Raw genomic sequence first — 72,089 nt, 5'->3', positions numbered from 1 at the left:
ACGTAATGAAGAACCAAATACTCAGGCTTTTCCAATTTTCACAGAAAATGAACTTTAATTCAGAACTATGCCTGGATAATTAAATTTTCCTGTGATCTAATTTGCTCTAATTATTTCTATAAATTTAGATGTAACAGGGGTGATATAAAATTATCCTAACAGAAAATTGGGTTTGATCTGAGTTTTAAGCTAAGACGGGTTTCTGAATTTTTGAAACCATTACTGGGTGTCCATTAAACAAACAGTACAAAATAAAATGAAATAACCCTTTCTCTTCCTCTTTAAAACCTTAGCATTTCACTCTCCTAAAATACTAAAGACTGAAGTTATATTGCATATTTGAGGCTAAAAAAACACTTTGATGTAGATCCAATCAGAGCTATGTAATCAAAAATCAATATATTGACCACCAAATACTCACAATAAGCCAAACTACTTCCTACTTCCTGAAGAGTATAAAATCTAATTACATTTTGTTATTAGAAAGGATTAATAGCATCCTCTATCAAATTATATTTTCATATCTCAGTGACAGTAGGATGGCAACTTTTGAAAAAGTCCCCACACTTCTTTTTTGTTGGAGAGAAAGACGGGAGAGGGCAAGGACCTGTGGGAGAAAAGGAATCTGCTATCACAAATGCAAACATATTCAACTGAACCAGATAACCTTTCCCAGGCTTACAGCAAACCCTCAAATGAAGATATGAATGGAATGAATTCACATTCACAACGCAAATGATTAAAACAAGCAATTCTTCAGACCTTAGATTGTCCTTTGTTTTGGCCAAATAGCCCACTTTCTACTTACACTGGTGTAAACTCTGTAATAACACAGAGCCTGGACTCCACCAACGGGAATAATTGCCATCTATAGAAGTTTTATGAAACTGCCTTAGAAAAGTTTTTAAAAATCAATTAAAATATATAAAATTAAACTCATCTATATTTTTAATGCACCTCATTGTAGTTCATTATGTGAGACCCCCATATGTTCTGTATCATTAGTGAAACATTCTCAGTGGTGTAATGATGTAGTACATACACATGGGGTAAAGTAATGCGTTTTTCATTTCTTCTGCACATTTCATTACAGGGTGGAGATGCTGCAATTTTTCACTCATGATTCCATTTTGGTGTGGAAAAAGGGAAATAGACCTAGAGCCAAAGCTGCCTCCAATTTCTCTAATTTCATAATTCAGCAACTGATAATTTGCAAATTGTCTTATCAGCCCTCTTCCAGGAAAAGAAGGGTAGAAGCTGCAGTTACTAGCATTTTTTTTTCAAACCAACCAGAGGGTTTGTTCTGGAGGAAAATGAATCCCTTCTTAATTTTCATCAGCCAGTTTTGCCAATGATAATTGTGCCTTGTACTCTGATTCCTTAAAGGGAAATGTCAGTGTATGGAAGATGGGAAATGGAGAATCTCATACTTTCTAAATACAGCTGTCCTGAATATTTGCATTAGGGTGATCCATTAGAGTTTACATTTTCTTTTGCTGGATTGGTCTAAGTAGAGCTTTCTGATAACCTCCCTATAGGATATTCCAGTGTAGTTAGCTAATCGTAGAGAATATTCTGGGCTCTGACAACCCACAGATTGGTTTATATCTCTCTTTGGATAATATGAAAGGTTGTTGTATGGCTGCTTATTAATAGCTGAGAGCTGATCCCATAGAATTACTCTTGTTGTTGTTGTTGTTTTAATGAAAGGTCACAGGCAACACAGAGGTGCAGGTTAAATATTCCCATGGAATGTGTTCAGGGTCCCTGGTATTTTTAACTGCTGCTTCTCTGTTGTGCTGGGCTTTCTTGCTCAGCAATGAAAGGGCACCTGGCTTCTCATAGCTTGAGCACTTACCTGTGGGTGATATGTCCTTCCCCTTGCCTCCCAGCCCTCTTCCCACCTTGACCCAGGTATGATATGCAGTGGCAATGTGAGCCCCCAACTCTGCACTCCCTAAGACCCCCAAAACCAAGACCTGCAGAGATACCCACTTCAAGAAGGAAGGGATGTTATTACACACTATTTCATTACAAGACTCCTGCTGCGCAGGGAGGACCAAATGGGCTAATTAAGTGTTTCTTGGGACATGTGTGGTTGTCTCTTGTGGGTTAATAGCAGACAACAGACTTCATTTTCGCTGGAGTCTACCAAGCAGCATACTGCATTCCCTCTCAGTGTTTGCAATATTTGATCTCTAACATATTATCCGTTCCTTCATTTATGTGTATTTTAATCATTACTATATTCTCCTCCTTTGAAATGTCTATATTAGGACATGTCTATATTAGGTTTGGGAAAGAGGAAGAACAAAGGAAAAGAAAGGAGCAGAAGAAACCCCCGTGAGTTGGTGAGAAGAAAAGAAAAAATAAAATAGCCAACAAGCTAGCAAGTCCCAATTGTTTCCTAAGTGCCTCTTTAATAATAAGGCCAGGAGACAATGATGTTGAACAGTTGCTGTTTTCTGTTCAGCATCACTTCCTTATTTGACATTAAGCTTGATGTCTACCAAGGCCACGGCAGACCCAGTTCCGGCTGCACCCCTCAAGCTGGAATACTTGCAGGGAAGCCAGATCACAGATGACGCAATGGCTGTAGTCTTTTGTTTTAACCAGAGCTGACGAAGAACACACACCCTGGCAAGTGAGTGGCCCAGCTTCTCTAATGCTCACACTCTTCTGTTTTCTAAACTAAGTTTCATACTCTTCAGTGAGAATGGGCACTCAAAGAAAAATAATAATAAAGACCAAGCAGAAATGCAAGGCTGTTTGATGCTTCCTTAAAAGATTTCCTTTCCATTCTTCCTATGTACACAGCATCCAACTTATGATATTCTGTTCGTAGACAAATAATGACGCTCATACAGCTGAGCACATTATCTGGCAGACAGATGTTGGATGGGGGCTGCAATTGATACAGTTCATGTGCAGAAAGAAAAAGAACAGTCCATAGTGCTAATTCTCTTCTTTCCTAAGAGATTCACCATTTGAACCAGACCCTCCACTTGGTTTATCTGTTAAATTTTGTAGATTCAGTCTCTTCTTAATGTTCTCTTGTTTCATAGAGGAGCTAATCGGGTTAAAGGTTTTGGCCTTTAGCCGAAACCTCTGATTCCAGACCTTAAAAAGGAATACTCTCACATTCCCCCTGTCTCCATAACAACATTCTCAGGGGACTGAAGAGTTTAAACTGAAATTGGATGGCTACAAGTGCTTACACCTGCTACAAGTTCATCCATTTTTACTGGCTTTACAGCAGCATCTGGTATTTTAACAGTTTATTCAGTAAAAGATGGAGAAGGGATCAGTGGCCCTGTCATAGGCAGCCATTTTTTTCTCTGTGGCTTTCCTCATTGTGGCTGCCATCACGGCTACTCTGCTTCTCTACTGTGACGGAGCATAGCTGTTCTCTCTCTGGCTTCCATTTCATTACAGACGCCTGCAGGGCTAGGACCAGGGGAAGTGGTCATGAATGCCTTACTCGTCCGAGGGAGCTGGAAGCAGACAAAGGTGACTGTAAATTATTTATGGGTTTTTCTTTTACTTCAGCACATAGAGACTGGAGGGGTGAGGGAGATCGTCCACCCCCCACACCCCCATCTCATGGAGATAAAAATCCCCACATGTGGAAAATGGGAAACAGATGAAGATGTCTTAAGAGTCACTCCCCAAACAGAGCACAAACAAATGGGAATGACTCTCAGCTGGGAATCTCTGGCGTTAAGTGGCCAGGAAAGGTGGGAGTAGGCGAGGGTGACTGGAAAGAAATGAGTTCTGGTCTCTGACAGCTGGTCCTCTCGCCTCCCTCTCCTTCTCCGCTGTAAATAAGACTCTCAAGGCAGGGAGGTGTGCAGCCCAAAATGCCCTATCCCCACTCTCAGCTGCTCCTCCAAAGTCAGCCCGGTAGGGGCAGAACATATTGGACAAATGTTGGAACCGGCATCCCAACTCTTGTTCTGCTTGTGTCTGGTTGTGCAACTTCCCAAAGATTGTCAACATTAAGCAGTCTCTTGCATGGGTCCCAAGCTGCCTCCCTTGTCATCTGTTCACCCTTTCACTTACTTGCTAACTCTTGCTTATTCTGCCACTTAGAGTCAGGTTATCATCTATGCCCTTCTGTTTTCTGGAAGAACAAGTTACTTCCTGCTCTCCTATTTAGAACCTGCTTTAAGGTGCTTTTACAAAGTCATTTCATGCTCCAACTCTGCTGGCATTTGTGGGACATTGCCCTGTGAACTTTTCTCTTTTCCAGTTTACTTCTAGCAAATAGTTTCCTTATCCCAACAAGGTTTGACTCCACCTCTTTCTCCTGTCTGATTTTTGAGACATACACATGAACGATTGAGAAAATGACCCTCACCAGACTACTTGATGCTGGATGGGAGGGTCCATAACTACCATAACTATGGCATTCCTAACAGACTTTACTTTGGAAGGGAATATCTCTGCCCTTTCTCTGAAAACTCCATTGACCCAGAATGCTATGTTAGAGCAACCAGAGGTCTTCAAAAAAACATGAATTTCTCTCAACTTTTTCATTCTGCTAGGATAGAAACAAGCCCAGAAAAATTAAATACTTTGCCCAATTTAGTGTTTTTCCTTTAAAACATTTTAAAAACTTAAAATTTGCATTATACTTGTTAAAACAAATCTCTAGACCCTTCATTTAAAGGAATAGCATAAAGCTAGAGGGTATGAAATGGGTCTTTCTTCCTTTTAACGCCATCTTAAATTGCCAGACTGTCCTCACCTGGAGGCTGAAGCTTTGATGGACAAACGCATGAGTGCCAGAGGTCAGCTGAGAGCACACATTTAATTTGCACCTGCTGCAATTTTGGTGGCTGAGCATCGTGTAGACAGACTGCAGGGCTTTGTACATAGATTACGCCCTTCAAAATGCTGCTGCAGATGGAAGCACAGCAAGGGCTTGTGGGCAGGCAGTGTTCTCTCATTGCCAGTGACTGTTTAACACCACAGGGTGGACAATCACTTCCAAACGGATACCCTAATAGGGTGGCCTATGAAACACAGCGGGTTATTAACCTTTCATCTCTGGGTTCTGAGCCTGATTTAGTTCACTGTGGAAATGACATTGGGTGGAAGCACATGGCTCTGCTCCTTCTTCAGAGTTCCCAGGTATCCTGTTTGAGTGGCGGGCTGTGATCAACACCAATGGAGAGTGTGAACAGTGGATGCGGGGCAGGTGGGGACAGAAGTACAAGGAAGGTGGCCTGACACCATCACATCTGTCTTTTATACTATGACCATTAGCCTTTCCACACTCAGATAACAGTCAGACAAATTATTAAGGAGCAGAGAAAAAAAATTACCATCACAATTACATGGATGTTCTGTCAACAGCAGTAACAGTAGGAGTTACAGAATAACTGCAAATAATTACAATCATTTAATTCAAAGTACCAAGTCACTTCATGCAGAACATGACTCATTTGTCATTATTGACCTCAGAAGAAGCAAATTTACCCAAATCAATAAAGGTTCTAAATATCCATTAGAGCAGACAGAGATTGGTTACAAGTGTTAGTAGCTCCTATACACCTGGATTAATAGGGTGAAGTAGATCTGGATGCTTTTGATTAATGAAGAGATTTTTTTTTCCTTTTGATATAGTCATTTGGAACAAAATTGACCTTAATTTCTCCTTTAATTCATGTTTTGGAAAGTCAGTTGTTTTTGTTAAGAAGTTTCTTTCCCATTAGTTGCTGAAACGTGTAATTACAAAGAGAAGTAATCTATAACCAGGTAGAGTTCAACTTTGTTTTTAATGGACTCTTTGGAGCTCTCCTGAATATTCATGTGGTACAGCTCAGTCTGGTTGGAATGCACCAGAGTGTCTGGGGGAAATAGACCAAACACCCTAATGTGTATCTTTTCAACTTCTGCCATGAGTTGCTTCACACTCAAGTAAAATTCACCCGAATTATTAAAAAGGAGCAAAACAAAAATGACATTACAATTATGCAGATGTTCTGTCAACAACAGTAACAGTAGCAGTTTCAGAATAACTGCCGATAATCACAACTTGTTGTCGAAATGAGAAGGTTTAGGCTACTTTTGAGAGTTTAGTATCAAAAAGGAAGATTGAGTGAGGATGGAAAATGAGATAAGTTGTCACTTAAATGTCAAATAGTTCAAATTGATTCTCAGATATTTACAAACATTATCATATTTAATCCTGAAGTCAGGGATTGGGAGGGTAGGAGAGTTGGAAAAGGAGAGAAGTCCTCCTGCCTTAATTAAATACACACAGATTATAACATGCCCTAACCCCAGCATACCAGTCCAAGGACAGGTTCAAAAGTAGAGAATTGGGACTCCTAAATGTCAAAAATGTGATAGATCATGAAATATGTTACCATGATATCAGCTATTATGTGAAGATAAGTCCTGGGTCTATTCCTCTGGAATTGTCAAAATTGCAAGATTTCCTTCAAGACAGAAATTAAAAATGAAAACCTTGAATGTTATCCCATAGGAAGACCTATCATTACTATGCTAGATTGTTCTCCCTTCCCTCCCCAAAACTCAGAGCCACACCTTCGAATCCCCACTGACAGGGAAGGGAACTGAGGCTAACTCTTTCAAGTTCACTGGACCATAAGGGATGGAGCTGGCACACAAGTCCACATCTGTCTAGCAGCAAAACCATCCTCTTCCTGTCTTCCTGCCTTACAATGCTGTCTCCAGTAGTGATAATGATCAACAGCAGGGCAAGCATTCGACAAAGAAATTAACTAGATCAACATTCCTAAATGGGTTTTGAGTGCTCCAAGCTCCCAAGAAGAATTAATGGCCTTCCCCACTCTTGTGGTGGGTTCTCAAGATCAGGTATAGCAGAACCCACACTTTACATTGATTAGTTCTTGTAAAGAAGCCAAATTCCACGGTCTTCTCATTGAATATAGAGTTTCAAGCTTTACTTAAGGAACTGAGAAAATTCTCCCCAGCTAAAAAAATCCAGCATAACAGGAAATCCAGGTACTGGCAGGGAGGAAATCAGCTGGAATCACTAAAGAAACAATTGCTTCCTTAACACCATCTGGGGAAGAGAAGCTAAGAGTGGAGACTGAGAACATGGAAGGAAGCTCTAAAGGAAAGGGGGGAAATGCACAAGAAGCATAAGTCATGGGGCCTCAAAATTTGTTCCGTTTGTGTTTCTCTGCAGGAAGAAATAAAGAAATGCTGACAAGGCATGCCAGTCTGAATCCCCCACGCAGTTGGCCTGTTTGACTTTGTGTGATGGTGGGCCAACCTGTGTGCCTGCCGGCTCACACCACTGTAGCTCTTCAAACACATTCTATAGATCCCGCTAATAAATTCCATTTGGCTGCAACCCTTTCCCAGTTCCAGGCAGTCGCCTCTGAAGTGTAAGTGCAGCCTGTCTTTAAGCCAGGCTACTGCCACTTACTGGTGATCTGTACCTCTTTGGAAAACTAATCTACACTGCATTTAAAGGCAGGAAGCAGAGTTTGAATGAAAATGCAGTACCATGGCTAGAGGACACAGCTCTCACACCTTCTGCAGCTCCAGAATAAGTGCTATGTTTTAAAAATATATATATGTATGTGTTGGCAACATTGAAAAGGGGGCTAAAAAAACATCCCCCAAAGAAGTGAGAGCAGCAGCAAAAGAAACGTTAGCGCCCTGCTGACGGGAACAATAGAGCATATGGACATCACACTGCGCTTGCCAAGCAGACGAGGGCAGGATGATCAAAATGGAGTCAATCTGCTTCTCTAATAGCAGAAGAATCGCCTGTGTGAACACTGTCTCCAAGTGTGCAAAGAGGCTCTTTAATTGCCTGAGAAAGGAGAGAGGGTCTGGTTCACGTATTGGCCAAGCATATTCCTTCCACTGGGTTTCTTTGCCCCAGAAACTTCCTGGGATGAGTCTAAAGTAGCCACCACCTGTGGATCCACACACCTGCGATCTGGCACAAAGGCAGATCATTACCAGGCAAGGAGTCTCACCTGAGAAGACATTCCTGCCTGCCCATGGAGATGGAACTGATTCAACCAAGCCTAGAACATGGCCCACGAAGCTGAGCTCAGGTAGAGGATTGTCACTGTCTCTGAAGCAGCTTCCTGGTGTCTGCCTATTTCCTTCAGTATCCAATCCCCTTCCCCTTCTCATTAAAGCTGTCCTTAGAGAAAAGAGCAGGGGGAAGTTAGGTATGAAGTAGTGCGATCCAGTCACCCTAAAGTTGCCTTTATGTGTATATTTTCTTGAAATAGTTTTGTTAATAGCACTGTTGGGTATTGAGCTGGCTTGCTTAGTTCAGCCAAAGCAGGGCATTGATATGGCTAAAGTTGCAGATTTAATGTTGAAACGGGTCCGACACCTTCTCATAGAGAGAAGTTTTAGAAGACTCAGAATCAGATGGTAGGATAGCCAGACTACGGAAGTTCTGAACTAGTTGTCCAGTGTGCACAAAGGCAGAAGACTGGCCTCGGATACTAGGAAGGGAAACAGAGAAGTAGGTGTGAGTATAAAATGCTGAAATCATACTAAACCAGAAAGGACAGAATTGAGGGGTCCCAAGCACTATTATCAAAAGATTACTCCCAAGTCCAGGGTTTAGTCCATCTCTCCAACAGATTCAGTGCAGGAGGTGATTAAGAGCCAGGCAATGGAAACAGACCTTGGAAGTCTTGCTATGTTCCTGAAACTATGCAGATAAGAACTTGGTGGTCTAAATGTGGGTTTTAAACATTTACTTAGGAGAAAATGGACTAGGCTTTAAGAGGCCGAAAATCCTGTTACTGGGAACCTCGGAGGCCACTCAAGAAATTTAACTTTGGAAATATTAGGAATAACAAGGCAGGGATCTGATGATAACTAGCACGGAGTACCATAAGAGCAGAGATCTTTTCCTTCTTGTGTAAAGATATATTCCAGTGCTTAGAATTGGTCTGGCAAATAGTAAATGTCTACTGAAAAAGAAACAAAACAAAACATAAGAATTAGGAGATAGATAAGGGAATTTGAATGTAATATAAAAATTCAGTTGCTTTAAAACAAGGAAGATGAACAGACACAGCAAGTGCAAACAGCAAGGGGTTGGGAGAAATAAATAAATAAAATGAATCTTTAATTAAAAAAAAAATTCAGTTGCTTTGATTTGCCTACTGGTTATATGGGAATTTGAGTGAAAATTCCTCAAACTTCATTCTTGTGATATGTGTACTTTTCTACTTAAATCTGTATACCTTCAATACAACATTCAAAAAATAAAGACAATGGACTGAAAAAGATCAATTACAAGAATCAAGGCAAGATAAATCAAAATGCTTGTCATAGAGCAACCCTTAGTCCAGATTTGTCTAAGAGTTAGAGCCTGAAAAACCTAATTCTCAGAATTACTTAAATAATCTGGAGACTACAAGACTCAGGTTCTTTGGGTTCAGGAAAGGAAACCAGGTAATCTACTAGCATAAAAGGCTACAAACCCAAAGTGCTTTCTCTTTTTTTTTTCTTTTTTGATAAATGTTGTATCTTTCATTGCAACAGTAATTGGAAAGGAAATACAGATGGCTTGATGCAGCTCATCATCATTTCTGGAGAACCAAATTGAAATATATTTCCTGTTGTTATGGGTTGATTAGTAAATTGTCCTCCTTATAACCATGTTTGATTGGCACATTGATATTCTGTTGCTCTCTTTAAGGACATATCAATCCAAAAAGCACTCTGTGAACCTAAATAGAATGCACTGGGTCTTTTATTCTTCTCTGTGGCTTAAAATACTGTGCACGAATATTACTCCCAAATTTATGTTTAAAGTACAAACCCCTTCTCTGAGTTCCAGACTCATGTATCTAACCACCTGTTCAATATCTCAACTTAGATATCATGCAGGCATTAAAAATCATGCCACAAATGCATTCACACCTCATGGGCCCTCCTTCCGTCCAGGCCATCCTCATGTTCCATCTTGACCACTATGGTACTCTCCTTCCTGATCCTCATCCTTCAAATCCTGGTCTCCTTACCATCTCTTTTCCAGTCAAAAGATAGAATAATTTCAAAACTTAATTGTATGACTTCACTTTCTGGCTTAAAATGTTTCAGTGACTTCTTATTGCACTGCCATTAAAAGCCAAAGTCCTTCCCATGACATTTGAAGTCCTGGCTGACTCCATCTACTCCTCTCATTTCATCTTTTCAGGGAAGTTCCCTCCATCACCCATGGAACTGCAGTCACAGTTGTCTCCTTCCAATTTCTGAAACTTGCCAAACACTTTCCCACCTCTGTGTCATTGCACAAACTATAATGCTCTTCACTCACCCCTTCCATGGTCCATTTTTCCTCTTTCTTTAGCTCACAGCCTAAAACCACCTCCTCAGAACCTTCTCTGGTAATCCGTTCCAAGCACTGGTCTCTGCACCCCTCCCTCATTATTGTCTCTCCCTGCACCCTATTCATTTCCTTCATCGTGCTTGTAATTATATATTATATAAGCATATCTGTTCGTTTACTTACTTGTTATCTATCTCCGTTTCCTACCAAAAACTCTTTGAGGTCAGAGACAAGTCTGTTTCATTTACCACTGTCTATGAAGCACCTGGAAAAGGTCTGGTACATAAGAGGCAGACAGTGAACACTAGTTGAAGAAATTAATGTGCCAAATGAATTGAAGGAGCAAAAAGTGTTGAGAAAAGAACAAAAGAAACAAAGGAGGAAAGAATAATATGAAAAAGGCAAATATGCATCAGTATGATCTTAGATGGGGTTAGACAGACTCAGATAATGTTGGGAAATTATAAGCCAGGTCTAGAAGAAGGAAAAGACCCCAAAATCAGTGTAAATTGACAAACCAAGAATTAGTTGTTATCCCTCCTAAAAATCATTCAATATAAATAATGGTCTTCAAGACATTTAATGTGATCATAATTATGTTGGTCAAGGTAATGCTAACAATTCTAAAAGAGTAACCCCCAATCTCAATGGCTTAACACATCAAAAGCTTATTTCTTTCTCTCATAGCAATTTACAGCAGGAGCTTCTACTTGAGTAGCTCTCCTGGAAGAGATGAATCAGACCCAGGCTCTGCCACCTTCAACATGTGGTTCCCAAGATCACACTGAGGGTTTGCTCCATTCTAGCTAACAGGGAGGCAAAAAAGAACATAAGGTCTCCTGAGTGGAGATACTTTCATGAGCAGGTCCAGAAGTGAGGTATGGCATTTTTTATCACTTTCTACCAGCTAGATCAAGTTTCAGCCCTCCCCTAACCGCAGAGGAGGTTGGGAAATGGAGTTTAACTTTGTGTCCAGGACGTAGTGGAAATAGGTTTGTGGTTGGCTAGTGTCTGTGTCACAAAAGTTCTTCGTCCTTGAAGAATGCTTTTCCAATATTTTATTCAAGTTGTCGGTTATGTGAAAAGAAATGATATTTACGGTGTATGACTGGCAACCCTAAAAATGGACAGAGCCCATTTAGCAAAATACATTGTGATAAAAATGTCCTCAGGTGCCATAAGGCACCAGCCTTGAAGCCCTAGTCAGTTTCCCTCATTTGCAAGTGAGCCGCAGGAGACAGGGAAACGTGCACTCTGCTAAAGTCCCTAAAGCGTTAATGTGCAAGGTCTGTGTGCAGAAGGCAAGCTGCCATAGATCTCACTGCCTTTGGCAGCAAATCAAGGGTTATATTTTTCTCAGGGATGAAATATTCTTGGATAATTGTTCCAGCATGTGAGATCCAAAAATGCTTTTTTGTAGAAGAGATCTCAAGAAATAGAGACAGACAAAAAAAATCTACTGAGATATCTAGTCCATCTCTTGGGAATTCAAGCAGATTTATATACTTCAAGGTATTTCACAGAATAATCTGGTTGTATGTGGAAGAGCTAGTCATGGACCAGACCTCCCTGTCAGCCTGCATTTATGGTGCATGACACATAACCCCATGCACATGCACAATCATAATCTCTCTCAAACACAGGCTGAACTGGTTTTACTTGTGCGTAGACTAAAAAGATGCCTATGTAACATGGCGTGAGAGATGCTGGAAAAAGACTCCGCACCCAAAACTATCTCCCTAACTACTTTGTAACACTTTCCTAAAATTCTATTATTAATGAATATATAACATAAACCTCTCAGTTTGTGGGAATTGGGTTACCAGATCCTTCTCTTCCAGGACAACTTGCCAGGAACAAGATATTGATATTTTAAAGTAAAAAGAGGATGGAAAAAGATAATTATAGAAAGTTGCCCTGCCTGGGAAGAAGAAGCCAGGGAGGCAGCTCTCGGCACCTGCAAATGGAAACTGACTATGCAGTAAAGGCATTTATATCGTAATCAGACGCTCATGTGGATATTCAAACTCTTTTCTGATTTAATGGCAAATCAGTCCTGCAAGACCAGTGAGAAACTGTGCATTATTTCATTTTAATGTCGGAATAGATTCCCATAATCTATTCCTGTAATCTCTTTTAACCGCATTTATGGGTCTTAAGCCTTGTGACTTCCTCTTGAACTATACTTTCTTCCAATCCCCCATTTCACAGATGAGAAACTAAGGCCTGAAGGTGTTAAGATCACACAGTGGCAGAGCTAAGACTTTTATTCAAGTCTCCAGACCTCTCATTTATTACTTTTTTCTAAAAAGATCTATTTTATTTTATTTTATTTATCCCCCTTTCTAGTTTGTGTGCCCTGTCTGCTCTGCGTCCATTTGCTGTCTGCTCTCTGTGTTCATTCACTGTGTGCTCTCTGTGTCTGCTCATCTCTTTAGGAGGCACCAGGAACCGAACCTGGCACCTTCCATGTGGGAGAGAGGCACTCAATAGTTTGAGCCACCTCTGCTCCCTGCTTTGTTGTGTCTCTCATTGTGCTTCCTCTTCGTATCTCCTTGTTGCATCATTTTGTTGCATCAGCTTGCCACACCAGCCTGTCACTCCAGCCCCTCACTCCAGCTTGCTGTCTTGCTCATCTTCTCCAGGAGGCACTGGGACCACCTGTGTGGTAGGTGGGAGCTCAATCGCTTGAGCCACATCTGCTTCCCTCATTTATTACTCTTTCTAATGAATGATGGTATATGGTATTAATTAAGGTTTTTCTCAGTGCTGTCCTCTTTGAGTTACATATAGGAAAAATAACGTAAGTCCCTGCCCTTAACTATTCTCTTAACTTTGGAAGAAATAAGACCTACACAGAGAAAAGAATTAGGAAGGAAAAAAACCCTGAAGTTAATAGGAAATACTATTTCCCATTCCTGATGTTTCATTCCTATGAGGCAAGCTCAAATGTTTAACTCTGGGTTTGATCTTGCATTTGAGGATACCTAATCTGATTGGATAATTTGGGAAGAATAGCTATGCTTGCATATTTCTGCTCTGCCCAGCTTTTGTGAGCCACCCTAACTGAAGAGAACCCAAGTTCTCCACATCTCCATGCCCTAGGATTTACTGCCTAGGAAAAAGTGGAAAAGTCTGCCCAGATTGGAACTTCAGTTAATATACCCAATTTATTCTCATCCTAAACTAGGTCTTCCTATGTAGTCTCTCTTTTTTGTTTTATTCCTCAAATTGTTTAATTATTTTTGGGGGAAGGAAATGTGCTATTTATTGATGGCCCCTTGAGCATTAATCAGGTTCTGAAAAATGTGGGACTTATATTAAAGATGAGTTCTTGTAGAGTGTGGAACTTATGGTATCACTGTAAAAACAGAGGAGGAGGAAAGAAAGATGTCACAGTGAAGAAAATGACAGTGGAGACCAATGAAGACGCTAAACTGTGCATACAGAGAAGAGAAATTATGTTGAGGAATAGAAGCCTAAAGTCTCAGAATTGGAAGAGATCTTCCAAATCAGATGTTGCAAATTCAAAGGCCTTCAAGAGCCAGGCAGGTAAAAACACAAGTGTGTGCAGCAAGTAATTATAAAACAATAAAAGACAGTGGGCTTGTGACAACTAACAAGTTTATGTTCCAGCTAAATGTATATAAAAGTCTTTTTTTATTGTAATTCTTGATGGTACTCAAAGTGACAAATAAAAATTCATCTATGATAATATTTCATTGATCCCCTGTATATTATCCCTGCCAGGTAGATGTTCAACCTATGCTTGAATACTTCCATGTGACAGGGAATTCACCACTGCCTAAAGTGAACCAAGCCAACCAAATACTGTTCTGATAATCAGAAACTATTCTTCCACAGAGTCCAATTCTACCTCCTTGAGGCTTATATATTTCCTCACTAGTTTCATCATTATGGCCATACAGAATAACTCTAATTCCACTTACACATTAGGAATTCACCAGACTTTTAGAAATCAGGGTTTTTCTCTCTTTCCAAGTGTTGTACTGCTCATCTTAGGTCATGGTCTTTATTTCATTCATTATTCATGCTGTCCATCTTTGAAAAAATATTTCGTTCTCTCTGGTTCCTTTCAAAATATGGTGCCAAGCAATATTATAGGTCTTCGCACACTAATGTAGAGAATATGGAACTATCACCTCCTTTGTTCTACCTGCCTTATTTGTTCCTATTGATGCCACCTAAAACCGTGTGGCTTCAAAATAAGGTTACTTTCCACGAAAACCACCAGGTCACCTCTATTTATATTGCTGCTAAGTCATCTAACCCACCCTAAACTCAAATAGTATAAAACAAGCTATTTTCATGTTTAATTTCACCCAGTTGGGACTGGCCCCTTGTTCAAATTAACAAAGTGCAATAGATACTTATTGAGTACTCAATGTGTGTCTCTCATTCCATTGGGTGTTAATTTAGAGATAAGTAAGATAAAATTCCCCGTCATTAACTAGCTCATGACTGCAAGGACAAAAATAAAAGACACCATACTATGATAAACACGATGACAGAATGCTTATGGAAAATGACCTGGGAACAAAGATGAGGGAGCCTTTAATCCTCTTAGGAGGATTGTGGACATCAAGGAAAACTATAGGGAAAGGATAATATTCCAAGATACTCCTTGAAAGATGAGAAGGAATTTTTAGAAGTAGAAAGACATGCTTAGAGGGTTATTTTCAGGTTATTTCCAGATGATGGAATACCTTGAGGAAAGTTACTGACAGGTTTAAAGTTCAGGCACTTGAGGTTATTGTTGGGAATCCTAGAGCATAAGGTACATGGATCATAATGGCCAGAAATAAAGGCTGGTCTGCCAGACTGAGAAATATGGACTCCATGCTGAAGGCAATGGAGAACCATCATGAGGTTATAAAGCCATCACTTATGGATTCTGATTGTGTCAAGCAAATTATTCACTCTCCCTTTCAGATCCTTGCCATCTACCTATTTGATTGTGACTTGTGCATTTTGACTAAGTCACTGATTAAAATGTTGAAAAGGACAGCCCAGTTAGGAGAAAGCTCCCCTCATATTTAGTCAGCCTACTCATTTGATTACAAAGGAGGTAGTAACGATAAGAAGAAAGAAGAGTTTAAAGAAAAATGTGCCTTGCTCTGCACATGAAAAAATGTTGGGGAGCAGATGTGGCTCAAGCAATTGAGTGTCTGCCTCCCACAGGGGAGGTCCCAGTTTTGGTTCTTGGTACCTCCTAAAGAATACAAGCAGACAATGAGCAGACAGTCGAGGGAGCCATAGGGTGGAGGCAGGGAAGGGAGGATGGGAATAAAAATAATATAAATTTTTTTAAAATTCTAGTTTTAAACATGTTAAGATTTGGTAGTGATCTAGTTATGCAAGATGATGGAGAAGCAGAATCAAGGATAACTTCAAGGATCTTTAGCCTGAGTGAATGGGAAAATTGTAGTTCCAGAAACAAGGAGGTTTTGGAAAGAGGACAGAGGTTAGGAGAAATGTGCTGAGTCTGGTTTGGAGGCTATTGAATATCAGGAATTGGCAAGAGGACCACAAAATGTAAGGGTCCTGAAGCCTGCTATAAATTTAAGACTGAAGTTTGGGTGAAAGATCAGTATTAAAAATGAAGATTTGGAAGTCATCCACCTGAATAGATGTTTGCAACTCTGAGACTGGGAAAGGTTTTGGAGAGAATGAAAGTTTAAAAGTTAAAACAATTGACATAATTACTTGTGCTCACACTATTATACTACTGGGTGAGTGGGTAGGTGATGCAAACATTACTTTGTGGATTTCTTTTATCCAGGTTAATGATATAGAAAGTGAAGATGAATACGAGATAGGTTGTAGACCATTTCAAACATTCAAGGAGTACCATCCATTAGGCTTATTTTTCTCAAAATATTGGGGAGTCAAAAAAATGCATCTGAAGTCGTTTTACTGGATACTCTGAGTTTAAAATTATGCCCATTTGAAAAAATGGAAAAATGGGTCTTTTTCTCTGAAATACTTGCCATCGCAGTTCAAGGAAAAAAAAGCAAACCTAGAAACAAAGTGATGCTATATGTATTTAATAAGATGTGCTCATGTTTTTTTACCACTCAACCATAGAAGAACTAAGGTTCTGTTTATTATACCATCATTGAGTTTTTGTTAGTCTTCCTCGAGCCTAGGTTTAACCTGTGCATGGGAGGAGTGTGTGTGCGCCCGTGCACGTGCTTACAACGTATTTTATTTTGCCTTTGCAAGCAGTTCCTAGCCACACAAAAAAGCAGTTTTTAAGGGTTTGTTCTTAGCAGAAAATAACTGCCTGAAATTCCAATTTCTTAAACATCTCTATTAGAAATCTCATCATTCAGATTACTATTAATGTATAAGAAAAGGTGGACTTGGGTATTGCTTTTGTTTTTTTCTTGTAAAATTTTTCTTCAATTGAAATAAAAATTCTGGTACAAAATCATTTTACAAGTCAACATTTATTTACTCCCCACATCTTCCAACAGTCACACAAGTGTACAGACACATACTGTCCCACTTAATCCCTTTTTTTCAGATTACTCTTTAACAGAGGTCAACCCTACTGAGAATCACCTTCTAAATAGCTTGACCAGGGATTAAATTTTGAAAATTTGGTCAGTCAGCATGGAATGCATTTACCCCTTTAAAATGAGTTTTGTTTCAACACACTTTGCCTGCCATCCCTGGTAATTGGAAAGTCGGTTTCAGATATCTTCTAATGTGCATTTTAAAATTGACCAAGCCTGCAGAAGCAGTTTCTTAAACCAAATATAATTAATATCTATCTGTCCAACCTGATCACTGTAAGCTGACAGTCCCTCAGTATTCTTTATTTTTAATATATGAGCATTTTTTTCCGATAGGGTATATTGTCCTTTCATCTCTTTCTTTTCCTTCTGCAAATTGGCACTTTCTGTCTCCTAGGTGTCTCATTAACCAACCAGTGATTGTCCTCCACCTCACAATAAAAACGCTTAACTGGGGCACCTACCAGAAAACACACCCACCTGCCTTTATAGCACACATTTTCTTTCTTTACTCCAATCTTTCTCTATGTGGTCCTTATCATTTCAATAGCTCTCAAGTGTCAACAGAGTCCTGAAACTTTTCAACCATTTGCTGCCCACCTCATTGGCCCTGCCTCCCTCCCCCACAGCATTCTAAGTAGAATGGGCTGTCGAAGTCCCTGATTGGCTATTGGACAGAGCATTCATTCTCTAGGAATGCCCTGTAGATACCAATTGAAATGGCATCATCCATAAAAGTAATCCATAGACCCATTTGCTTTTCATTTTTGGCTTATGATAGCAATAATGACTATAACACAGAGCCCAGGAATTGATGACCAGCTGGGGTTAATGGCCCTTGGCTGCACTGTGGGCTATCAACTCCCCCAGCTGGTCATTAATCCCCAGGAAATGCCCCATACCTTGATCGTTATTACTTAATTAATGCCTCTTTCACTTACAGCCTAAGTGGTCAGAGCACTGTAACCCTAACAGCAGCTTGCAGTTGGAACTGTGTATTTCCACTCAAATACTGGAATTCCCTATGGCTGCATACATATTTTAGATTTTTCTTAGAATAGTTGATTATATTTGCCTTGAGCTTTTTTTTCCCCTCTTGCAAGAGGGGTGAGAGTGGGATTTATAAGGCTTTATCTTTCTTGTGAAAATTTGCTACTTACATTAAGAGTTACAAGGTCAGAAGGAAACTTGAATGTCCATTTTGCCTTTTGTTTCAAGGTAGTCTTGATTGTTTTATCTTCGAGATCTAAATGCAGAAATAAAAGACAAAGAAGGAGGAATCCTCCCCTTCTGTGGCTGCTTAGAACAGATTTCACAGTCCTTGAAATGGCATAATAGCAGAATTTATTTGCCTATTGTAAAACTCCAAGTGCTTTCATAACTAGTTAAATAACACCTGAAATAAATATTCTTACAGTACTAATATTATTGTGTATCTACTTTCTGAGATTGCTATAAACAATCATCAAAGAATAAGTTACTGAACTGTCAAAGAAGGTAGATTTTGTTCTGTTTAGTTTTGACTAGCAAATGTGACTTAAAGGAACAAAATACAAGGAGTTTCATCAGAGCACAAAATTTCCACAAGAGAGTAGCCAGGCGCAGCTTTGGGTCCACTGGGTGTATATACAGAGAACCGCCTGTTTATGAACCAGATACTGACCAAGTGATTTTAACTTCTTCTATCTCAAGTAAATGACTACATTTATTCTCAGCTGGAGCATGAAAGAAATGCGGTCCTTTCCTCTCCATGTCCTGAGAGAAACTGATGTTATCTAGAGAAATATGTTTCTAAGAGATTAGCAGTGATTCATGACCATCAGAGGTTCAAGCGTGTAGAACAACTTAGAGGAGATCATTTGGGAAGATCCAAACTGTAATACTTTATCTTGAAGTTTACTTTGAGAATCACACATCTCCAGGATGAATGTTATAAGTAGAAATGTACTCTCCCACAGGAATCATTGAATCTGAGGGCTGAGCAGAACTTTTTGCAGTCATTTAGCTTCCTGACTCAACTTCATACAGGATTAAGCGTAAACCAGATTCAGTAGATAAGCATCTATACTGACTATAGGCGTATGACCACGTTCATAAATTTACCTTAATGATAAACAGTTGTAACTCATGGATAATTTTTCCATGTACACAAGTCTGAGCTCATTTTCTCTTCTTCCATTTTCAGTGCTGATGAAAGAGCTTCAAATAACCTTAAAGATGTTTGTTAAATTGCCTTCCTTGCTAGGCCCCTAAAGAATAGAAGGGCCTATTCCTTTATCCTTTCTTCTAGAGTCTTATTTCCCTACAATTTCTCATCTTTGTTTCACTAATTGCTTTCAGTTACATAAGATCTGCTTTTGGATGTGTAGTTGCAGTTTTTGTCGGCTAAGTTAGGATCTGAACAAAGCAAGGTATTAATCGAAGATTGACTCATGGTGTTTGCATTCATTCATATATATTTAATGTAACCTATCAAATAATTGAGTGGCTTCAAGATGATCATTCTGCCTTGTTTTTGCCAATCCTTCTGTTTTGCAAGCACAGAGAGTGTTAACCGTGGCTACATACTACACTGGTCTGCATAGAGTCAACAAAAATAGAGTCCATGCCATGAAGGAATTCATGAACTAGTTCCAGAGACACACATACAAAAGAAGCAGATCAGGTCAACAGATCTTTCTCTGTAATAGGTAAGAAAGAAAGTTCAGGCAGTCATGGAGACATGTAGGAGGGATGCCTAACTTAACCTGGAGAGTTGAGTTCTGTATTAGTTTCCTAGCTGCTAAAACAAACACCATGCTGGCTTCCTCCTGGGTCAGTACCTTCTGGCTGACAGATCTTTGGGCTTCTTTGGCTTTTCCATCACATGGTAAGGCACACAGGGGCATCTTCTCCTTTCTCTTCTGGGTTCCATTGACTTCCAGCATCTTGCTGCTCCCCTGGCTTCTCTCTCTACCTGACTTCTACTCTGTGTATAAAGGTCTCCTGTGATCTGAAGTAAAGCCCAACCTCATTCAGTGGGGCCACACCTTAACTGAAGTAACACCTTGAAGACATTTTATTGATGGTGGGTCCACATTCACCCGGAAAGGACCAAGGCCAAGAAACATGTCCAACCCCAGGTACATGATTCAATCCACCAAGGTACATTTACCCCAAAATGTAAATATTGAAACTGAATTTTAAAGAAAGAAAGTTAAAGAAAAAGAGAAAGAAAGGTGTTCAGGTAGAGGGAGCAGCATTTATAAGGCACAGAGATAAGAAAAACAGATGTCAAAATCTCACTGGTCCTATATAGCCTCTGCTATTCCCTTACTGGATTTCCAAGTTATTTCTTATTGAACGTCCCCAATGCTTTTCCTATCTCTGGAAACCAGTTTCCACCAACATCACTCTATATATTCTACTCTGCAGCTGGTTCCCTAGGCAAAACTGGTTTCTGGGTCTGGCTCTGTCCTTGTCTGAGCAGCCTGATAAGCTCTATTGTCCTATTCAGAAGCATCCTCACCCCCATCCTGATTATCTGTTAGGTGATGAACAGGTACACATTCTAAACTTACAATTTATATTAAACTGCTGTGTGTCATTGTTGATCTGGGTCAAATTATTAACCCAATAAAACAGTTAATTCTATAGCTGTGCTTAAATCCAGCCAGCTTTTTTCAAATATATGTATTATTTCAGTCTTTTATGACTTTAACCTGTTATTCAGGTTTATACTCTAAAGTAACTCATAGGAGGGCTACATGAAATACACTTCATCATTTGGTGCAAATATCAAGCACTAGGTAGTCTGTCTATATGTAGCCTGAATGCACAATACTCTTGGCTGTGGAAATTATTCATATTTTATTTAGAGCAATCTTGCTCATATTTCTTTAGTCATTAGTATATAAAATTGAAGAGAGTTAAGAGAATAACTGAGTCTACAGTCTTCCTGAATATTCCACATAGTCCATTTAAATTATAATGGAGTTCCAAAAGCAAAATCATTATCCAAAATCCTTATAGCTATTAAGTTATGATGGTAAACAACAAGATAAACATAGCCATAAACAAAGGGTCCTTTTAAAAATCATTTAGTAAACTTCTTATTTTAGAATAGATTTAGACCTATGGAAAATGTGCGAGAATATTGTAGAGAGTTCCCATATAACCACACCAAAATTACAATGGTGTATTTGTCACAACGAATACCAGTATGAAGAAACTCAATATTAAAAACAGAAATTCCTTCTTTATTTGTGTAATGTCCTTTTTCTATCCCAGGATTCTATCCAAGGTAAGACCTTGCATTTAGTCATAATGTCACCTTAGGATTCTAAGACTGCAACGGTTTTTTATGCTTCCCTTTTTTTGTTTGCTTTTGTTTTTGTTTTTTTCAGGAGGTACAGGGGATTGAACCCAGGACCTCATACATGGGAAGCAAGCACTCAACCATCTGAATTATATCCACTTTCCCCTTGTTTTTGATGACCTTGATAACTTTAAGGAGTACTGGTCAAGTATTTTGTACAATGTCCTTCAATTTATGTTTCTCTGATGCTTTTCTCATTGTTAACAGGGGTTCTGGGAGTTGGGGAGGAAGACTGCATAGGTAAACTGTCATTTTCATCACATGACATCAAGTGGATATGCTAACCACATGACATCATTTATGCCTTATCAACATGATTTATCACTTAATCTTGATTACTTGGATGAAATAGTGTTCATCAGGTTTTTCCATTATAAATTTATCATTCCCACCACCTTCCAAACTGTGCTCTTTAGAACAAAGTCCCTGTGAGCTAGCTCACATTTAAGGAGGAAGGTGTTATGCACCCCCTCTTGTGAAGGAAATCTTCAACAGATACTTTTTAATGTACAAAATTCATCTAGCAATAATGTACATAATCTGTCACTTTTAGTATTTTTAAATGATTATATACGCAATCTGTAAGAAATGTGGGAGGACGCATGAGAGACCAAAGAACGTTGGTTGCCTTTGGGAGGAGGAAATGACAGGAGGTGAGAAGACACTTCATCTACAACTGAAGATCATTTCAAATCTGTCTTTCTTGAATCATTCATTGTGTGTGTTTATTTTTAAGTCATTAAAATGTAAAACGTTTATCTTTGGGATTAGGTAAAGACAATGAGAAAAAGAAATAGTTATCTTGGTTTATGGATATTGTCTTGAGACTGATTGGTGATCTCAATGATCATTCTCAGCACCTCAAGATGATCCCAGAGTGTTTCAATGTGTCCAAGTAAAAAGTCAGTATTAGTGGCCGATTTTGATAATGAATAGCATATGACAGAGAGGTGTGCCTGTGTTTGGTAGTAGCAGCAATTGGGCAAAAGAATCAATATTCTGATTTAAAAGAGAAAGCCCAAGAGTCTTCTAAACCTAAAAAGTTGATTTGCTATTTTAGTACATGTCATTGAATGTACAGACTACCCTGGTCTCTGGATTTACTTGGAAAATTACACTCGATGTAGGTTTCAATGAAGATTAATATTGGCATTGATAAGGATAAAAGCCTGTATGAAGTAATTCCTTTGAAAGGTCCTTTTTTCTAGATAGTATAACCAGTGATCTTCAAGGGATAATTAATTTCAATTGCATCTTGCAGATATTTATAGAACTAGTATCTATTTGTGTGTTTTGCTTTTGTTTTTGTCCTGGAGCATGCTTTCACTATTCCAAACAACCTATGATTTAACCACTCTTTTTATGAGGCAGGGATTATGTTGCTTAATTGATCATTAAAATAAAGGGTAAAGTAAAGGATCTAAAATAAAAAGGGAACCATTCTAAAACTGGGAGCAAAATATTAATGAAGCAATAATTAATAGAGATCTAATTAGAAAATTCATGAGAAAGAAGCCTAATGAAAAGGTCCAAAGGAAATATAAACAAGAAAAGAGGAGTAGTTCAAACCAAAAAATTTAAAAATTTAAAAAAATTGAACAGAGAGATCAAATGGACCATTCCTTACTGGGTGGAGGAAGAAGTAGACATTGAGAAGAAAACTAAAGTGTTTGATCCTTGAGAGAAGGAACTTCCTTGGATTTGACATAGCCTTCAACAAAAGGCTTTATATAGGTAAAGCACTGACTTAATATTAATTACTTGGCTTTATATAGACAGCATTAATGTCTAAAGATGCTGATTTTTACATGATACATAAATAAAGATAAAGGAGAAATCTTAAGTCTGACCAAGGAAAGTAGGTCAGAGAAACAAGCATAGAGTAACATGTTTTTAGAAAATTGAACTGTTGAGTTAATATTTTAGACCTTTCAGTTGTCTCTGGAAGGCATAATTCTCTTCAGCTTGATGTGTAGAATCCGAAACATCCTTTTAAAATTATATCCATGATCATTAGTTGGACAAAGCTCCCATTACATGAAAGTGCATGCCAAATTTCAACTAATATCAAATGAGCTCCCTCTGCTTTCCCTGCCATAACATAGTAAACTAAACTGGCAGTTCCTTAATTGGGAGGGAACTATAACTTAATCCTTATACTAAGCCACTATAAAATGTTATCAGTGCTGCTTAAGCAGGGATGGAGGCAGAAGTAATGTTGCTTCCTCCTATTTTATTTCAGATCAGTGTCAGATTCACAAATGCAACTTTTTAAAGATGAAGCTTTTATTTTATAAATTTACCAATAATTTCAACAAAGTTAGCATTTATATTATGGTAAAGTCTAGCAAATTATCCCTAAAATCTAAAGTGGAAAATATGTATAGAGTGCAAATGGTGTCTCTCATTGAAAAGAGCAATGTCCTGTTAACTTCTAGTCAATGTTAGTAGTTAATCAATGTTTTTATTACCAGGATGTGCAGTGACTGACATATAAAGGTTTTTATCATATTATATTTTGAGATACACAATCAGTATTTTATTGCAATCGTACCAGTAGATGGTATTTCATCATGTGGGTATTGTACTAAAAACAGAATGTAAAGCATCTAGTGTTTCACTATTTTTAGTAGATAAGACTATGTCATTAGGAGGTATATATTGATTTTAATTAGAAGGGGCACTCCACCATTAATATGAATTGTGATGCCACTAAGGCAGTTGTCAAGGGGGGATTAATTAATTAATCGTAAATTAATTAATTGAGAGTGAATCAAATCAACCTGGGAAAATGACTGCAGAACCCGGGGCAGGGTGGGGAGGAGATTAAACTCACAAAACAGATTGAAAACCCAAGGCGATCTAAATTGTTAATCAAGACTGGAGAAAATTAAGCAACTCATTAAAAGAGAGTACCTGTTGTTATTGAGAAAGCAAATTAATAATCATAAAACAAATTAAATTCAAATATTTTCTTTTAAAAATAGGATATGAAATTCAGGAAAACAGTAAGATTTTGCCACTCTACTCCAGACAGAGATTTGTAGTATGAGGTACTTAATAACACTCATCACAAATTTTATCTTTTTTTTTTTTCATTCATGGTTAAAGAGGAAACTCCGATGCTAGAAAGAAAATTAATGCACTAAATTGAAAGAAAATTCCACTATAAAGAAAGAGTTCTGCCCTACTTTTTTACGGGTTTCTCTCTAGTGACTGGATTTCAGTGTTTCATAAACTGAGCAACATAGATGGTTGGTTAACAAGTGAAGGTAATGTTTGCAGAAAAAACATTTAAATTAAATGGACTTTAAAAATTCAACAATGAAGAATATACATAAATGGGTAAAAGCTTATAATACTATTAATATGAAAATATTTGTAGTAAGAGTGATGTTTTTCTTAAAAATGTGTTTAATATTTCTGGGCCTGCACATAAAAAGAAAATAATCAGCAAGTTTCCTAATGACCAATGAAGAATCACATGTCAATTATAACTTATTGGGTAGGATTGAGATAAAACTTGCCAAAGTGAAAATTAAAGTCAGATGTATATAACACTCTGATTTCTAAGAAATATGCACTCTAGAGAGTTCTAATTCCAGAGGCAAGACATTGAAAATGAATATCCAAAAGAGAAAGTGTTTTCCCTGGCCTTATCTTGCCTACAGACGAGCATTGCCTCCACTAAAACATAAGCAAAACCATCTGTAATAAGCAGTGCTACATTTTATTAGGTCTTTCTACATCATTTCCAATGAAGAGTGACAAAAATCTCAAATTCCTAAAAGAGGGCATACTTCTACGTGGATTTAATAGGTTTAGGGAATTATTTAGTCAAATGAACATGCTGATTATAGCACAGACTTCTACAAGTTGACGGTAAACTCATTGAGTATGATATGGACCAGCCCATAATAACATATTTAGTCACAAAAAATCTGTAGCGATTTGTCCCAGAATATTTTGATGATGAACCTGTAGTAACTGCAAAGAAGCATTATACTTTCTTATATATGAATTAAGTTCATTTATTTAACAACTATTTGTTGTGCACCTACTATGTCTTATGCACCATTCTAAGAGGTTGGGATATATAAGTAAATAAAACTGAAAAAGATCTCAGCCCTTTGGAGTTTATATTCTAGAAGGTTTATACACACACACACAATAAGTATAATGAATAAGTAAAGTGTGTATTGTAATAGAAAAGATAATTGCTGTGTTTATAAAAAAAGTGGATCAGGGTATGGAGGATTAGGAGAAATGGTGGCATTTTAAATAGGGCAATCAGGCTGGGCCTGGTAGAGAAGGTCATATTTATAATATTCTTATTCCAGGCAGAAGAGGCAGCCAGAGACAGGTCCTAAGATGGATACCTGCCTGGTATATTCAAGGAACAGCAAGGATAGTGAAAGTACTAAAAGAGAATGTCAGGGAGGAAAGGAAGAGCCAGTTCATGCACCTTCCTACAGTCCATTGTCAAGACTTCGGCTTTTTCCCTGAGTGAAATAGGGAACCATTGAAGAGCCTTGAGCAGAGAATTGACGAGATGTTACTTATGTTTCAAAAGGATCACAATCTGCTAATATATTGATTGTAAAGAGCTAGGGTAGAAGCAGGGAGACCAGTTAGGAGGCTACTGTGATAATCCAGAAGAGAAATAATGGAAACTCAAACCGGGGTGGAAGTAATAGAGGCAATAAGAATTATCCAATACTAGATATATTTAGAAGGTTGTGCCAATAGGATTTCTTAATGCATTGGATGTGGGATATGAAAAAGATAGAGACATCAAGGATGACTTCAAGTTTTATAGCCTGCAAGCTTGGGAGGATGGAGTTGTCTTCAACTAATTTGGCAAAAAATAACATAGAGCAAGTTTAGGAAAAAAGATATGATGTTCCGACTTGGGCATGTTGACTTTGAGATGCCTAGGAGGTGTCCAAGCATAAATGTAAAACAGGTGATTGAATCTATGAATCAGCAGGTTGGGAAAGGAGTCTGAGTCTGTGCTGGATATATAAATAAATGCCATAAAGAACGGTATTTAATGCCATGCTTCTAGTTAAGGGAATGTTGACAGAGAAGTTAAGAGGGCCAAACACTAATACCTGGGGCACATGGACATGAATATTCTACTCCATAAAGAAAAGAGGTGGAATCAGCAGAAGAGTCAGAGAAAGACCTACCAGTGAAGCAGAAAGAAACATGAAAGAGTGTGGGGTTTTGGGAGCAAAATGAAGAAAGTGGCTCAAGTAGAAAGGAGTGATTAATTTTAAGTTAATATTAAGCTTGAAAGCTAGTGAAGGAGACTATAAAATATAAAATCCACTCATTAGAATCTTGGAAAGCAATAAAATAAAGACCATTTATCTACATAGTTTCACATGATCAAGAAATCTAGAGTTAGACATGTATTCCAATCCCACTGCCACCACTTCCTATCTTCAGCTAGTTACTACATGATTATCTCTGAACTCAGCATCCCAGACATCTAACTCACAGACACCTATGAAATGCCTGTGAATTAGTAGGTACCTATCACTTGAATATGCTCTGTAATACAAATAATACAAATATTAGAACAAACTCAAATAATTTCCTTATACAATTATTATATTATTACAGTATTCATTATAAAGTTATAGTCTATAATGTATACTATTCATTTTATAACTCATAATTCATTTAAACATTTGTTCTTTAAGTTATTTATCAACTATTCAGTATTTCCTATTTTCCAGGCACTGGCACCCTTTTGGGTGAGAATCAAAACATGGAACTTGGGAGCAGATGTGGCTCAAGCAATTGAGCACCTGCCTCCCACATAGGAGGCCCTGGGTTTGGTTCCTGGTGCCTCCTCAAGAAACAAAAACAAACAACAAGCAAAGTTAAATGAAAAAAAAAATAATAATTCAGGGAAGCCAAAGTGACTGAGTGGTTGAGCACCATTTTCCCACATACGAGCTCCTGGGTTCAATTGCCAGCCACTGGTACCTCAAAAAAAAAAAAAATTATGGAACTTATCCTTACTATAATTTAAAGTACTCCAGACTCTACAACCAGTACTCCACAGTTTACTTCTCCACTTCATGTGAGAAATCTGAGGTGGCTCTACTCCCTATCAAATAGATACCCTTCGAAAAGTTTCTCAAATTATCTGATCCTCAGAAAAAATCTGATCCTCAGAAAAACACATCTCTATTTACAGTGATTTCGAAGATTAGCACAGATAAAATAAAGCATCTTGCATCTATTACTAAGTAGGCATTCAAAGAAGTATAGGTCTTATTAGTACTATGAATTACGGACATTTCTTTCAAAAAGGATATCGACTATCTTGAAATGATGCTTGTAAACTGAAATTTGGCAACTCTTAAGGATAATATAAACTGAAACCCTGATACACAATAGTTTACTTGTGTTTAATGACTTACAACCTGCTTTTTTTTACAATGGATTTAAGACAGTATAAAGGAAGTTATGTAAAGTAATAATGATAAAAATAGAAAATAAAAAATAAAAATGCAGAGCATACATATGCTAACATAACCTATTTAGTTTTCTATTATGCCATTTCGAACTTAGTTAAAAGCTTTCTGGCAATCAACACTGAAGGAAAATATCATCTGCTATACAATTTTGATTATCAATAAAGAAGAGTCTAGCATCTCATAGAAAACAAGTTTGTTAGCATTGAGTTCTAAACGATATGTTTTAGTAGAGATTTCCTATAGGATGTATGGAGTAATATGAATTGTAACCTCAATATTTTTGCAATGAATTCAGTTATGAGTTTCATACAGATTTGTCTTCTAATACTTGTCAACAAAATGTTGGCTCCTAATGTGAAAAAATAATTTAAAAAAAAAAGATTTATTTATTTATTTCTCTCCCCTCCCCCACCCCACCCGGTTGTCTGTTCTCTGTGTCTATTTGCTGCGTCTTCTTTGCCCGCTTCTGTTGTTGTCAGCGGCAGGGGAATCTGAGTTTCTTTTTGCTGTGTCAGTTCTCCATGTGTGCGGCACCATTCCTGGGCAGGCTGCACTTTCCTTCACACTGGGCGGCTCTCCTTACGGGGCACACTCCTTGCGCGTAGGGGTCCCCTACACGGGAGACACCCCTGCGTGGCAGGGCACTCCTTGCGCACATCAGCACTGCACATGGGCCAGCTCCACACAGGTCAAGGAGGCCCGGGGTTTGAACCGTGGACCTCCCATGTGGTAGATGGACGCCCTAACCACTGGGCCAAGTCCGCTTCCCTAAAAAAATAACTTGATGATAATTTTGTGACTAATTGAACTAATATAGTCCTAATATAATAATAGACTGATTACCCAAAATTCTCTCCTATTTTGTGTGCATTCTAACACCTCAATATATTTATAAGGTTATTTATCTACAAATTAATATATATACATTTTTTCTATTATATTTATACTAATTTAGAGTTCCTGGGGAAGTAATTGGGCTTCAGTAAATATGACTTCTCTGCTCAAACTCTCAGTGGGAGCTGGATAGCAGACAAAGGCCAAGGGACCCAAATTGCTGGATAAGGATAGAGAAATATTCTTTAGAAACCGAACTAATGCGGTAAATTTGACATTCTATTAGAAAAAGTGTGACCTTCCCAAGATTTTCACCTGAATGCCCATCCAAGTAGGTACCTTTACCACCACATGGCAGTAATTCCAAAGGTGATTTGCAGATAATACCAGATTTCTTCCCAAGGAGAAATTATGGTAGACTATCACGTGAACTAATAAATGCTCCTCTGAAGTCCCAATGCAAAACTCTGTTGAGAATGTGTCTTTCCAAGAATGTATCATGAGTTTCTTTATGTAAACTCAGAAGCTCACAAGCTCCTTGACCTGGGTCACATGTGAAGGAAAATATCTAAGTCTCACTACTTTAGATTTTTCATAGAAAACCTTGCAAAGATCTTTCTTTTTGTTGTGGTTCTTTTTCCTTTGTTTATTGTTGTTGTCAATGGTTCCCCTCCTTTTTAAGAGTTACTGGCCAATCATGATTTTCCTTTAAAGATGCTCTTGATGCTATTGGGGAAATGTCGGAAATAATGAAGAAAAATCCTAACATGCTATTCAACTGAAGTCCATCCTTTGAAATGAAAAACACTCATAATGAAAATGAGTTGACAGCTTATTTGCTAATATTTACAGCTGGATATGACGTCAATCGGAAGGATAGTACAGATCAATTTTAATGGCAAGCAGCTAAGCATGCTTATTGATCTGGCAGCTTGCTACTCTACAAATGGCTAACACCAGGGCCATGGGAGAAGCATAAAACAACAAGTGACTTTGAGCTTTAAAGAAGGTAATTTAAGACTGCTGATTTGATGATCACAAGGGAAAGTGTGAATTCATGATTTAACCCCCATTCACTACCTCTCAACTAAGAATTGATTGCCACCCTAGAAGTCATATTTCATTTGAGAGAAATTTAATATATTTCATAATTTCCTTCTTAAGCCCTTTGCTTTAATTGATGCCACTTTACTGTCCAGCTAATCCTAAAGTGCATTTTTTTCCTGGAAGAACACAATCATCTTTGCTGCAGCAGACTGATCGTGTAGGCGAAACATGGATTGGGCATAGATCAAAAGAATATGCCTCAACCCCTTGTCTGCCTCTATATTTCCTTTGTACCCTACAAGGACAATAACGTTAGTCCCTTTCTGGAATATAAAAATGGATAAGATCATGCCTATTGAGTGCTGCTAGAAGACATTTATTTTAGGAACCAGTAAAAGCCATCAGTAGCATCCACAGAGTAGTCAATATTACAAATATATATCACTTGAATGTGGCCACTGCTGTTGAAACTAAACTTTCCTTAGTCTGGAGGAAATGTGAAGACCCCACTGATCACCAAATAAACTTCATTCAGACAACTTGCATCATATTTTAATATACCTAATGGAGTCTCACCAAATGAATGTGAGGTGGGCTGTCTGTAATAATGAACTTCCTAACCTCTTGAGATGCAGTACATCTGCTCTGATCAAAATGTGTTGTTTATGAAGCTCCCACACTCTGGAGACATATGTACAGTACCAATGTGAAAATAACAAGTTTCAAGCTCTTTAAATGTTTCTTAGTCAGCCAGTAAGGAAGCATTAATTCTCACATGTGGAATGAATCCTACTGCAAATTTACAAAAGTTTCAAAACCTTAGTAATAATATTTTACCGGGTCATTGCTGGTAGGGAAAAATGATCAATTCCAACCTGGAGAGCTTTGTACCTTCCTTCAGAAATCTGAGTGCCCATTAAGGGGAGAACAGAGAACAATACAGAAAGGAGTTCGTGATGACTTACGATCTCTTATAATCAAGATTTTTCCTTCCTTTCTTAATGCTAATGGGTTGGAATTTATTTTCTTGCTTGCTCTCATAAGAAATTTAAAAAAAACAACATTTCATCAAAATGCATGTTTTCAATACCTATTGCTTAGAACTCATTGAGGACCTTCCTAAGAAATGCAAAGCTACAAAACTATTTTTAAATCTTGGTACTAATCTCAAAATGTGAAAAGGCAATTCCAAATAGTGAACTTATATATCACTTTTGTTTAATTCTTTCCTAAATACCAATTCTACTTTCCCCCAATTACTCTCCCTATTATCTTGTTTATTATGATTATTACTTTACTCTCCAGCAAAGTTCAGGCAAAAGAAAATAATTTTTTCAGTAACACAGATTCTGTTAATATTTTCTGGGCAAAATCCTCAACTTGTTTTTAGCATACCTTGTTATAAATAACAATATAAAAATTCATTAAAATTTATATTGATTAAGAACATTCCAAAAATCTAACCGTTATCAAAAATTGAGCAACTAAATGAGTTAACACTAAGAAAATGTCAGAATATGAAATGCAGGATGTTAAAATGGAGAATTCTAACTTAAGTGAAGGCTGTTGGTGTCCTGCCCAGATCCTGATAGTCGTGTCATCTGGGAAATCACACACACACACAGATACACTGGTGGGGGTAGGGGTAGAGTTAACAATTCATAGTTAACGATCATCTCACATGGGGTACCAAAGGTGAACTCATAGCATCATGGTGGTACAAAATCTATGATACAATTTATGCTGTAGAGCTCCCTGGATAATCAGGCTGAGACCCACATCCTCGCTTAGCTCCCTTCTCTGTCATATCCTGCTTCCTTCCCTACCAGTTTCCCCAAGAGTATTCACTAACTAAACAACAATAAAACCAAATTCTTGTATTAGGTTCTGCTGCTAGGGAACCTGAGCAAGCTATCAAGTGAATGCTTGAGTTCCCAAACATAAGAAAAGTATATTTCTGAAACCCTTCCTTAAATAAAGCAAATCTTAGCTGCAGTTTTGTTTTTGTTGTTGTTAATAGGTAGTGTTAAATAAATGTTGGTCTAATGAAACAAAATCATGGCAAATGATTGGATAATATCATACATCAGAATTCAAAATTCCAGCTTTGGAAACTGTAATGTACTACAAAATCTTACCTTGATTCCCAAATTTTGCCATTCTCTAATACCAATGTTCTACCAGTGGCTTTGCAAAGGGTTATTTCCAAACTCCACCCTTACAGATAACTCATCTTTGCCCTTCACTCAGACTCTTTCCTCCTCTATTTACTATTTTCTGTTATTATATCTATCACTTTTAGATTATAATATTTTCACCAAGCAAAACTTTGAGCAGTACTATGCACAGTGGAAATTATTAAATATTTGCTATGTCCATTCATTGGACTATAGGAATCAATAATTGAAGCCTAAAAGAAAAAGCAGGAAAAGAGACATCCATTCAGTAACTGCAGAGTAGGACAGAAAAGAATGGAAAAATCAGACAACCTAGTATCAATTCTAAGGCAAGAGACCGAGACCCTTCCCTTACCATTATCACTGGCTCCAGAGGGGACCATGGAAGAGGAGGGATGGCAACATTAAATGACTCTTGACTCCTCTTGACCCAAAAGAAAGAATATTTATTTCTCCAATTCATTTGTGCTTCCCAGAACTGAGCTTCCTGGAATTCCTATTAAGAATCCAGATTACATAGCAATAATTTTCAGGTATCAGTTCCTGCTAATAGTGATCTCCAAAAGTAGATGATACTCTGGGGACAACAGAAAGAGAACAATCTATGGGCCAGTCCAGAACTACAGAGGTTTGGGGATGATTTGAAATGCTGTGAATGAAGGATGAAATGTGTAGCAGGTAGAAATCACAGTCCAGAAACTCAGAGTGCAAGAAATATACATTACTTTTGATTTTTCTGTAAGTCAGTTTCCTTTCTTTTTTGAGCCCTTCCATTTTATTCTTCTGAATTAGCAAAAAAACTTTAATCTCACTAATTGGGGTGGGGTGCTCCCACCCCTTTACCTCAAGGTTGATTAATGTCTCAAGGTAATTATATAGGATCAGGGTGTTTTGAAAAGACGTTGTGAGAAGGAAGGTAGAGAATGTGGCTGGTGTTTAACCTTTCCTTTATTCCTGTCCACAAGGTTCCTTGGGCCAGTGGCTCTCCTGGAGAGCCTTGCAGGTGCACATTTGTGAGGCTGCCTCAGTGCTTCCTGTAGCCAAACCCTCCTTGGGACATTCTAATTGTCCAGGCTACAGGACCCTTTTTTTCAGGAGCTTACTGACTTCTCTGCTCTCATCACTACTCTGTCTCTCTTAATCCTTGTAGGAGAATCTTTCCTAGTTTCAGAGAAAATTTCTTCCTTTCTCTTAATATTTGCCATGATGTGGACCAATGACCATGAGGTGCAGAGATACCCAGAGATGTACTTACCAAATGCAATGGATGTGTCATGATGATGGGAGTGAGTGTTGCTGGGGGGGGGGGGGGGGGAGGGGTGCAGTGGGGGTGGTGGGGTCGAATGGGACCTCATATTTTTTTAATGTAATATTTTTACAAAATCAATTAAAAATGCATTAAAAAATATATATTTACCTCAAAAGCACTCCATTTATCTTATAGTTTCAGGGTATCAGTAGGGCCTCGAACTTGTTGGATGACTCAGATTTTGTTTGCCATTCAGTGGCAGATTTGCACCCCAGAATAAGTGTATACTTTGGCCTTGGACTCTATCCTCTTTTCTAAGAATCATACTCTCTCTAATTAGAAAAGCTGTCACATTTATGAAATCAGTTATTCATAGATGGTGAACTGGTTTCATAATCAAAGAACAGTTGATGGCCCAACCTGAAATTCAGGAAAATACATTCATAGCTGTTCTTATTCATAAGGTGACCCATTTTTGCTGAAGAACCTCGAGAAATATTTCCTTTGAATGTTTACCTGTATTATCCCTATATATTAAAAAGGCTGTTAACAGTAGTATATTTATATGTCAGCCTTTCTTCCTTGCCCATTAGAGCATACCTGCCAAATAAATTCTTAATATTTCCAAAAGAAAAATGAGAATGGAAAAGGATACTCCTGGCAAAAATTAGGAGGCAAGGAATAAAGACAGTGTATTCAAGTGATAATGGGATGGCAATCAGACAGCACTAATATTGGCGAGGTTGGAGTCAGTGATAAGTCAAATATGCTTTCAAATCAGTTTTAATATTTAGCCATATCGGAAATCCAAACCAACCCTCCACATTGTATGGAAGAAGAGAGTTAGACTCTTTTCTTTTTTTAAAACTCCCAACTAGTAAAGTTTCTGGAAAATCCTTAGAGGTAGAATGGAACCAAGCTGAAAGTCAGTCCCTTTTTTTTTTAAATTTCAATCTCTTTTCACAGAGACAGGCATTGAGACAAGTTTCTTTTTTTTTTAAATGTCAACTCACTGAGAACTGACTGCAGTCATCAGAAAGATGCAATAATTGATTTCAATAATTAATTCCTGCTTGCAAAAGTAATGTTACTTATGGGCTCCTCCTCAGGCCCCAGTAAAAGGAACTCCCAGGCAGGAGTGCATAAACATACATTACTTTGGGGAGTGAAAGTCCCCTAACATACTGCAGATTTGGGAAGAGCTTTTAGGCTTGAGGCTATGTGAAGTTAATTCCTATATGGTCGTCCCCTGTTGCCTCGTGATGTCCTTGATTTTCTAACCAATTCAAAGGAATAGAAAGACAAGGGAGAGCTTGGCATCTTTGCAACAATTGATCTCAGCTCAGTCAGAAATATCCCTCTTCGTACTATATCAAAAGTTCCCTCAAAAATAAAAAAGAGGGAAAGAGAGGGAGTGAGCTCTGGAAGGTAGTAGGTCAGAAGGCAGAAGAACTGGCAGTAAGTGGAAAAAATAAAGATGAACGCCAAGAAGGAAATAAAGTAAGGGGGAAAGGCTGTTTGGGAAACCAAATGACCCCAGTTCCCTTTGCATTTATGATTTCTAAAACCCAAACTACTTCTAACTATAGTCAAAATGTTAAAAAATGGAGTCACTTTATGGCCCTTTCACAAGGACTAAATTGGCAGTGCTATCTTGGATGCTTTATATGAACAGAAACCAAACTTGACTCCATATGATATTATTTTATTGCTTTCCTCTAAGATGTTTCCAGACCAGTAATATATTTTTAAAATAATAATACATTGTATGCCTTAATGCAACCATATAAAGATAAAACTCAACTCAAATGCAATGTTCAAGGATATTTATCATTAATAGAAAGGCTATTAAACACCCAGGATCTTTACAAATTTATCACTAAAAATTAACTCTAAACTATCTCCCACTCCCCCACTCCTGATTATGTGCTCAGTTCCTCTTGACCCAGAATGTGTCATAATACAGGCTTTGCAGTAATTGGGGAATTTACAACCCCAAGTTGATTGTGATGTCAATGCTTCATTGTTAATGAAGGCCTAGAAAGGACTGGAAAGCATAAATGGAAAGCAGGCCCTTATTAGGCACTGGACCACGCATAGGCATACCCAGGTACAAGAAGCCACCTCTTGTTACTACCTGGTCCCAGGGCGATAAGTTTCCTGATGTAAAGAGCAGATTAAAAGTAAAACGAGACCAGATGTTTTTCCTATTAGATGGATTAAGTCAGACCAAACCAAAAATTAGGAAAACACACAGCGCTGATTTACTATCGCACTGTGATGGGTGGCTGTACTGGGAGCTGCGGCCAGTGGCTGCAGAGCCAGATCTCTGTTTATTAGTGGGGCCGCGGGAGCCGCAAGGCCTCACCCCTGACTGCTCTAAAAATGCTGAACGAGGACTCCAGGCTGGTGATGAAAGCTGCTCTCTGAAGGGGGAACCTCAGTAAAAACAACAAACTCTACTTCAAATACAGCTGATGGGATAAGAAACAGAGGGAAAGGCTGAGCTTTTCTATCTTCCTTAAGAAAAATATTACAGAATTAAATGTACCAAATTAGCCCAGGTCAAAGGATTTTTTTCTCCTCAAAGTATAATCTTAATTATGACTAGAAAAATCAACTTCATTGAGTCTCATGTGGGCCAGAATCAGTCAATTCAACCCCAAAGTGTTGCTTTGCCCGTTGAGGGCTGAGAATGTCCAATGGAATGTTGTTGCCTTTAGAGTAGCCAGTTTAACCTCACTGCCTAGATTTAGCAAAATAGAGGATGAAAAAAAAAACAGGTCTACTACAACTACTAGTCCTTAACTGTAATGCAGCAGTTGAAGGTAGCTTCTTGCCAGGAACTTGACAAAGGAAAGAATTATTTGAAGAATAAATAACCTGTTATGTTGAAATACAGGAAAATGTAAAATATGCTTTCTCAGACAGTGGATTAAGTATAGTATCGAATAGCTATTTGATAAGTGCATCCTTGGAGTAGTCTTTCTCAAAAAGTAAGTTTCACCTTAATTTTGCTACATTACTCATATCTTAGGAACTTCTCAGGATTTTAATTAGTTTTGTCACTGTTGCTTGTTTTATTCATATATGTATTTTTTTGCATCATCAGAGTGAGCTTTAATGGAGAGAATATGTGGATAAAAATCCAGACATGTCTGGAAAAATCAGACTCCTGAGCTATCTTTTAATAATTAGATGACAGTAGATATGTCACAATAACTCTAGAGAGATTCCTTATTTGCAAAATTGAGGTCAAAGGGGCATCTCAAAATGGTTGTAAGGACTGATAATGCCCAAAAGAGCACATGGTCATATAGCAGCGACTCAGTAAGTTCACACCAGCTATATGCCTGCCGGCCTCATTTCCATTTCCATTATGGTCCCAGTTGTCATAATGTAAGTATGAGTCTCTAAAATGTTTTTAAAAGTTTCCAAAATCACAAAATCAGCCACAACACTAGTAAGAAAGGAAACCTCAAGTCTCTTCCCAAGACCATTTGCTCAATCATAGAGATTCCTGGGACAACTAATGCTTTCCTGTTTTTGCAGAGAGGATGCTGATGCATTTTCACAATTTAAATTTTGTTCAGCCCCCAAACTATAATAGCATTAACTAACTGTCACATTTTGCTAGTCAGGACTGAGTTATGGCAGATCCTTTGGTTGTATGGCTTAGCTTAGAGTCAGAATTGGATGTCCTTGAGCAATCAAAGAGGACCATATTGGTAGGAGAAAAGGGGATAAAGACAAGCCCCAGTATAAGACCAATAGTGATCAGAGGATTTGTACATAGATAGAAGCTGGAGGCCTATGCTGGACTGAAAAACAGGAATGTAAGTGAGCAGTGTATGGCTTTCAGGGTGTCAAGAAACCAAGCCATGTCAGAAATTAAAAAGATACTGCAAAGAAGAAAAGTCACATGTACATATGTTCACATGCACACACACAAAATATGCTGATGGGGTGGGTATTTCCAGTTGGCCTATTTGTTACCTTAAAGGCATCAGGCAGCTTCAGATAGCAATCTCTATACATGAAGTAAAAAGACACAACAAATACTGTATTGAAACTTTTAAATGGGCATTTGGGAAATCTGCTGTTTGTATTCATAAGCTGTTCACCAGCAGATGGAAAAAATATTACTTTTGTAGGAACAAATGGTCACCACCTAATTTATGGCAAATAATTATCTTAAAAATATTGCTCCTCTATTTCTTGTGGCTGAAAGGACACATCAGAAATTAGAGTACAGCAACAAAGAGTATTTGTTGTACCCCGGCATGTTAGTGCCGGCCTGTCTTTGCTTCACAAATGGTCAGGCACAACATTTTGCCAAAAAATGTTGTCTATTACTCCATGACAGACTATATTCCCAAAAAAGACATGGTTAATGCTTGGTTCAAGAGTGGCAGTAACATGTAGCAAATACAATCCATTTACTAATGAAGTCTGAAGTTAATATAATAAACTATTGGTGGTGCTCTCATTTAATGAAACTTGACTTTTTTTCTCTTTCCAGCTGAGTTCTTGACATTTTAAGATGATTGTGCATGCTTTTGGAAAAGATAACTGAGTCTCCACTCTTCAAAAAAGAAGGAATGTGTCATTAGAAAGTCCAATTTAGAGTAAACATACATTAAAAGCATCAGTAATTTGTGATCTCTCTTACACTTCATGTTTCCTTTCTAAGTTGGGGAGTTGCAGCAGAATTCATGCAGCCTTTGCTAGCTAATTGAGTTAAGTAAAAATTTATGTCTACCGTCAAAACAGTTACTCCACCTTTTTACAGTGGTATATACAAATGGACTTGTTTAAAGTGTGGGGTGGGTTCACCAGGGTTGGGAGAGAGATGGGTCATGTATTTACACGCCATCACTCAACAACTTCAGTCACCTTGAGGGCAAGAGTTATCCGATTCTTAAGACTAGTGCCCTTGATTTAGTTACAGCTGAACATTTCTATGGGTAGCTACCCCTATACGTCACATAACTATACAAAGAAGGTTATCACAAACTACATCCTCGGTGAATGCCTCCTCAGTGAAAAATGTTGGTTTGTACATGTCTTAACATAACACCAGCCCTAAAAAACATAGACATCTCTCTAAATTCGTATAATTTCAATATCATTGTATATTCTAGATTTTAAAGAACTCTCACAGAAAGTCAGCAATTAATGTTTTGAAATTGGATACTTTTTATTAGCATCCAGTACAGGTCTATATTTACTTTTAAAAACAAATCATTCCAATAGACAAAACAAATTGGTATCCATCTATATAACAATTCCAAATCATGTACCAATTTTTATAAATGTGTAACATTCTTATTCTTTTGACTATTGCTATACTAATCACGAGGCAGAATGGGATCTTGAGAACTGTCTAAACATCCTCTATCTCTAAACATGACTCTACTTAAACCAGAAAGATCGCTATTCACACAGTTCTTTTAAACCTCAAAGGGAACATATAGTCATTAGATTATCATGGAAACTGTGCAATATCTGTGAGTAATACTTACAACTGCCTTTTTATGGCTACTGCATTAAGAATATTTCTGTTCATTCCATTTTAAATTCTATTCAAATGTAAGTGTGAATTCACTGTTAAAAAGATACATAATCTTTGTAACTCAAAGACGACTAAAATGTCAATGAATGAAAAATTGTTCCACATGAAAATCTTGTTATATTACTTTGGCCGTATTAAACTGCTAAATTAATACAATGTGCAGGTGCAATTCTCTTTATCCAATAATACTCCTGAAAATGTCTCTCAAGTGAATCATACTGAAAGCTTTAAATTTAAAAGAATCCTGTGAGGAATTCTTTAATAAAATAAATAATCTTCTTTTTCATGAATTCAAGCATATATTCTCCTAAACTGGCACTCACCTATGTTCAAGTTTATTTTAATATTCAAGTTAACTGTCACACAAAATTGTATTGAACCCTCTTATATGAAGCCAACAGGAAGTCAAATTTTCAGCTTAATATTTTTTGTTACTGGTTGATCCTGAAATGATTTTATTTTCTCTAGGTATGTTATCATAGAATACAAAGTTCTAAAAATATAAATGGGAATATAGCGAAAAGTAAGTTGACTTCCCATGTCTGTTCTTCAATTACCTAGTTCCCCTTTGAGGCAGTTTATTATTTCATGACTTCCAAAAAGAGAAAGATGGTTTGCAAATTAATCTATTCCTCTGGGTGTGATACTCTTTGATTGCATTAAATTCAGTTGAGGTGCCTTTGATTAGATTACCTGTTAAGATTAGGGCTTTTTATTCAACTATGTTAGTAAGCCATGACTCGGGTGAGTCCTGGCCTTCTGTGTAAATGAGCTCACACACAGAGAGACAGATACACAAGAAAAAACAGCTCTGTCATTTTTTAACCTACCAAGTGACAGAAAGGAGAAGACTCAAACAGTTGAGTTCCCAGGGAGAGATGAGCCACTTGCCTGATAGCTTACTTTGGGAATATAGCTGAACAACCAAAAGTGATATAGGAAGCCCTAAGAGACAAGCCCCATGCCCGCTGAAATCAGGAGAGCAGAGCAGCTAGGTCTGAAAGAAGAAGCCTGGAGGACTAGGAGAGACCAGATATAGATGGCCCACCATCTTGCGTCAACATGTGGCAACTGGCTTTGGTGAGAAAACACCTTTATGGTGCCTTGAGTTTGACTTTGCCTAACATTGTTACTATAAGCTTTTACCTCAAATAAGTACCCTTTATAAAAGCCAACAGATTTCTGGTATTTTGCATCGGCAGTCCTTTGGCAGACTAAGATATCCTTCCTGGAAGTAACAACTTTTGACATTTTTTTATGTATTGTTTCAAGGAGATTTTATGCAATATACAGGCAAATATATAAATTTCCACAAGACACATGCATGCATGTATATTATATACTTTTACTCTAGATCTTTTTTCACTTAATAATATGAAAATAATTCCATAACAAAATAAGTTATTCTAAGGCTGCATAATATTCCATTATATAAATAGACTATAATTTATTTAACAAATACTCTATTAATGGATGTTTAGGTTTATTCCAATATTTTGCTATTACAACAAATATTATAGTGAATATTCTTACATGTAAGTGAAGGTTAAATTCATGGGTCATCTCAGCTCGGTTATGGTGCCCTGTTATTTGGTCAAGCAAGCACTCGCCTGATTTTTTGCTGTGAGGGTATTTTGTGGATTTAAATCATTAGTCTGTTTATTGCATCTATAACTAACTGATTTCATCTACAATCAACAAAGGAAACTACCTCCAGCTATGATAGATGTCTCAGCCAATGATTGGAAGACTTTAAAGGAAGAACTGATGATTTCAGCAGTCAGAAAGAAACATATTCTATTTCATCCAGCCACCTTTTCCTAGAAAATTCATCAAAGTCTTCATTGCAGTTACCAACTTGTAGCATGCCTCACAGAATTCAGACTTGACAATCTTCACAGTCACATAAACCAATTCCTACAATAAATCTCTTAGTAGTTCTTAATATTTGCATATATATATTTATGCATATATTGCAAGTTCTGTTTGTCTGGAGAACCCTGACTAATACAATGTGTAATCATATATATGTGAGAGTATATTCACAGAACATATTTTTAGAAGTGGGATTTCTGGATCAAAAGTTGTATGCATTTTAAATATATAATAAACAGTCAAATCCCCAACACAGAAGTTATAACAGTTTATACTCTCTCAGAAACATTTAAGACTATCTGTTTCCTCATATTCTCACCAACATCATAATGTATGAAACCTTATATGTGGTATTCATAGTAAGTTTAAAGTATATTTATTCTTATGAATGAGATTAAAATTTTTTTAATCTTTTAAGAACAATTTGGATCATCTTTCATTAAACTCTTTGTTCAATTGGGTTGCCAGTAATTTTATCATTAATTTGTGGAATTCCTTTCACATATTAGAACATTAGCCCTTCTATAGCACGTATTTACAAATTATTTTTCACAGTTTATTAGTTCTCTTGGTTTTATGACTTTTTTTACATGCATATTTTTACACAAGTTTATGAAATTATTTAGACATCTAAGTTACATGTCACATTTTTAAAGAACTTCCTCACTCTAGGATTTTTAAAAATACCTCATATTTTCTTCCAGTAGTTTAATTGTTTTAATTTTTTATTTAAGTCTTTGATCTATCTGAAATATATTTTGTTGAAAGAAAGGAGGGAGGGAATGATACTTTTTAATTATATTTTTCTCTTCATCCCAATCTCTCTCATGAATAAACCACATTTCCCCCATTGATATGCATTTTTTATGGATCAGTTATATTTTGACCCATTTTGGGTACTTGTTCCGTTCCATTGGTCTATGTTTATATTCATATTCAATAACTAAGAGTTTTAATTACTGTAGCATTATAATGTGCTCTGGCATCTGGCAGGGCACAAATCTCCCTAGGACTTTTCTACTTAAGAATTTGTTTCTATTGATGTATATTTATTATTCCACAAAACCTTTTAAATCAGCTTGTCCAGTTGCCAAGAAATGATTTTCATGCCATTAAATGTATAGATAATTTTAGAAACAATTTATACCTATGACATATGGAATCTTTCTAGAAAATATTGAAAAATTCCTTTCTAGTTATAGCATTTGAGTGCTTCCATTTAGTAGTTTGTTAATGTTTCCTTTATACAGATCTTGCATGTTTGCTTTGTTTAATGCTAGCTATCTTACCATTTTATTGGGTTTTTAATTGTAATTGTCTCTTTCTTATAAGCTTTATTACTTTTTGTTTGTGTACTCACTTAGCAACTATGATGTATGACTTGACATTCTTCCAAACCTTGGGATTGAGGAGCAAATAAGAAACTAAAAGTACCTGACTCCATGGAGTTTACCTTCCAACAGAAGAGGCAGAAAATAACCTTGTAAACAAATGTTGGAATAATATAATCTCCACTAGGAGTACAAGCTATGGATTAAAGCAGGTAGAAGGATAGAAAGCAGTAGGGGTGCTATTTTAGTAAGGGTGATCAGTGAAGACCTCTCTATGGAGTGACATTTGAACAGAGACATAAATAAAGAGTCACACATACAAAAAGGGGGATGGCAGAGGGGTGTGAAGAATGCCACTGAAAAAATAGAAGCAGAAATGTCCTAGGTCCTAGGTCCTTTCAGTGTTCAGTGGCTGGAACTAGTAAATATGTGTGTATGTGTGGATGGAGAGCTAGACAGATGATAGATAGATAGATAGAAGACAGATAGATTGATAGATTGATAGATAGAAGTACATGTCATGCATTCATACCATTACTTTCAATTCAATTCAAATGCAGAAATACATGGTTTTTACTTAAATTTATTAATCTTAAATCTTTATCTCCTTTCTCCCAAATCAAAATCTTAATTCTAGGTAACACTGACAATTATTATTCATGTTCTTTATCATGCAAAACTAAAAGCTTCTCAGAATTACAATACCAACACTACCATCAACTATATGATTACTGAAAGTAGTAATTTTTTGATGTTTTTAGAATATGTACCACTAGGGATATTTAGTAAATTATCCTGTTTTCAAGTCATTGTATATTTAATTGTGTGATTATGCACACAACTAAATACAAAATTAGGTTCATTTATTTCATTTTGAATTTGCTTTAGAATGATAAAATGAGATGGACATTTTATCCACTGAAATATTTTGTATCATAAAATATTCCCATATCATCTCCTAGCAGAGTACTCTAAAAAAGATAAAAAACTAAAATGCATTAGATATTTTTCTTTTGGAAAAGATAAGCATTGTGAATTTGATTGCCAAATCTGCAATAAAAATAACACTCAATAGTGGGATAACTTGCAGATAATTTAGGGGAAAAAATCAACACATTTAATATAATCCTTTAAATTTCAGGTGATGTTTAACAATGAATGAGAATGTAACTACTTTCCAAAAGAAATTTATGCAATGAAGAGAGCTTTTTCAATTTAAAAAATGGGCATTTGTTATAAAAATCATATGATTTATTTTTGCTCCAAATACCGTAGTACAGTTATATGCAAAAATATTTCATATGTTCACACTTAGAATTTGAAAAACAATTTTCTGTTTAAAAATCTTCCAAATAAATTCACTGGCTTTTGAATACCGTTTGCTTTCATATTACTTTAAAGGAATGATGGGTTGGCATCAGAGAAGATGGAGTTTGCAGCAAATAAATTTACCTTGTAATAGATGAGATTGAAAATTAGTACCCTGATTCTTAAGAGTAGCCAGTAATGCCTTTCTTCACTTTGGATCAAGTTTTAGGCTAAGAATATTTTTAAGGTATGTTTTTAAGTTAGGCCAGCTACTAAAAGCAAATCTCAAAATAAATTTAACTTTAGAATCAAAATCTTGAATGGCTTTTTCAAAGTGTTCAACATGGAAAAAGAAACAGGGGAATGTGAGAATATGAATACCTGGAATAGATACTTTCCCCTTCATTTCTAACTTTATTTTATTTTTATTTTCAAAAAAAAAGCTTTAGATTATATAAATGTTACATCAAAAATATAAGGGATTCCCATATGCCCAAGCCTCTCCCCACACAGCTTCCCACATTAACATTTTTCATTAGTGTGGTATATTTGTTACAATTGATGAACACATATTGAAGCATTGCTACTAATTGTGTACTATAGTTTATAGTTTACACTCTGCTCCACACAATTTTACAGGTTATGACAAAATGTATAATGGTCTGTATCTATCAATATAATGTCATGCATGACAATTCCAATGTCCAGAAAATGCCCCCAGGTTACACTTTTTCTTTCCTTTCCCTCTCCTCAGAACCTCTTGCAGCCACTGCCTTTATATCAATGATGAAAGTTCTTCCATTGCAAGAATAATAATAAGTCTACTGTAGTCTAATGTTCATTCCTCAATCTTGAGGATTTTTGGATGGTGATACCCACTCTGTTTCTAACTGAATTGAGGAGGGCTAAGATCCTATGGGGCAGATGGATGGAACAATCTTGCTTGCAGTTGCAGACACTCTCTCTTCCTTGGGATGGCCATTATTCATCATCACCTCCTTGTTAGGTGTCTGGGTGAGTCCAGTGAACTGGAGAGTACGTGTTGCCACTCTGCTGAGATTCAGGCCTCAACCAGCCATGAACGGACCAAAGTCTCTGATACATACATTTAACAAGGAGTGTGCTAATAATCAGTTCAAATAGAAGGGGCAGAATAGTCACATATAGGGAAACTATAAATGAACCTAACTCTGTTACACTGGGGAGCATAAGTTCCGAAGTAAGCCCCATTGACAGAGTACCAAATTCCTGAACTTGCCTGCCCTGCTTATACTGTCTAGATGTCTCTAGAGCTTGCAGGAGCCTCACTGTTTGAGGTACTGTTTACTATGACAGTCAATGAGAACCTGCTGAGATGTGCATAAGTATAACCTCCTGGAATGACCACCAGACTCACTTTGAAATCTATTAACCATAAAAACTCATTTGTGTTTAATATTCCCTCCTTTTGGCCATGTTCTTTTTCCAGAAGCATTGTTAGTTGGCTTTTGGTAATAATCCCTCAGTGTCATAGAGGTTTATCCTGGGGAATCATATCCCTCACTGGGGATGAAGGTAGTGAATCTACATGCTGAGTTTGGCTTAAAGAGTAGCCACATTTGAGCAGCAGGAGGCTTTCAAGAGGTAACTCCTAGACAATATATAATACTAGTCTAAGTTTCAATTTCACCAGAAAAGTTTCATAAGTATAGTCAATGTCAAGAGCTTGGTGTAAAGATCATTCTTCCTTCCCTAGGCACTGCCCATGTACTTGGGGAATTCTTGCCGTTTTATTAGAGAATGTAGCAGGATTCCCCAGGATAGGAATTCAAATTTTTCAGTTATTGTGTAGGTCTCCATCCACCATGACAATGCCCCATAAACACTTAGGATATATTCATATCACTGGTGCAGGGTGTTGGTGATGGGGGAATGTGGGGGGAAGTGTGCACCTAGGCCATGCCTCTAAGGCATATGACTATGGTCAAGTGTTCATTTCTAACTTTAAAGTCTCTGCTTTTCCTGTTTCAAGTGGATGCTAGGGATTATAAACTGCTGGATCAAAGTCAGTGTGAAACAGAAAACTGGTTAACAGCTCTCTTCCCCCCTTCAAATTGTGGAAATACCTAGAAATATACACTGGAGTTAAAAGCAAGCATATTAAAGTAGAAAATTCTGGAACAGCGGTGGCTCACAGATAACACCTCAAGAGAAAGGTCAAAATTGGCTTCACCCTAATGTGTCATATCAACCCTTAGAGACCATAAAGCTTCTGAGTCCTCCCTGCCCTTGAGCCTGGGAGAGTATAAAGAAACTGAAAACAGGGTGATTTCCATCACCTGCCTCAACAAAGGGCCAGCAGCCTCTTTGCTTCTTCTATACAACAAGCTCAGAGAAAGATCACTTTGTCTTGTCATAATCCATGGGACTGCCATTAATTAGATGCTCAACAAATCACTAAAGAATATTAATAATCCATTTGAGGGGGCCAAAAAGTGAAAAGGAAGAAGTTTGGTCAGAATAAACAGAGCACATGCACACCAAATAGATCTCTAAAGGGACACAAACCATAATTTGAACAGAAAAACAGTAAGAATGTGAAACACAAAGGACTTTGTGGAGCAAAGAAAACAAATTAAATGAAGACAAAATTAGTCATGATGGAAACTTTAATTAGAAGCCTAAAAGGTCAGATAAAGAAATATCTTAGCTCCACACCTGCTGCCAGGAAGCACCATTCAGCTCTTTTCCCTAGGCCAGCAAAGTCAAGGGTGAGCGTGATTCTATCGTGCCAGCCTCCACTGCTGGGAGCCGTTTGGAAACCAAGGCCCAAAGGCCAATTTCATGTACCTTGAATAGGTTACCCATTGCACTAAGCTCTGATATATCTGGTACCTGGTGGCTCTTGATAAAGTTGGCTGGTCATTGAGTTATCAATATTTTCTCTCTTTTTTTGGTCATTTCTTCCTTGACCATTGGCTTACTGTGTTCTGAGTTTCCCTAGTTTGAAATATTGTAGTCTTCCTAGCAATCTTGTTATCTGCGGTAATTTTTGCCAGTAAGATGTAAGGAATTTTCAAATAGGAATTTGATTACCCGGAAAAAATTATTGTCTCAATGGAAATTATATAACTAAAACAAAAATTCATTTAATTCTTAGAGATTATTATGTCTGATAGTTAAAGCTGGATTATAATAATCAGAATTTTATTATAATTAATTTCTATTATGTTAGAATTATTATTTCACTTTATAAATGTTTGTTGCCTTATTATCTTTCATATCATGGATTATATGAAATCTAACCTAGCCTTGTATTTTATTTTAAAACTTACCATTTCTTTCTATCTAATTTCTATTTTATTTTACAATTTTACAGTAAAGATCTTTTCAACAGCTTAAAAAAGCCATTCATTATACACTTTGTCCCCATAATGTTGTCTGTAAATATATCTCAATAAAACTACTTGATTAAAAATAAATAAATATCTCAAAATGTTGAGCAAAAGTGTGAAGAGAAGAAAATTATGAGAGAAAAGTAACTTGAAGGTAAGTCCAAGAGTGTCTAGTTGTGATGACAGGAGTTCTTTAGCTCACAGATTGAAACTGAAAGGGAAAGTGCCAGGCATTTTTCATTAGAAGAGACATAGACTACAACACAGTCAAGTAAAATTACTGAAATCTAAATATAGAGACAGAAATCATACATGAAGGCAGAAAATTGAGTATCAATAAATAAAAATCATGGATCATTTAGATATTTATACAATATGCTAGATATAGATTAGACTCTCAACATTCGATTCAGTCATAAATCATTTACAAGCCTCAAAATGGTGGAATGGCATCTGTAGATTATTGATGAAATGAGATTTGTCACACTTCAAGACAGAAAATAACTTTAGACATACAATAAATCATGTGTACGATGTCTAAATGAATGAATAAATGAATGAATGAATGAATGAATATTGACCAAATAACAAACGGGCCAGCCAACAGAAAAGGGAAAGAGACCATAGTTAGAAAGCTACCTGCTTCTTAAAGATTTTAGCCCAGAGATAGCAGAGATCACGTCTACCTACTTTTCATCCTCCGGAACACAATCAAATGCTTTCACCTAACTGCGATGAAGGATGGAAATATATTCTACTTGGGTGACAAGGAAAAAAGAGAAAAACATGGATTTTAGTAAGCAATGAACAGTCTCTGCCATAGAAAGCAATGGGCCTTCTACCAAGCAAGACATCAAGGCTTTACATGATGATCTGCAAAACCTAACAGAAATAGCACAAAATAGTGCCTGGATGATGATCAACTTGGGATGCAAAGAGAAGTGGCAAGTATACTTTCAATGATCAGATAAACAAGAAGAGTGATTCTAACTAAAGTGTTAAGTAAACCATCCAGATTCAGCAGCACAAGTGAGGATAATCATCCCCGACATACCCAAAGGAGGCATTAGACATTCCCAGAAGCTACTTGAGTACTAATAAGAACTGCCTCTATTGTGCATTGAGGTCCAAGTTCTGCAATATAGCACAGGACCTGGTTACTGTCTACAAGATTGTTATGTCAAGGTCCAAGGAAAAAGATGTGTACAGATGTTTCATACATTTAGCATTGTGTTCTATCACATGTGCTACATCAATATGAGATATATTTCTTTAGCAAAAGCTTATGCAAAGGAGATCAAGAACCATTGTAACATTCATTGTTGTCTAACTTTCTTAAGGATCTGAGGAATTTCTGCCCTTCCATAAAGTTTCTGGTGAAACTTTTGAAGTTTAGGGAGAGTTTAGACCCAAGTATCTGGTTCAAGTTCCAGGAAGAAAGGATCTAGGCATCATTGTGGCTAGCAGGTTAATTTATTACCAAGGTTCCAAGTTATAAGAGAAAGGGGCAGCAGAGTTGAATGACCATCCACCCTATAGCAGTTCATTTTTAGCAAGATATGGTAGAAGCTCCCAGGAAGGCCCAGAGCTCAAGTAGAAGCATAGGGCTTTGCCAACACTTTTGGGTGAAGGGCAACCTAAAACTCTTTGCTAGGTACCAAAGAACAATGGACAAAATACTCATGTCATAGACTACATATTGCCTGCTCCTTTCACCAGCTCTGATATCTCCAGTCTCTTTCTAATAATCTGACTGTCTTCTGTAATGCTAGGTCTATCTCTAACTCTACCAGATAAGCCAGGCCAGAAGACCACATGGCCGTTGTCCCCTTCACCACTTTCCCTTGTTGCCCACAGGGTACTAGTGTGACTACCCAAACACTCATGGCATTCCTTCTCTATATTTTTCAGTCTAAGCATTGTGAATGATAAAATGAAATTGAGAGAAGGACAGAGAGAGAGGGAGAGAGAGAGAGAGATTTTTTGCTTCCTTTTAAGCATGGAAGTAAAGTTAAAAGAGGCAGGCTATAAAAGAGCTCACACAGCCCCTAACTCATTGATTCCAGGGGCAAAAGGCTCAATCCATATATTTTATCCTTGTCCCACACTCCAGTTGACTACATGCAATATTGTTTGACTAATTGGACATGAACTATCAAATCAATCAAGGAAACAGCCCATCCATCAAGCAACCAGCTTGACTTCCTGGGATTGATTTGATCATTCAAAAGCACTTCATGCATGTGGATAGAGCTTCAAAAACAAAGAAAGTTTCTAGTTTCAAATCAGCAATGTAGATAACTGCAAAGAGAGTTGTTTCCACCTTTATAACAGTTTGCAGGGCAAACAACTAATCCCAAACCTAGAAAGAAACAAGTGCCTTTAGGGAGAAACAGGACCAGGGCCTTTGCTTACCTAGAAAAGATACCCCCAAACACTATATAAATTAGTAGGAAGATTAAACTAGATAATTTTTAACTAATTGCTAAAGGCCTAGTGTGGGCTAGTTTGAGAATGCAAAATCCTAGGGTGTTCAGACATATGGATTTTGCCTTTCCTATAGGCTATACTCTAAGAAGCCTGCTAGGTGTTCACATATAAAGTAAGGCAGCATCCTTGAGAAAGCTTTTCCTATGGTGCTAGCTTAAGGTGGGGGTGGGCATAGAATAAAAATCACTATGCTACAATTCCCAAAACCATCACCCACAGAGGAACAAAAATGTCTATTTGTGATGGGATGGGCATCAAACCTGAAAGCATTTGTGGAAACCCACTGCAGCTAAAGTAGGAGAAGGATGGGAGGAGAAGCTCTATTCCTGAGGAAGATATTTGAATATGTGCTAGTCCCAGCATTACAACTGCGCCTCACTAAAACGGAACAGATTAGTCTTCCTTAATATTAATTCCTCCCTAAATTTAATCAAAACATGAGAAAATGCCCCCCCCATCTTGCCTACCACAACCAACAGTTGAAGAAAAATAATAGTGGAATACAGCTGGAAAGGCTATAAGAAACACACTTTTTCTGGGGAGGAACACAAATGGAAGATCCAAAATACAAGGATTACATAGAGGAATTTGGTGCACTGAACGTAACCATAACAATAGAAAACTCCATGCCCAACCAAATCCTGACTAGATTAACACAAAGGCTCACACTAAAATCTAGCAGAAAGGAAGGTATGCTCATCCCTAAGCATGAAAAATACCTCAGTATCTACAGTCCTTTCAAATGTCCAGCTTTCAACAAAAATTACGAAGCATGTAAAATAGAGAAGAAAAAATGAAAGTGACAAAGCAATCAGAAGAACCAGACTCAGATATAATCAGATGTTGGACAGGGAATATAAAAATATCTATGATTAGCAGGGCAAAGGCTCTAATGGAAAAGTAGACTACAAGCAAGATTGGATAAATAATTTCAACAAAGAAATTAAAACTATAAGAATCAAGTAGAAATTCTACAAGTCTAAAACACAGTAACAGAGATAAACAATTTCTTTGATGGGTTCATAAATAGACTCAACACATCCAAGGAAAGAATCAGAAAATTTGAAAGTAAGTCAACAGAAAATTACCAAAATGGAAATGTAAAGGAAAAAGGATAAAAAAGAAAACAGAAATAAAAATAGAAGGTTTGTGAGACTATTGCAAATTGTCTAGCAAATGCATACTTATAGTTCCAGAAAGAGAGAGAAGGGGAAAAAAAGAACCATGTGAAGATATAATAGCTGACAATATTCCAAAATTAGTGAAAGACATCAAATCACAAATCAAAGAAACTGGGGAAACACCAAACAGGATAAAAAATTTTAAATAGAAATGCACCTAGATATCTCATATTCAAACAGCTGAAAACCAAACACAAAAAATCTTGAAGGCAATCAAAGTAGAACCCAACACCTAAACTAATTAGAATAAGAATTACAGAAAACGTACAGGAAAGAAGGCAATTAAATGTTGCATTTCTTTAAAAAAAATAATAAATGTTATATTTAAAATGCTTAAAGAATAACTGTCATCTTAGAATTCTATTAACAGTGAAATTATCCTTCATAAGTAAGGAGAATTAAGGACTTTATCAGAAAAAAAAGGTGAGGAAATCCATTGTCATCAGACTTTCTCCAGAAGTGTCAAAGAAGTTGTTCACACAGAAGGAATATGACATAGGTCAGAAGTGTGGATCTAAATGAAGGTAAAATATATGATTTGTCTTATTTCTTATTTTAATTGCTACAATAGGTAAATGTTAGAAAAATGAAAATTAACAGTAGTAGTAAAATTTTATATGAACTATATAATGTCTAAAAGAAACCCTCTATTAATACAAAGATACAGACTGATAAAAGTTAAAGGGTTACAAAAGATGTAGTATGTAATCACTAATCAAAGGAAAGCTGGAGTACCTATATTAATATCAGACAAAATAATTATCAGAATAAAGGAATATTGTTAGGGATAAGAGAGGGACATTATAGGATGATAATGAGTCAATTCGCTAAGAAGACATTAAAATCCTAATTGTGTATTAACAATACTTCAAAATACAAGAGACAAAAACAGATAGATGTAAAAGGAGAAATAGTCAAGTCCACAATTTAGGTTATAGATATCAACATTTCTCTTAGTGATTGATAAAATAAATAGATAGAAAATAACTATATTGATGACTTAACCAACACTATCAACCTTGGCCTAATTGGTTCTCCCAAGGGCACATAGAACATTCACCAAGATAGACATTTTTGGGCCATAAAACCATAAATTTAAAAGAATAGAAATCACACAAAGTATAGCTTCAGACCATAACATAATTAAACTAAAAATAATAATTGAAAGTTGTCTGGAAATTACAAAAATATTTCAAATTAAGCAACTCACTTCAAAAAAATCTATGAGACAAAGAGGAAGGATCAAGGAAAATTAAAACTATTTTTATTAAAAATAAATGAAAATACAATATGTCAAATTTGTGGAATGCAGCTATCCCAATACTTAAGAATAAAATTATAGCATTAAATGCTCATATTAGAAAAGAATAAAGACCTAAAACAAATAACTTATTTTCCAACTTAAGAAAGCAAAGAAGCAAGAGCAGGGAGTGGATATAGCTACTAAAGTGGTTGAACTCTCATCTTTCACATGGGAGGTACCGGGTTGAGTTTCCAGCACCTCCTGAAAAAACAAGATTAAACAATGAGCAAAACAAATGAAAAAACCAACTCAGGGAAGCCGATATGGCTCAGTGGTTGAGCACCAGCTTCCCACAAAAGAGGTCCTGGGTTCAATCCCAGTTCCCTGGGGAGGGGAGGGGAGGGGAGGGGAGAGGAGAGGAGAGGAGAGGAGAGGAGAGGAGAGGAGAGGAGAGGAGAGGAGAGGAGAGGAGAGGAGAGGAACCAGGGCAAATAAAATAAAGAATGTGGAAAGGTGCAGAAATAATGAAATTGAAAACAGGAAAACAATAAAGAAAATAAATGAAACCAAAAGCTGTTTTTATAAGATAAATAAAATTGATAATATTATAGCCATGCTGACTATGAATAAGAGAAGGTACAAATTACCAATATCACAAATGAAATTAGAGACATCCATCTTATTCCCACAGACATTAATAGAATAATAAGGTAATACTATGCATTCTAGGCTCATAAGTTTTGTTACTTAGATGAAATGGACCAATCTTTGAAAAACACAAACTACAAAACTCACTCAAGAAATAGATAACCTGAGTACTCAGATACATTAAAAATTGAATTTGCTGATTAAAGCTTTCCAGAAGAGAAAACTCCAGACCCTGATGGTTTCTCTGGCAAATTCTACCAAACATTTAAGAAAGAAATAATGTCAGTCCTACACAATCTCTACAAGAAAATATAAGAACAGAGAATTCTTGCCACTTCCTTTCACAAAGCTAGAATTATATTGACACCAAGATCAAAGATATCACAAGAAAAGAAAATGACAGACTTAGATTCCTCACACACATAGGTGCAAAACTCTTCACCAAAGCATTAACAAATCAAATCCATCACAACAAATGGGTTCATCTCAAAAATTCCAGACTGGTTCAACATTCAAAAACCAATCAACTTAATTCACCACAATAATAGACTAAATAAGAAAAATCATATTATTATCTTAATAGGTGGCAGAAAAAAAACTATTCAATAAAGTTCTACATCTGTTGATGATAAAATTCTAAGGAAACTAGAAACAGAACAGAACTTCCTTAACCTAATAAAGGATATCAACAAAAATCTATGCCTAATCATACTTAATGGCAAGAAGTTGAATTCTTTCCCCCATGACAAGGAAATGTATACTCTCTCATAACTCTTATTTAACATTGTAATGGACATCTTAACCACTGCAATAAGGCAAGAAACAAATAAAAGAAGAAGAAACAATACTATTTCTATATACAGATGGCTTGATTAGCTATGCAGACAATCCCAAAGACTCTACCTACTAAGTGAGTTTGGCAATGTTGAAAATTTTAGTATTTATTTTGGTGCTCTTGTAAATGGTACATATATATAATACAAAAATAAAAAATAAATAGTACTTAGGTGTAAATCTAGCAAAACATGTGCAGTACTTGCTAGTTAAAAACTCAAAAAAAAATCCAAAAGTATGGTCTGATGAAAGCAAAGAATATCTATATAAATCAAAAGATAAGTCATATTCATGGATTGAGAGTCAACCTTGTTAAGATGTCAATGCTCCCCCTTTATTTTATAAAGTCACTGCAATCCCAGTCCAAATACCAGCAAGCTATTTTATAAATATGACAGAGCTGATTATAGAATTTATATGGAAAGTCAAAGGAAGACTCTTACTACCCTATTTTAAGACTTACTATAAAACATCATAATCAAGACAGTGTGGTATTGGTGAAGAGATAAACATATAGATCAATAGAATAAAATGGAGAGTCCAGAAACAGACCCAAACAAATGTAACCAAATGTTTTCTGACAAAGGAGTAAAAGCAATCCAATGGAGAACAGATATTCTTTTCAACTCAGCAATAGTGCTGAAACAATTGGATTTCCATATGCAAAAAAGAACATACACATAGATTGTGTACCTTATCAAAAATTTAATTCAAGTGGGTCACAGACCTAAATGTGCCAGATAAGCTAGATAAAAATTCATCTAGATAAAATTTTCTAGATGAAAACAATTAGGAGAAAATAGGTGATGATGAATTTATAGGTGAAGTATCAAAAGCATGATTTATAAAAGAAACAAATTGATATATTGGACTTTATCAAAATTTAAATTCTTTATTCAGAGAGGACACTGGTAAGTAAATAAGACAAGCTACAGATTAGAATATATTTACAAACCACATATGTGATAAAGGACTTATGTCTAGAGCATGTAAGAAACATTGAAACTCAGTAACAACTAAACAAACAACCCAAATTATAAAAGGGGGCAATATACTTTAACAAATATTTTATCAGAGGGAATAAATGAATATCAATCTCTTGAAAAGATGACCAAAATCATGTGTCACTAGGAAAATTCAAACTAAAACCTGAAGTGTTACATACTTATTAGAATAGCTAAATATAAAAAGGCTGATCATACAAAGTGTTGTTGAGCCTGTGACCGAACTGGAACTCTTACACACTGTTGGTGGTAATGTAAATTGCACAACCACTTTGAAAATCATACACTTATTAAACCCAACACTCCCACTCCTAGTTATTTTCCAAAGAGAACTGAAAACTATGATCACACAAAAACTTGTACACACAAATACGAATAGTAACTTTACTCATAATCACCAAAACTGGAAACAACCAGTATTCTTCAACAAGTGAATGGGCAAGCAAACTGTAGTACATCCATGAATGGAATACTACTCAGCAGTTCAAGGGAATAAGCTATTGATTCATGCAACAAAAAGTATTAATCTTAATTTTGCCAAGTGAAAGAAAGCAGAACAAAAGGCTACATATCATATGATTCCATTTGTATGATATTACAGCAAAAGCAAAACTATAGAGAAGGAAATATATCAATGTTTACATAGTGGCATTTTAAGTAACTATTCTTTATTGGAGAAAGGTTGATACATGACTCTATGCTTTTGTCAAAATGGATAGAATTGTATACCACTTCATTCAGTTTTTTAAAAATTCAACCAAGACGTGAGAGATTCAGGATGAAATGCAGACTGTGATAAATTAAATGAACTATAATACAAATATATGGCATAATCTCACTTAAGGGAGTGGCAGGAAAAGAGCTGATCTAAGTAACTTAGGAAAATGGTGTTTTTTCTTGACACAGTAAATTTGGGGGAAAAAAAAGCTGCACATAAACCTATACCCTTCGTGGTAACTTTTTCTTCTCACAGAGGAATGGGTTAGCAATTTTGAAACTACTTTATATATATAACAGGTTTAACCAAATAAGGAATAAATAGTAGATAATGAGAGATAGGGTCCTTACTGTCAGAGGAAGAAATTACAAATACTAAAGGGGTCGGAAGAGATCAGAGTGAACCTGCTATACTAGACTAGGGTCATAGACATCAGTATTAACTCATGTTTATTTTAATATATTTGAGTTAGTATACATTAACTACTTCCTAGCTCTGTCCACCAAGAGGTCCAAGACATAATGACCCCCCAATAGCAATAAGCATACTCAGTACCAGATGACTTTTTTTTTAAAGATTTATTTAGTTATTTAATTCCCCCCCCCTCCCCCGGTTGTCTGTTCTCTGTGTCTATTTGCTGCGTCTTGTTTCTTTGTCCGCTTCTGTTGTCGTCAGCGGCATGGGTAGTGTGGGTGGCGCCATTCCTGGGCAGGCTGCACTTTCTTTCGCGCTGGGTGGCTCTCCTTACGGGTGCACTCCTTGCTCGTGGGGCTCCCCTATGCGGGGGACACCCCTGTGTGGCAGGGCACTCCTTGCGTGCATCAGCACTGCGCTTGGGCCAGCTCCACACGGGCAGACAACATTTTTTAAATATCACTCTCCAATAAGAGGAACCAGGGCTCTTTGGAGAAATGACTGATTCTAAGACTAGGGCAGACAAAATGCAAGATGAGCCTGGAGCATCTTGAAGTGCCAAAAAGTAAGAAATGATCAAAAATAAAAAAAATTTAAAAGAATGGAGTTAGGTCAAAAGGACACAACAGCCAACCTAAAAGAGCTCCCAAAGTTCAAAGCTGTTGTTTGAGGAAGAAAATTAATAATGAGAGTAGTGGTTTCTAATCAAAAGAATAAAATAGGTACCCAGGAGTTGATACTGATATTAATAAAAGATTGAGTAAGGCAATAAATAGAAAAATGGAGAACAATAGGACAGCTCTTTACAGAAGAAATCTAAATAATATATATACTACTTCTCCTTCCAAGAGATAGAGCTTAATTTCCCTTCCTTTGATTGTGCATTGTATTTAGAGACTCACTGCCAACAATTAAAGTATAGAAAGGGAAAAATAGCACCTTTACAGTGGAGAAACCTAGCAGGTAGCACCTTAACCACACAATCAAGGTTAACACCATTGATGAGTAATGTTGATGCCGTGGGCTCCTTGATGTGATGAGATGAGAAGAGTACTTCACCTCTGTGGTATTCTTCCAAAGGATCAATAACCCCAGTTTATTCAGGAGAAAACACCAGACAAATCTAATTTGAGGGACACTCTTCAAAACTGTCAAGGTCATGAAAAGCCACGTAAGACTGAGAAAATGCTGTGAGGATTCAATGAGGAGACATGAGGAACAAATGCACCATGGATTTGATCTTGGAACAGTAAAGGACTTGGTGAATTCTGAATAAAGTCTATTAAATATGTTCTACCAAGGTTAATTTCTTAATTTTGACAAATGCACCATAATCACGTAAGACATGAACAACAGAGGAAACTAGTTGAAAGGTATAAGGAAACTCTGTACTATCTTTGCAACTTTTCTGTAAATCTAAAATAATTCCAAAATAAAAGAGTTTTAAAGAAATATCCAGCATGCCTCTATAAGCTCTTGAGTAGGATTTTATCTAATAAAAATGGCTAGTTCTATATAAACACACATGCAAGAAGTGGCACAAAAATAAGCATATTTTAGAATAGAATGCCCATATTTAAAGTTACTCTTACACTTACAGACATATTCTATGTGGTGTGGTTTTTTTTAAAAGTAAAATTTTTTTTCTTCTTAATGCACATTATAAGGATAAACACCTCGAAGTCAATATAATAAGGGAAATTCTAGTGATCTTCTTTAAACCTTGTTTGGATGCCACGCAGTGATAGTGATGCCTTTAAGAAGGCTTCGCAGATGGTCAGATCATTCATTTCTCATCAACATATGGAGTCTCTTCCACCATCACTGTGTATAACTCCTATTTACACTGATGGGAACTATGCACGCACATCACTATAATTTGGCCTCAAAGAAACTGAAAATCATCATTGCTGAGATAAGAAACAAAGTAACCAAACAAAGAGAATTGACTTCCTAAAACTCAGATTCTAAAATTTCTTGACTGAAATTCCAGTCATGGAAAGTTAATCTGTTGTGAATTTTAACACTAAAAATATTGAAATATGATACTTCCAAATATAACATCTGTAAGATATTATATTTGTATCATTTTCTGATGATAATAAATTACCTTTATTCAAGTGTAATGCAGACATAAATAAAATTATTTTTAGTCCAACTAAGCAAAAATCCTGGGAAGTGGACTTGGCCCAGTGGATAAGGCGTCCGTCTACCACATGGGAGGTCTACGGTTCAAACCCCGGGCCTCCTTGACCCATGTGGAGCTGGCACAAGCACAGTGCTGATGCGTGCAAGGAGTGTCCTGCCACGCAGGGGTGTCCCCTCGCATAGGGGAGCCCCACGCGCAAGGAGTGCACCTCGTAAGGAGAGCCGCCCAGTGTGAAAGAAAGTGCAGCCTACCCAGGAATGGCGCCGCATACACGGAGAGTTGACGCAGCAAGATGACGCAACCAAAAGAAACACAGATCCCCATGCTGCTGACAACAACAGAAGTGGACAAAGAACACGCAGCAAATAGAGAACAGACAACTGGGGGGGTGGGGAGGGAAGGGGAGAGAAATAAATAAAATAAATCTTTAAAAAAAAATAAAAATAAGAATAAACAAAGATCCTAGTGCTGCAACGATAGCTATTCGCTATTAGGCGGTCATGCTATTCATTGTATATTTTAAACATTTTTATTCAGAAATCTATAAATTACAAGATTTTTTCTCCACTTTTAAATCTCAAGATAAATGTAGAATTTTTTTTCTCTTATTTGAAATTTAGGATTATAACATGTATCCACCAAGAAGAGAATCTCAAGGAGATTAGTTCACTGTTTCGTTGTCCCATTTCCACATCAGAAAATGTAGCAAAGTTCATGGTTGTATATCTTGGCAGTGTGATTTTGGCCACGTTCCAAGATGTAGGGGGTTGCTTCAGATCTCAGTGGGAGGCGGCCATTATGTGTTTGGGGGAAGCCATTTGAAGCTGGCAGGTGAGCCAATTCTATCACTGAGGAAAAAGTACTGCTAGTAAAGTCACCTTGTGACAAGTGTTTTCCTGCTGTGGGTTAACTTCCAGAAAAAAGGTTTGCAGAACACATAACAGTTCACAACAAGGAAATCAAACAAAATAAATTGGATATAATTTGACACTGTTAAAATAAGAAGTGTCACTAGTGCTGCTATGAAGTAGGAATTATGAAGAGCTTCTGCAGAGATTAAACATTTAGTTAAACAACGAAATAGCTTGCTGGTCAAGTCAAAGACATTCTTCTTAATGCTTAAACTGATGGGAACTAGTGCATAAGTCTTTTGACAACCAGGGCTGCCAGACTGTGGCACCTGGGTGCTCAGATGTATGTGAGGGTTCATGTCATAGGTAACCCCCCAAAAGAGAGAAATGGCGATTAATTTAAAATCTTTTAAATAAGATATGAATTTTTTTTTAATTTACCAATAAATTGCAGAGAATGGACCAGAAAAAATGTATTGTACAGCAACGTCGTTTTCTTTTCCAAATCCACTTGGCTCTTGGTAGACTGAACAGAAATATTTCCACATTATAGTTTTCTCAACCCAAAATACTGTCATTCAATTTTCAAACAAATGTCTCTTCAGCACTTTCCCAAATGGTCTAAACTATATGTAAGGAATGCCCAGTGGAAAAAGACAAAAATCATCTGAAATAATTCAAGCAGAAATATAGGCAGAAATTAGCAAAATACATAGCTGAAGTAAACAAATCATATTCAGTGCTCTCTTTCACCTTTGTACATCCCTCTGCCACTTACTAACAGTAATATTCCCATATGTGCTTTTGTTTGCAGGGCGCCAGTGCCCTCATTCACACTTCCACTCCAGTAGTGCATATGCACCCAGGACAGATGAAGCCCCATTCCTTACCCATTATCCTTATTTCTTAAATACTAGTTGATCTTAAATTGCTATTAGAAACAAAGGTATGAATTACAAGCCTTACAAATTGTTTGCCCTCTAAGGCGGCGTTTCTCGAAGGGTGGTCCCCAATCCAGGCAACATGCTGCACATTCACATTTCTGGTTCCACTTACTGTCTCAGACATGCTGCCCGTTAAACAAGTTCCCCAAGTGATTGTTATGGTACAAAATTTGGAAAACCAATGACCAGAGGAGTTAATGTCAAAGAAAACATTGATAACTCAAAAGACTGAGTTTCAAGAAAGGCAGTGAGGGGAGACATTTCTTTGCAGAGCATGCCAGAAGACACCGACTTGGTTATGGCATGGGTCTTGGTGTGATTGGCAATGTTACTAATAAACTACAGCTGGTCTAATTCCTTCAGCACAGAATGTGAATGGCCCTTGAAATTCAGCGAAGACCAGAAAGGCCAAGATTTATTTATACTTGTCCTGGCTTTATAGCTTGTGGATTTGCAACACTGGTTTTCAAACACATACAGCCCTCCTTATTTGGACATGAGCTGCTTAAGAGGAGGAACCATGCCATGCTAAAAGAATGAGACACACTGAAATGAAGCAGATCCCAAAATATACTTAAGGAAGGATGCGAGGGAAGAAACGGGGAGCCCCATTACTAAGAGAGGCAAAAAAGATATTTTAAAACTGAGCTAATACAACCTTTGCGTTTAGGCAGGCCACCCGTGAAATAAGGAAGATGGGCTTCCATGGCCTTCCTCTCTACTCACCTTTCAGGATTTTACCTATGTTCCCTGTTTTCATCCTCTCCCTGCAATCAATAACTTACTCTATATTGGATATTTCTTATTCCAACCCAGATATCTATCAAATTCCATAGCCATATGTGTAACTGAATATTTCTACCTGATTCTTCCAGGAGAATGAAAAGCTGAAGATTCATTAATAAATATTTATTGTGCACCTACTATGTGCAAGCCTTCTTCTGGTTGATAAGGCTACAGCAGAGAATTAAACAGACTAAGCCATTGTGATCATGGAGCTTATGCAGATATATGATAAAACTCATATAAAGATAATGTAATGAGGAAGAATGATTTAAGGTAAGAGAATAAGAGACTATTGAGGTGGGGAGGGGTTATGTGTGTTAATTAGGGAAGACCTCTCCAAGGGTGAGACTTTTGTGGTGAGACCTGAATGGAGGAAACAAGCCATGTGAGCAATAGCGCGGAGGGGCATTTAAGGCAGAGGACAGCAAGTGCAAAGGTTCTAAGCTATGGCATGCATGTTCAAGAAGCAGCCAGAAGGCCAGTTTAGCTGGGACAGAGAAGTGAGAAGAATGCTAAGAGAGCAGTTAGAGAGATATCCAGGGAGACTGTGTAGAGGTTTGCGAGCCATGCTCAGGTGTTTGGGTTTTATTCTGTGATTGGAAGCCACTGGAGGTTTTGAGCAAGGGTGTGACATGACATGATTTTAGTTTCAAAAGTAGCACTCTGTTTGCTGCAGAAATGGGGCATGAGGAGAAGCCGAGAGGCCATCTTGGAGTCTATTGCAGGGTCCAGAGAAGAGATGATGGTGACTTGGGCGCAGCAGCAGAAGCAAATGGTCAGGCTGAGGATATATTTTGAAGACAAAGGTGAATTGCTAGTAGATTGGATATATAGAGAGAAATCAAGGATATGAGTGAAGAGTGGTGCCATTTCATGAGACTGGGAACCCTAGAGGAGGAACAAGTTGTGGGGGGATTGGAGGTGAAAGGGGGTTAAAAACAATTCTATATTAAACACGTACATTTTGATATTAAATATCCTGGTGCAATATTTGATGAGTGATTAGATATGAATCTAGAATTCAGAGGAGATGTAAGTGCTAAAGATATAAATGTAGTAGTCATATGGAAATGAAAGTGATGGGACTAGAAGAGATGACCCAGGAAGTGAGAATACCTAGAGGAGAGACAGGGGTAAAAGGATGAGCTAGGGAGTAACTCTTGTCACTCTCATACACAACCAAATCCTATTTCTGTATTTCCCATTTATTCTTCAAGACTCAATTTAAATAGTAGCTTCTCTATACAGCCTTGCTTACTCTTTCTGCCTCCACTCAGCAACCTGCATCCTGCACATTCCTCTGCAATGGCAAAAATGGCACAGTGTTGGGTTTCTTAACATGCCTGTGGACTGGAAATTTCTTGAGGTTGGAGCTGTCTTAATTATCATCATATCTTCAAGATCTTGTATGGTCACTGAAATATACGACATAATGTAACTCTATTGACCAAAATGACTGAATGTACATTTATCACCCCATTAGTTAAAATAAAATTCATTTAAAGACTCACTAGATGGGAATGGATGTAGCTCAAGTGGTTGAAAACCTGCTTCCCACATATAAATCTGGTTCAATCCTTACTACTTCCTAAAAATATACGAAAAAACCAACTCTCATTGGGGAGCAGATATAGCTCTCAGTGGTTGAATACCTGCCTCCCATGTATGAGGCTCTGGGTTCAATCCCAAGTACCTCCTAAAAAATAATAATAATAAATAAAAAATAAAGACTCACTAGTATAAGGTAGAACCAGTTAATGGTTTTGTTTTAGCTTTGTTCGAGAACCAGTGAAGAGCTTTTAAAATCATGAACCTGGAAATTAGTAACATTCTGGGGAGTTACACATAATTTGAAGAAAAAAAAAAAAAGAACACAAAGCCCCCAGAGGAAGAACTAAATATAAATCTGCTATAAAGATGGCCTATCAAAAATCTAAAATAAATTTGGCTAAGTTTCTTGCAAAAACCATGAGCACATCAAGTGGTTGAAATTGTAGGAAGGGAGAACAAAATTTTTAAGATCACTTCTTCAAATATTTTGAAAAATTCAAAATAATACAATCTATATTTTCTCTTCTTTTGTGTCTAGTCCTTGTTTCTCTGATGTCAAATCATCTAGTTTATGTTGAAATATGAAAAAAAATAAAAGAAATGTGTACAGTTGTTCATTATTTAGTAGAAATTACAAATGTTTTCCCTCTAAAACCTTCCCTAAAATTAATATATTTTATCCTATGGCTATTTTAAATCTAAAACAAATATTTTTAGGTACTGATTTACATAAAAGTTGAAATCTGCTGTTAACAAACACCTTATAATGTCAATGGAGAACTTATTTTTTAAAAAGGGACAAAAATTATATATGATGTACTAAAATTAGTTTATATTTTTATACTATTAATATAAGGAAGTTCTTTTTTGACATTAGTACATTCATTCAAGTTTGTATTTATATTTTATCATTTTCTTAGGCAGTTTTTGGACTAAGAAATATTACATCATTTTTATTTTAATTTGGCCTGGGATCAGGGAAAATGGAATACCATGATTGTATTTCATCAATCTTGGCAAACTTTCTCACCTCCTCTTGCCCCTTCACCCCAATCAATTTGCCCTAGTCATATTCTTCATCCTTCTACATATCTAGACTTGGGCAAGACGGAGGAGCAAACTAAATAAGAAAATGGGAAAATAAAGAGTAGATGTGGAAGGCTTCTAAAATACAAAAGAAGAATGAAGGAAAGTGGGAAAATTGCTTCTTTTGCTTCCCCTTTCTAGGGCATAGGTTTGTGAGCTTTCTTGAAGTCTTAGGAAAGTTAGTAAGAATATAATGACAAAAAACAGAATGTCTTTAGACAATGTAATAGAATATGGTAACAAATTTAAGAGACAGGCATAAATAGATAGTGATAACTTTACAACTAAATGTCAATCCATCCAAAAAATTGTTGCCAAATATAACAAAATAGAAATATGTTAAAAGTTTACTGCTTTATCAGAGCAATTCCTCCACTTGCCTTCTTTCAGTCATCCTTTTGACACCCAAAAGTGACTGCCCAACTGAACCCCAGACCCGTTCTACACATGAAACTTGACGAACTTCACGGGCAAGGAAGAGTAAGTTGTAAGCATCTCCCACGGATTATGGGGTCCTCTCATAGGGCCAATGCTTCACAACCTTTTTATCCAAAATCACTGGTATATCTTCAGGTTTTTGGAGATGTTCTTTAAAAGATAGTTCCTCAGTAAAAGGGTAGAAAACACTGAAGTAAAATTAAGCAGGTTGACTAATTTATTATATAATGAGCATTTCCTTTGCAGCTGGAATTGTGCTAAATGCTGCATATGAAATGTCTTATTTGATCTTCACAACAACCCAGAAAGGTAGGTATTATTATCATCCCCATTTTATACTGAGGAAATTGAGAATGGGACTGTCTCAATCATTATTTTAATAGGTCAGGCGACTTACCTAGTTCAGGACAGGGCTGAGGTTCAAACTGAGAATATTTTAACTCCAAAGCCAAGCTATACATTTAACCAATTTGATATATAGTCTCCCTGCAGGATTTTATCAGGTGTTTAATAGGCTAATGTGATTGTGAATCTCCAAGAGGGAGAAGCAATAAACAGCATTTCCCACTTATTTGATTATAAGTCTTCATTTTATTTTGCAGAATCCTCAGCCACCTGCAGAACACTGTTTCCTCTTCTACCCCTTAGGTGAGGACAGGATTTCCCCTTTTTCTCTCCCCGATTTTTCCTTGTTCTGCTCCTTTTAGGATGGGTACTACAATTGTACGTTTCATATTCCCTAACAGTTCAAGAAAGCCCTCTCCTCCCCAAAGCCAAAACATTCACATTCCTCAATAGCTTGGTCCTGTAGTACTATGTCCTGTGCCTCTGAATCATTCTTGGAATAAGAGAAGTTTCTCAGGAAGTTTTCATTATTTTTCCATGGTGTGAGGCCCAGGAGAAAACAGGGACTTCACCTTTTATCATTTGTTAACTTTTCCTGGGTCTGTGTCAAGTCTTCTTCATGGACAGATACTGTCTTTTAGTACATTTCATAATGTTCACTGGTGCATTACACACAATAGTCATTCAAGGGCAATGAGGGCAGTGACCTCTTGAGTCCTTCCCAGCTCGAGGAATTCATATTTTAAACATATTTTGTTCCTCAAGCATTCTATTCCCAAAACATTTCATTTTGAATGCATACCAAATACATAGGTATTTTAATAGGTTTTAATTGGCCAGCTCCCCAAACACCAAAAGAAATTAGGAGAAAGCTTTCTGATAGCTAATTGTAGTTCTGTTAATATCTAGAAGAAGAAGTTCTACTGCAAACTTCTATTACCTTTTCCATTAATTCCTATAATTTACATGAAACTTGATGCACAGGAATGTTCATGTACTTCTCACATGAAGTTTAGTTCAAGAATGTAGGGTGCATTTTCTTTGTTTACCAACTTTTTAAAGCAAATCCTTCAAATATCCATGTTAAGAAAACTGGCTAAATAGGAACTTAATAGGGTTCCTTTCCTTCTCATTTCACTACCCACATGCCTCTTAAAATAGATCTTTACATGGGATTAACTGGGAATACACATGCAGATGCATAGTTAGTTGCCCAATTGCCCAAGCAACTAGGTTGCAACGAGTTTAGATGTATTTTTCTTAGAAGCACTACTAGCAAATAGCTTCACTGATTTAGCCCATGGAAAACAAGCCTTGTTTTGCTTAATGTTTTAGGTTAGGGAGTGGCTGGCAGCTTTCTGTGAAAAAGTGACACTTTCAACACTGCAAGTGATTTGCTGACTTTATTTAACAATATCTAAACCATTTTAACCAACAGTATCATATAGCTTGGCACATTATACCACTACAGATCTTCCGGAAAGGATGAAATGGCCAAATATTTACATGTATTCCGTTTTCTTTACATATTTGTATTTCTACCATTTTGAAAATTAGAATATAAACATTCTGTTTAAAAATCTGTTCTCCCCCACATACTACATATTCAAAAAGCAAACATACTTTTTTTTCCCTTTGGTATATATATGTGAATGTAGGTGTATGTGGATTTCCATACTTTAAATATCTATGTCCACCCAATAGCCCCAACCCTTTGTTTTATGATGTGGAGCAAAATTATAAAATCTGCTGTCCCTGTAATTACATTGCCCTTTGCCGTCTCTTAAAAAAAAGGAAAAAAAAAAAAGGTTGTGTTCAAATTTCCCCCTGTTTTATTTGCACCCTATTAACAACTGTTACTGGAGCTTTAATTATGCCCCAGTGATTGTGGAGTTGTGGCTGACTTGTGTCATTTTCCTCCCAGGGGATGCTTTATAATTACCAGCATCCATCGTGGCTGCCTGTAAGCTGATGCTTTTTTATTACCAGTTCAATAATCACTGCATCCTTGTGAACATCTGCTCTGCAAGCCATGCATCGGGGGTCCTGGTGCCTGTCACTTGATGTTCCCTCACCATGATGACCTTGTTGCCCTCGCCTTCGGTTTATATCTAATTTGTTTACCAGAGGCTCTGTCCAGAGTGTCTCCCAGGAATGCAATTAATACAGTAGATTTGCAAACAAAAGAAAATTTTGCCCTTTCTCTCCTTTCTCTTTTTTCCGGATTGTTGTCTTAATCTAAGATTCCATAATTTCTATTCCTAGGAAAATGAATCCATTTAAGACTTGCAGGAATAGAGAGAATGGAACTGAGTTTATTTGGGAACTATCCTGCTTGTATTGAAAACTAGGTAGGTGTTTTAATGGTATGTTTCTCTTGAATATATATAATGGTGACTAGCAAGTTAGGGGAGAACATTGTACATAGAATATTTAGGTCATGTGAAGGTCCTGTGAAGGTCATGTGAATATTTAGTCCACTTTCTAATTTTATTTCCTTCCTGACTTCCTGTTTCAATTTGCTTCTTATTCTAATAAAAAACTGCTCTTTGTTTTGTGGAATGAGTCCGCCCTCTGCAACCATTCTCCTTCTTGGGGTCTCTTGCTCTATTTCATCTGTATTTTCCTTTTTGCTTGCCTCTTTACTAAAGCAATACAAAAAACTGGTAAAAACAACACATCTTGGGCCCAGCTGCTGGTACTCCTGGTGGTGCTTGTTCCTTCTGGCCCATGATTTATTACCAATAAACTTATTCTGGACCCTACTTAATAATTCTGGTTAGGTTTTATTTTTTTAAATAAAAACTAAAGTTTATTTTTTTTTCTTATTTTCATAGGTGTATAAAAAGCTATGCTAATATATTTGAAGCAGATGAGAAAAAGCTGAACCCTTTCAGCTGTGCTGACCAAATCCATGTAATCCTTTGACATTCAGAAATGTCCTTACCCTTCCATGTTCATAAGGACTGGAGAGAAAAGTAAGTGGCATCAGACCTGGTAAGAACATTTCACAAATGTTCAGTACAATGCATGTATTTGTCTAAAGGACTGCAGTTTTGTGTTGAACTACAGTAATCCTTGAAATCTCAAAATGAAGGAGAAATAGAATAGGTCAGACTTGCTGTAAGGTTCAGGCACTAGAGAGGTTTTCCTTCTGCCTCTTCCACTGCATAAGAGAGCACTGAGGAGGGAGTTTGACTTTGTTCTTCTCTGTGTCCACAGGACCTAATGTTCTATCAGTTCATAACATGCACTGACTAAATGATCCCTGAATGATTGGTTAGCCTGCTTGTGGATGAAACCAAAGTCTACTTCAGAACCATGAACATAATACACCACTTAGTCTGAACCTTGCATGAAAAATATACATACACTCATGTACATGCTGTATTAGTCAGCCAAAGGGATGCTGATGCAAAATACCAGAATTTGGTTGGTTTTATAAAGGGTGTTTATTTGGGGTAGGAGCTTACAGATGCCAGGTCATAAGCATAAGTTACCTCCGTCACCAAAGTCTATTTTCATGTGTTGGAGCAAGATGGCTGCCGACGTCTGCCAGGTTTCAGGCTTCCTGGTTTCCTCTGGGCTCAGCTCCTCTGTTTTCTCCACAAGGTTAGCTGTAGATTATGAGGCTCTCGAGACTTTGCCTCTCTCCATAAGGTCAGCTGTAGACTATCAGGTGAACAGCTCTGCCTCTCTCCCTGGGGTTTCTGATGTGCCTAAGGAGCTGTCTCTATTCCTCTGTTCTTCTCCTGGCTCAGGTCCTCTCTTCCCAGGACTTGCTTCTCTTTCCTCTGTGTGCTTAATTCCTGGGGCTCCAGCTTAAGACTTCAGCATCAAACTCCAACATCAGAAAATCCTCGACTGTGTCCTTGGCCATGCCTTTTATCTGTTAGTCCCCACCTACCAAGGTGGGGGACTCAACACCCTAATGATGTGACCCAATCAAAGCCCCAGTCATAACTCAATCATGCCCAGGAACAGACAAGATTATAAACATAATCCAATATCTATTTTTGAAATTCATAACCATATCAAACTGCTACACATGCATACTAAAAAAATATTACACAAGACCATTGAGACTACTAGTCAAAACAATCATGCAAATTTATGTTTGAGGTACTCCCCAAAGTTGAAATTCTGCAGAGAAACAGTAACTAAAATCACATACACACTCCCACCAGGAGTCAGTAGGCAAAAAAAGCTTCCCTGTTTAGGAACAAGAGCTTAGTATTATTTCATGCTCCTTTTACCTCCCCATAATACCAAAGCCCCACTCTGGAAGAGCCCGAATAATGCTATTCATGACCGAGACCAAGGGCTACATCTTAGAGGGGACAAAAGAAATCAAACATATTCTTGCAGCTAGAACCTGGTCTAAACCACCAACTGGTTTGGTGACTGAAATTAATAAATATCTAACATGGCTATTGGACAGCAGCCCTAAACTGCCAGTGCAAGACCCAGGTTGGAACTGGAGGCATGAGGGGGAAAGGGGACAGATTTATAAGACGAGTAAGTCAGAGGAAAAGAGCAGAGAGTACGAAGGAAGAAAGAAAGGGAAAGAGGGAGGAAAGCAGGCAGGACACAATCAACAAAATTTATAGTTGGGAGATTATTCACTCAAGATAAAACGAAAATAATAAGCACAATCTGGAAGTGACTTAAAAAATAACAAGTGTGTTGAGAATCCAAAGAAAAATTCAATTTAGAAGAAAAGAAATCATGAAAGAAAACTAAATTAAACAAGGTTAAATAGATGTGAAGAACCAACCAGAAGTCCAGAAATTGAAAAATTATATAAAATAATTGAATTTTTAAATCTCAACAAATTAAATTCTAAACTGAACATAGTTGAAGAAAGAATTGGCAAATGAAAAGTACTGTGAAATTTTTCTAGAACATAGCACTGAAAGATAAATTTAGGATTCAACAATATGAAATAGTAGTTAAGATAGACAGAAACCGACTTGTGAGACTGCAGCATACATTTAATACAAGTCTCAGGAGAAGACATTGGTTAAATGGCCAAGAAGCAATATTTAAAAAGGTAATACTTGAGAATATTCTAGGATTGAAGAAAGACAGGTTCAATACAACTAAAAATATCAAGGATAGGGCTATCTAACAATACAGTATTTGTCAAATTTAACATTGTTTTGAAGGGTTTCAAAAAGTTCCAACAACAGAAATAATTATGGACAATAAATGTGAAAGTGTTTCTTTATCCCTTCTAGCCAATTGCTAAATATATTTTAGTGAGTTCAACTTCATTTTTTCCTATTTTTTATTCTTGTTTATCATGTAATTTGTTGGTTAAATTGTCTCTGCTACTGTCACTTTTGAAGAGAACATGAAAATCAATTTGAAAGTAGAAACCCATTTCAGATATTTATCCCAATTTTGAATGATATTTATCATAAGACTTTCTTCATGTTGCTAGCTCTCAATCCCAGAGATTGTAATATATACTGTCATTTAAGATAGCAAAATACAAGGAAAAAGCAAATTTTCACAGCCACAGGCTGGGATGGAGATAGGATGATAAGACCAGTCATCGGCATTTTTTAATAATTCAAGGTGCATTCTTTGTTGAAATTCCTAAGACATTTCCAACACATATGGAACTGCTTCTTACCATATTTTTATGGAAGGTAAGCTAACCATAAGGAACTGAGATTTGTACCTATTTAGAGTCAGAAAATTCAGAATAAATAAAAAGTCAACACACTCGAATCAAGGGAATTAAAAAAATCATAGAAAGTGATTAGTTTCTCAATGATCAGCATTTTATTTCAGTTTATTTGAAGGCTGGGAGTTTTGTCTGCTGTTGCTGCTTATCTGTGAAAGCAGAATAAACAGCCCGGCATCACCCTGTGCCCCAGGATGTAAGGAGGGACAGAAAGAAGGATAGAACAAGCGAGAGGTAACTATTCCGAAGTCAGCATGTAAACATGTGGCTAAGGCAATAATGGGTCTGTCCTTCAAAGTCAGGCATCGAAGCCCCTTCAGCAGCTGACTTCACCCAAAGTGGGATGCAGCATGCTCTCACTTCAGCCCTGAATGAATTCCCCCAGACGTTTCCTACACCACTTCCTGACTGCTCCTTATACCCCTACCCTCCTCTCTGCATTCCTCCTTCGTTCTTCCATTTACCGTTTTGCCCCACATTTCCAGAAACGCTTGATGTCCACTGCAGTCCTCAGCACCCTTTGTCTCAAAGTAACTGCCATGAAGAGTGCTGCCACCTAATTTGTCAAGCCCAAAGTGAAGAAAGGGCTAAATATCCCCAAGAGAAACTAAGGTCATAGCAAAATGGAGCCAGAAAATTCTTCAAAGCTAATTGTGCCAGAAAAGTTACTCACCAAGTGGGGTCCCTATGAAACTGCCCATAGGGGGCCCAGGGAGGTTATTGGACACTGAGTGCTGCTGACCACTGTGCCCTGCAGGAAGCAGATGCTGGAAAAGCTGCCCGTGCTGCAGGCTCCTGGTACTGGGGAAGCCACCCTGAGGGGCACACAGGATTGACTGGCTAATTTGGCAGGTCCCAGTTCCAAATGAAAATGTGGGGTCCCTTGATCAAAAATTTTTAAGAATTTCAAGATGGCAACAGCAGAGGATTAATCAGGCATGTGTCCTGTGTGACTGCACTGGTTGTATCCCATGAAGACGGCCATGGATAGAGAAGCTGGGTGATGGCAAAGTCCCTTTGCTCCAGGAGCCAGATGCTGGAGATGCCATCCTTGCTATAGGAGCATGCTGACAGAAGACTCCATTACATATGTTAGCAAGGTAAAAGCTGGAAAAGGAAAACTATGAAAAGGGCCCATCTTCAATTTTCCATATCAGTCAATGATGGGTGAATTTGAGGCCAAGGCAATAAATTGATAAGGGACACACATAGCAAGGGCCAATAGCACTGGAATGGAATGAAATCATCAAACTAAAAAGACCTAAAATCCACAAATTTGACCTCATCTATATTCATTTCTCTATGTAGTTTTTGCTGAGAAAAATAATTGTCATTATAAAATATTCGTTGGTTCACTTTGGCTACCATCCAGATATAGTCAGCATTCTACTGAGGCTATAAGATAATTTTCTTGGCCATAAGAAATTGGCCAAAATGTCTAGTCCCTCAATTAATCTAATAAGTATACATAGCTTACAGTGTTCCATCAATCTAATATCCTGTCCTTTACTCCATCAGAGTGTTGTTGTTGTTGTTTTTTCAGGAGGTGTCCAGGATTGAACCCAGGACTTCCTACATGGGAAGCAGGCATTCAACCACTGATTTACACCTGCTCCCCAGAGAGTATTTCTCTAACAGTTCCAATTTTTTTTCAAAAAAGCAAAATGTTGCATCATTTATTCTGTGATTATTAGTTGACTCAAAACATTTCACTAAAAACAGAGGATAAAGATGCATTTGGCAGACAATCCCATTAGGTCTTTTCCTGCCCTGGGCATATTCTTGGCTTCTGGCTCTGTTACCTGATTGGCAAGTGATTGAAACTGATTGGCAGATGTGGCAGTGAAAACCCCAGTGCTTTTCAAACCGAACATGTGGTTTCACAAATGCATTGCTTAGACTGAGAGAACAGATGCCAACAGTCTGAGTGGGATCAGTCAAAAGTGACGATGCCCTGACTGCTGGCACTGTGGCCCCTGCATCATGAGACCTGCAATGGAAAACCTGCAAAGCAGGGGCTAGCAGTGGAAGCCGAGGTGTTCTGCTTAGGCTTCAGCCGGCACATGTACAGAGAAGGTGCCTGAGTAAGGCAGCTTTGGGCCAGGGATGAGCCTTATGCCACACGTCTTAAAATGGTGGTGGGGCCTGGGAATGACTGGGAGAGGAATCAACTTCCAGAAACTCCTTCCTCTTCATTTTCACCCCTTGAGTGCTGTGCATAGCAAGAGTGCTTTGGTCCTGTTCCCTCTCCTCACCCTCTCCTTTTATATTTCCCAGTGGACTCTAAGCTCCCTGATGGCAGAGAGGCTTCTGTTTTGTTTCCTTGGTGTGCACCCAGCAGCTAGAACGGCACCAGGCACAGTTTAAATGGTGCTATAATATGCACTCTTCAAACATTTGGTTTGAAATGGAACCTCCACAAGGACAGAGATTTTAATTTGTGTGGTTTCCTGGTACATTCCCAACACCAAGAAGAGTAGGTACTGTAATAAAATATATTGGAATGGATTGTCAGTATTCACCTTTCCCTCTCGCCCTCTCCTAAAAATAATCTCTCTTTTGATAGTGACAATATGGGATTGCATGCCCAGCCCCACTCCTTCGACTTCTCCTTACAGCTACGCTGGTGCCACATCCCCAACACCCCTCACCATGAGCCCATTCCCTGACCACAGTTGTTTAGTTCAGGAGTAGCCAGTAAAAGTCTTCTTCCAATATACTTCCATCCATTCTGGTGGTAGAAACCATGAAGTTATAAAATTAAGGGTTGTCTATAGCCGTGATACCTTGAGAGGAAAAAGTATTTCTGTTTGGATTGAGGGAAAATAAAGTTTATACAACATAAATAGGATTAAAAAATAGAAGGAGAGAGTCCTGGTGGCATTCAAGACTCTAAAGTTGTTCCCAGAACCATCTGCATCTCTGGCTTTCCTACGGATTTCCATTAGTCGGTATACGCCCAAAAACAGCTCAAGGTTTAACCAAAAGATTCTGATAATCTTGTACTCCATGACCTATATACTACTACACAGCCACCTGGGTGATATTTTTAAATATCCGTCTGCTCCATTATAATTCTCCAATGGTTTCCCATTGCATTTAGACCCTTCAAACAGCCATCTCCTCATCATGACCTTTGCACAAAATCATCCCTTTGCCAGGAATGTCTTTCCCTCTGTCTTCACAAGCCTGGCTAATTCCTGTCATTTAGACTCAGTACTGTGA

This window comes from Dasypus novemcinctus, chromosome 3, assembly GCF_030445035.2.
Source record: "Dasypus novemcinctus isolate mDasNov1 chromosome 3, mDasNov1.1.hap2, whole genome shotgun sequence".
Taxonomy (NCBI): domain Eukaryota; kingdom Metazoa; phylum Chordata; class Mammalia; order Cingulata; family Dasypodidae; genus Dasypus; species Dasypus novemcinctus.
The sequence above is the reverse complement of the archived record's forward strand: the minus strand, read 5'-3'. Positions refer to the sequence as shown.